We start from the raw sequence: 72,089 nt of genomic DNA on the forward strand, positions 1-72,089 counted from the left end.
TAAGTAGTTATTTTAGTGTTTGACACTTATTAAACTGCATGAGTGTTTGATACATGTTCCAGCCGCCTGTGGCTGAAGTATATATTTTTGTATCTCAGTTTATGGTCACCGGTACAGGGGAGACTCTGCCAAAATTTTTCGATAGGAACTTCTCTGGGGCCGTGATAAATCTAAGTGTTGCTAATAATAGCATAAGTAACACTAGTAAGTAGAGTTAGTAGTTAAGTAACGGTCATCCTTAGAGAGTAATATAGTATAGTAAGAAGGGTGGTCGTTACACGAAGAAGCCAACCAAGGGGCCAAAAGATGCTGCAAACCACGTCGCAACCTCTCTTGAGGACATGGATCTCACTGCGGTCGTGTTTGAATCCAATACAGTGGAGGATAACTCGAAGCAGTGGTGGATCGATATTGGAGCAACTCGTCATATCTATTCAGATAAGGCGATGTTCTCCAAGTATACTCCAATAAATGGAAGGAAGCTCTATATAGGCAATTCCACGACACCTCCGATCGTCGGACTCGGAAAAGTTGTTCTGAAGATGACGTTTGGAAAGGAGCTAACTCTAATTGATGTGCTCCATGTTCCCGACATCAAAAAGAACCTAGTTTCTGGATCGGCACTTGTTAAGGCCGGGTTTAGACTAGTGTTCCAGTCCAACAACTTTGTCCTTACGAAGAATGGTGTCTTCGTAGGAATGAGGTACTTAGAACAAAGTCTATTCAAAATGGTTGTAATGACTGTACTCCGAAAATTTGATGGTAATAAAATAATTGCTTCCAGCTATGTGGTTGAGTGTTTCAATTTGTGGCATGATCGACTCGGACATGTGCATAATAATACTCTGAAACGTCTCGTCAAACTAAATTTATTACCGAACGTCAATGTTGATGAAACACACAAATGTGAAGTGTGTGTAGAAGCTAAAATGACGAAACTACCTTTTCATTCGGTGGAAAGGTCAACAACTCCTCTAGAGTTAAAACATAGTGATCTATGTGACTTGAAATTTATGCAAACTAGAGGAGATAAAAAGTATTTTATTACTTTTATCGATGACTGTACGAGGTTCTGTTATGTCTTTCTTTTAAGAAGTAAAGACGAAGCCTTAGAAGCGTTCAGAACCTATAAAACAGAAGTTGAAAATCAACTTGACAAACGAATTAAGATAATTCGTAGCGATAGAGGTGGAGAATATAGTGCACCGTTTGATTAATTTTGTTCAGATTCTGGTATTATCCATCAAACAACGACACCTTACTCACTTCAATCGAATGGTATTGCTAAACGTAAAAATCGGACACTAAAAGAGATGATGATCCTTGTTGATAGATTCAGGCTTACCTCAAAACTTGTGGGGGGAAGCAATATTATCGGCAAATCACATTCTCAACAAAATCTCTCATAAGAAAAGTGATAAAACTTCATATGAACTATGGAAAGGTCGCAAGCCATCGTACAAATACCTGAAAGTGTGGGGGTGCTTGGCAAAGGTCGAAGTACCTAAACCAAAGCAAGTAAAGATCGGACCTAAAACATTCGATGCGGTATTTGTCGGATATGCCCATAATAGTAGTGCATATCGTTTCCTAGTTCACAAATCAGACATTCCTGATATTCATGTGGGGACAACCATAGAATCTCGGAATGCGATATTCTTTGAAAACGAATTCCCAAATAAGAAGGAAAACGTTGAAAATGATAACAACGGAAGTTCAAACGAAAATGACGTTACTGAACTTAGCTGTTATAAAAGGACTATTGACGATCAAAGCGAAGGGCCACGTTGTAGCAAACGAGCTAGAGCTGAGAAATCGTTCGGGCCAGATTTCATGATTTTCATGTCAGAAATGGACCCAAGAACATTAAGTGAAGCTCTCTCTAGTCCCGATGCTCCAATGTGGAAAGAAGTTGTCAACAGTGAAATCGAATCCATCATGAATAATCATACTTGGGAATTAGTAGACCTTCCTTCTGGTAATAAACCATTAGGTTGTAAGTGGATACTAAAACGTAAGTATAAAGCTGATGGATCAATTGACAAGTATAAGGCCAGACTTATAGTCAAGGGGTACAAGCAAGAGGAAGGCCTTGATTACTTCGATACCTACTCACCGGTGACAAGGATTACGTCCATATGAGTGCTAATAGTCATTGCAGCACTGTATGACCTTGAAATACATCAAATGGATGTTAAGACTGCGTTCTTAAATGGTGAGTTGGAAGAAGAAATTTATATGGAGCAACCCGAGGGGTTCGTGGCTCCAGGAAATGAGAAAAAGGTGTATCGACTTGTTAAGTCATTATACGGACTTAAGCAAGCGCCTAAACAATGACACGAAAAATTTGACAAAGTAATGCTGTCAAACAAATTCAGAATAAATGAATGTGACAAATGCATTTATGTCAAAGACACACCTAAAGGTTATGTAATCATCTGTCTATACGTAGATGACATGCTAATAATGGGCAGTAATCATGATATAATCATGACTACAAAGAAAATGTTGACCAAAAATTTCGATATGAAAGATATGGGTCAAGCAGATGTTATATTGGGAATTAAAATTCTCAAAGCATCAGAAGGGATAGTTTTGACACAATTCCATTATGTAGAGTCAGTATTGAAAAGATTCAATGCGTACGATATCTCTACAGTAAAAACACCTATGGATCTAAGTCAACACTTAGTGGAAAACCATGGTGAGACCTTATCGCAGTTGGAATATTCTCGGATAATAGGAAGTTTGATGTATCTCACAAACTGCACACGTCCGGATATTGCCTGTGCGGTCAACAAGCTGAGTCATTTTACGAGTGATCCAAACGACACACATTGGAAAGCATTGATGCGAGTTCTTAGATATTTGAAATATACTATGAACTATGGATTACATTATGGAAAATATCCCGCTATGCTGGAGGGATATTGTGATGCTAATTGGATATACAAAAGACTCCAAATCCACTAGTGGATATGTTTTCACGATCGGTGGGGGAGTAATATCTTGGAAATCTACTAAGCAGACGTGCATTGCTCGGTCAACTATGGAATCCGATTTTATAGCACTAGACAAAGCAGCTGAGGAAGCTGAATGGCTGCGGAATTTCTTGGAAGATATTCCGAGCTGGACGAAACCTGTGCCTGCTGTACTGATCCACTGTGATAGTCAATCGGCAATTGGAAGGGCACAGAGTAATATGTACAATGGGAAGTCACGACATATACGTCGTAGACATAATACCATTAGGCAGTTGATCTCGAATGGAGTGATTGTAATCGACTATGTTAAGTCCAAAGATAATTTGACAGATCCTCTTATGAAAGGGTTGAGTCGAGATCAAGTATACTGCTCATCAAGAGGAATGAGATTAAAAATCTACAACTAAAAAATGACTGTAGCGGTAACCCAACCTTGTTTACTGGAGATCCCAAGATTTTGGTTCAATGGGACAACGAAGTTACAGAAGTTGTGTTACAGCACATGAGATATTTTATCTCTATCCCAATCCTAGGATGAATTTGTGTTATCCTACCTCATGTAGTGAGGTAAAGCTTACGCTTTTAATGACTTCTATACCTTATAAGGTGGAGTATGGTAGGATACTTCTGATAGAAGTGTCACCTATATGAGTGTGAAGACAGGTCGCTTCAATGAAACACTCATGAATCCAAGATGGTGTCCATGGTCGAAACGGAACCAACCATGAGAACCTAAAGTAGGTGAGATATGTCTCTGTGTGGGTGTTATTGTCTTAGTATACACCAACAGCTGAGTAGTTCAAAACATCACGTTCACTGCGCAGCCTAGTATACTCGATAGCATTCCACTACGGAAGGTTCAAAGCCACAAGATACCTCTCCCGATGCAGTGACTTATCAATTAGACTCTTGTAAAGTGTCAGCATGCATACACACATTGCATTAATTTCCATTCATGTGGGAGATTGTTGGATATTGGGGCCTTAATGGACCAATATAATTTTGTGAAAAAATCGGAATACCATCAATAGATAAAAGTCGTAATTGACTTCAAAATTGAAATCTACGTTTCGAGTAGATAAATTTAGACTATTAATTTGCTCAAAACTGATTAAAGGTGAATGAGAAATTAATTGTTTAAAGTCGGGCCAAATAAACATTAATTATTCATTAATGATATATATAAGGAAATGCATGGGAGAATAGTCCCACATCGAAAATTTTCGATGTGCATTCTTTGCTTATTAATGATGTTGTGTTAATGGAGTTAACTCAGAAAAATACCAGGTGCTCTCTCCTCAAGGGCAAGCAGGTGCTCGCACCTGCGAGCCCGCCACGTGCGCAATGGGTGCTTTGTAGGCGCACTTTGCACTGTACGTGCGTCGTCGCGAGGAGCATTGAGGAGCTTAAATTTATGCTCCAGAGGACATTGCAGTACTTACGTGGCACTCGGGTGACGTATCAGGCTCGTATCTGACATGGCAATGCCTATGTGGCATCCACGTAGGCAAGAAGAGATGACTGGACTGTTGATTGGGCAGGATGGCAACCGTTGATGAAAGAGGTGTGATGGATCGCTTGTGATGTGATCTAGAGCGTTGGATCGCGAAGAGTCACGATCTGACCGCTTGGGATGAGACTTGATCTGAAGCGTCAGATCGAATGGATCAGTAGATCCAGATCCGATGGCTGATGACAATAGGCGAGATCTGAGGGTCACAACTCTTCAGATCTGATGGATGAGATTAAAGTGGGATATGTGAAGGGTTATAACTCTTCAGAATGGACGATCCAGATCGATCCAGCCCAAAGAACACATCCTCTCACCCAAAAAGGCATTCAACCTCTTTATTTTGTATAAATAGAACTCTCCAGATGCTGAAAATATCAATCGAATCATCGAATTCATCTATTCTACTCTCTCTTGAGCATTCATCTCATTTTGTGCATTTAAGAGTCCAAAAAACCTACGAGAAAGTTCGTTGGTCTCAAAATTCGGAGTGCTACGATTCTGAGACGTTCGTCGTTGTATCTTGGGAACGAATTGCTGCTATCCGTTAGCACCGTAGCGGAGCAATATCGTTTACGGAGATAGTGTTAAACACTAGCCTCGATGATCAATATCAATTTGCGCACTCCGGGAGATACCGAGAACAACACATAATTGAATCATTTATTCTTCACGTCTTACAAAATTGATAATCCACCAATCATTCAGGGCTTAGATTAGACTCAAACACAAACACGGGTAACCTTCAGATGGTCCAGCATCAGGAAATAATCCCAATTCCGGTGAAATTTTAAATGATCTACATCTCATATTTATTCAGACATATCTTTGATTGCTTCTGAACTAGATGTAATGTCCGATCTACAACATGCCAATGTGTCTTCAAATCATTATCAGTCTTATGTTGTATGTGTTAAATTTGGAGAAAATAAATGTTCTAATGCATTCACTGTAATGCCATCTTCGCAGGTCAACCCAAATGGTGCACGACAATGCAATGCATTCAAAGTACAAGAAGCTAAGTGCCCAATACATTAAGATTAAGCACTGAATTTCAATAAATTAATAATATATATGGCGATGATAAAACAAATAATATATTTTTGGGTACCTTCAAAAGCGAGACCTTCAGTTTTAGAGGAACAAGATCGTTTGAAGTAGATAGGAATTTTGTAAGTTCCAGGCCCCAGAAGTGTACAAGTGGACTGGCCTAGCTAATCCTAATCCACTTGTGATCTGCAGAATCTCCCCATTTTAATTCAAGTGCTATCCAACCCAAACCTTGAACAAAAGCCAGCACCCTCAGTCTGTACACCATTGAAGTGGAAGAAAAGAGTTAATATGCACGGTAGAGTAACAATAAAAGTAATTTCAAGTAAAGAAAACCTGAATTTTAATTTATTTAGAAAATTTCTAAAGGTAATTAATCTAGAATAATATAGTATAGCGATGTTGAGTTTACAAAATGGCCTAAAGCAGTTAGAAAAATTAATTAGTTTGTGAAAATTAAAAAATTTAGTGAAAAATATCATAAACATATTGACAAGTAAATATCTAAACAAAAATATTATATTATAGAAATTAACATGGATATGAGACAAAAGCATATTAAATGTTTTAGATTATTAGTAAATCTTAAGTCCAATGTAAATAAGATAACCGATCAATCAAGAACATGTTAATACTCTTTTCATAGATGGGAGATCAATTATGTTGTTAAGAAAAGGAGTGGACTAGCCCAATCCTCCACCAATGAGTACCTGATGTGGTGGCGATGAGGAGCCCATCCTACTGTCACGTGGAGGTTAAAGTCAATATGGTTAACGAATGGTCAATGGATGGATGTTGTTCGTCGATCGGACGAGTTACGCACCGATCGGGGGTTGAGCATCAACCCATCGTCTTGGGCAGAGGGAGTAATCAAACCGGCTCTCTCACTCGGTGTGACAACAGATAACGCAGGGATATCAGAATTTTGGCCGAGCGGAATGGTCATTCCGCTTGGCCAAGCAACAGACACAATGGGATATCTTTTGACATCCTTTTGGGAGCTAATGTCGCTGACGGACGGTATGATCAGACAGAGGATCGTACGACGGAAGCTTCCACTATCACGTCAGATATATGCTCGGTCCGTTAAGGTACTGTGTCAGGGACACTTTACTGATATGTCTTTTTAGGGAAAGATTGGAAAAGCGTACTTGTTTTAAGAAGCGTGCAAACACGCTACAGGATCCCTATATAAAGGGGGGTTCAGGATCGGTGAAGGTATGTTTTTCACACAATTTCTACTTTTGCACTACAATTTTCTTTGCTTCTTCTTGCTTCGTCGGAGACTGACATGAGTGTCGGAGGGCCATCGCTGGGACCTCTTCCCTGGCTCGACACTGACGCTGCTTGTATTGCAGGCGGGAGTGGAGTCCATCGGAGGTCAGCAGTGTTGGTGCAAGTTGCACCAAAATCATTCCACCAGTCGACGACGCACAACACACGGGACTGCCCAGGACTGACGTCAATCGTTAGCCGATCGGCCCCCAGGGGATATTGTCGTTGCTGGGTACAGTATGTGGGTATGTGGGTATGACCAACTGGCCGCTCGACGCTGTTACGTGGAGATGGTCAAAGTCGAGGCTAGAGTAGCTTGGAAGACTCCACAGCTAGAGGTAAATGCTATTACCGAAAAATTTCCCACCTTTGTATATGAAGAAAAGGAGGAGGTTCAGATCCACCCAAGTCGGTCGGAAGCCACAACCTTGATCGCCGTCGACCTAGAGGAAGAGAAGAAGGTAGAGCTGATCGCTTGCCGTAAGCAGAAGCATGATGTGTTCGCTTGGTCGACACATGAGTTGCTCGGTATCTCCCCGAGTGTTGCCCGACACGAGTTGCACGTCCGACTAGATATTTGGTCGGTCAAGCAAAGAAAAAGGGATTCCAGTGCAGAGCATAACGTGATCATCCGGGCAGAGATAAAAAAACTATTGGAGGTCGACCACATCAAGAAAGTCCAATTCCCGAGCTGGCTAGCCAATGTTATGTTAGTCTCCAAGCCGGGCAATAAATGGCGGGTCTGCATCGACTTCTGCTATCTCAACAAGGCTTGCCCAAAGGACTTCTATCCGCTACCAAGATAGATCAAATAGTGGACTTGACGGCCGGCTGCGAGCTGATCTGCATGCTCGACGTGTATCAAGAATATCACCAAGTGTCGCTTGCCAGGGAGGATCAAGAAAAGGTCAGCTTCATTACGACCGATGGGACATACTGCTACAACGTCATATCGTTCGGACTAAAGAACGTCGGAGCCACCTACCAGAGGCTAATGAATAAAGTGTTCCAACGGCAGATCGGCCGCAATATGGAGGTATATGTCGATGATATACTCATCAAATCCCTCCGAGCTGCTGACCTATGTGCATATATCAACTAAACCTGCCGGACGCTAAGGGCATAAGGAATAAAGCTAAACCCGAACAAGTGTCTGTTTGGCACAATGAGTGGTCACTTCCTGGGCTACATCGTTACTGAGCGGGGCATCGAAACCAATCCCAACAAGGTCCACGCTTTGCAGAACATGCCTCCGCCTCGGAATTTGAAGGAAGTTCAAAGGTTGACCGGTCGGATCACGGCATTGTCCCGGTTTATATCCAAGTCATCCGATCAAAGCTTGCCATTTTTCAAGATACTGCACCGAGATACAAAATTTCAATGGGATGCCGAGTGCGACCGAGCGCTGGAGGAGCTGAAGGAATATCTGAACTCGTTGCCAGTGTTAGCTAAGACAGTTGTGGGTGAGCCGCTCTGGATATATTTGTCATCAATGAACATGTCGTTGGATCGGCTCTCGTTAGGCAGAACAGTCAAAATCAGCAACCTGTATATTTTCTGAGCCATATATTGAAGGATGATGAATCTCGCTACACCGGTCTAGAAAAATTGACTTATGCATTGGTACTCGCCGCGCGGAGGCTTCGCCCGTACTTCCTAGCACACTCAATAATAGTGATGACTAATAAAGCTTTGGGGAGGGTTCTCCTCAATACTAAGGTGTCCGGACAGCTGATTAAATGGACGATAGAACTCAGTGAGTTTGACATCCAGTATCAACCCCGATCAGCGATCAAGGCTCAGGACTTGGCAGATTTCATCACAGAAGTGCAGAATGATGAATCGGTAGCCACATGAAAGATATATATGAACGGCTCAGCCACTCGACTAGGCAGCGGGATCGACATATTGCTTATCTGACATCGGGAAGACCGGATTAGTTGTCCGTCCGGTTGTACTACAAAGCCACTAATAATGAAGCGAAGTATAAGGCGCTGATAGCCAGCCTACAGGCAGCTCGGCACATGGGAGCGGATAAAGTCCTCATTCACTCGGATTCCCAGCTCGTCGCCCAGTAATTATCCGGGGCCTTTGAGATAAGCAACACACAGCTGAGGCTCTATGCAGAAGCTTTTGAAAAGTTGAAGGCCAACTTCCAAGAAGTGGTTATACAAAAGATCCCCTGATCGGAGAACCAAGCGGCGAATAAGCTAGCTAAGCTAGCTAGTTCCTTAACGCCGATTGTCATAGGTCAGACGATCTAGCAAGTCTCACTAGTGGCTCACATCGACCGTATGGATGGAATCACCTTCCCGAATGACTAGAGGATGGCCTTGATGGAGTGCTTACGTTCGGGAACTGCACCTGCTGATCCGGAAGAAGCTCACTTGATAAAGAAGAGGGTCGGTCGGTTCACGTTGATCAGCGACCAACCTTATAAGAAAGCCTTCTCTCGGCCCCTACTCAAGTGCGTCAGACCAGAAGATGTCGATTACATCCTGAATAAGGTACACCAAGGCTCTTGCGGAGGTCATCCGGACGGCTGCACATTCGCCCAAAAAATACTTCTGGCTGGATACTTCTGGCTGACCCTTCAGGAGGATGCCGCTCAGATGGTGGTGACTTGGGTGCCTTTCCAGAAGTATCACAGCATGTCGCACCGATCAACCGAGGAGATGAAAGTGTCCACTGTATCATGCCTGTTCGACCAATGGGACATGGACATCATGGGGCCTTTCCCTATGGCAACCGGTCAACGACAATTTCTACTGGTGGCAGTGAACTACTTCTCCAAGTGGGTAAAGGCCGAGCTGCTTGCAAGAATCACTGAGAGGATGGTCACCAAATTTATTTAGCAGAACATTATATGCCAGTTCAGAATCCGCACCGACTCATGTCCGACAATGAAAGGCAGTTCTTCAGTCGAGAGCTCAGAGAGTGGTGTGAAGGCTATGACATCTAACAATTCTTCACCTCAGTGGCATACCCTCAAGGCAACGAGCAAGTAGAAGTCGCCAATCGGGAGATCCTCAGAGTCTTGCGCGCTCGGCTCGACCACATGGGAGGCAGTTGGGTTAACGAGCTTCCTAGTGTGCTATGGGCTATTTGCACGACTCTGAAAGAGGCGACTGGCATAACCTCATTCCAGTTAGTGTACGACAGCGAGGCAGTTGCCCCCGTGGAGATCAGAGTAGAATCCGATCGGGTACAGTGCTATAACGATAGGAACGCCGAACGGAGGCTGGTGGAGCTCGACTTAGTGGATGAAGCAAGCGCAAAAGCCTCCGTGTGGCTAACTGCCTACCGGCAGCGGATGAAGCAGAACTACAATCGGCGAGTGATCCCGAGATCCTTCCAGGTCGACGACCTCGTTTGGAAGAAAGTGAAGTCGGTCGGTGACGTCACCAAGCTCGAAGCACCATGGGCAGGACCGTACAGGGTCGTGCAGAAGCTCCGATTGAGTGCATACTATTTGGAGGATGCAGAGGGAAAGCAGCTCGAGAGGTCATGGAGCACGAACCATCTTCAACCCTACAGGGCTAGATGAGAGGTGCGCAAGTGAATCCTGTACTTTGTATATATTGTGTGTTTGCCGAGCGTAGGGAAAACTTTGAATAAAAAAGCAAAGGCTTTAAGGGCATCTCCATCAACGGTCGAGCGGCGACCTTAAACGTGAATCTCCAAAATAGTCGAGCGACGACGTTAAAAGGGTGTCTCTAACAACGGTCGAGCGGTGACCTTAAACCCTCATCTCCATCAACAGTCGAGCGGTGACCTTAAACGTGTGTCTCCAAAACCGTCGAGCCGTGACGTTAAACACGTGTCTGTTGGTGCGGGTAGCACTAACGGTCTAACCTAGGTTTTGATAAATGACAAATAGGTCAAGTTAGTTTTGTTGTTGTCTGACACTTTGATCGAGTGTGCAGGAGAAGTCCAGACAGGTCGACGGGCTGACTGGATGTCTGGCACGAAGTCCAGCTAGGTCGACGGGCTGACCGGATAGCTGGTGAGAAGTCCAAGCGGGTCGACGGGCTGACCGGACGCTTGGCAAGAAGTCCAGCTAGGTCGACGGGCTGACCGGATAGCTGGCGAAAGGTCCAGACGGGTCGAAGGGCTAACCGGACGTCTAGCAGGTAAGTAAGGTAAGTCACTGGAGGGGAGTGACTGCGAGGACGCGTTCCCGGGAAGGGAACATTAGGCGTCGATCCGGCTTAGATCTATTTCGGAAATCTAAGTTGAGATCGTGACTAGATTCCGGTCTCGGAAAGACGGAATCTAAGTCATACTTTTTCCGTTAATTCATACTTTATAAATTGTGCTAACAATCTGTGTTGCAGGGTATATTTTGCCTCGGACTAACCTTGTTTTGCAGGAGAAAGAATCTCTGGAAAAAGGTGGTCCGGGCGCCCGGAGGCAACTTTTATCCTCTGCGTCGCCTCACTACGTGGAGCATCCTGACTGGACTTGCCACGTCACACCAAGGCGTCCGGAAGGGATCCAGGCGCCCGGAGCAGCATATAAAAGAAGCCCCAGAGGTGGAGCTTCAAACACAACTGAGAACTCTTCGACTGCTTGCCCTGCTGCTCTACGCTCCTGCGACGCTAACAAAGCTCCGACAAAGTGCTCCTTCTTCTTTGGTTAATTTCCTTGTCGGTATCACTTTGTTTCATTAGCATTTCTTGTACTCTTTCTGTAATCATATTCAAATTTCTAGTGATTGCCCAACGAAAGTGGTCAAGGACCACGGGCCTTCGAGTAGGAGTCGTCACAGGCTCCGAACGAAGTAAAATCAATTGTGTTCATTTACTTTTCCGCTGCGTACTTTACACTCGAGTTTTCGAATTGATATTCACCCCCCCCCTCTATCGAACGATCACGGTCCTACAAGTGGTATCAGAGCAGGTACCGCTCTGATTTGGTGCAACCACCAATCAGACAGGGGGTGAAAAATTAATTTTTGTTCGGTTTTCAGTTTTACGAATTTTTTTTCTCCGTTGCAATTAAATCTAAATTGGTGCAACACCAATTTAGATACTTCTATAATTTTTTTTTCTTCCACACTACTAATCCAAGACCAAGTCTTGGGATTTTTGTTTTTCTTTTCTTTCTTCTGTGCGCAGGGCTAAAATGTCTCAGACAGAAGGATTCAACACAGTACGACCTCCACTCTTCAACGGGGACGATTTTCCATACTAGAAGAAGCGCATGGAGGTCTACCTCAAAACAGACTTCGACCAGTGGATGAGCGTTACGAGACCCTATAAAATTCCAGCGGACAACTCCGGGAATATACTGGATCCTGAAGACTAGGCAGCAGATTTGAAGAAAAAGGCGTCAACAGAAAATAAAGCGATCAACACTCTACAGTGCGGATTAACAAGAGAAGAACTAAACAGAGTCGGTCCACACAAAAACGCTAAAGAGCTGTGGGACAAATTGATCGAGCTGCACGAGGGAACGAGCGACGCCAAGGTAACAAAACGAGACCTGCTTTTGAATAAAATTCTTAATATAAAAATGCAGGAAGGTGAAATGGCGAATCAGCTCCACGCGAGGATCAAGGACATCCTCAACGGGCTTCATGCGATAGGCCACCAAATGGAAAATAGAGACTTAATAAGATACGCATTAAATGCTTTTCCACGTAATAGTTTGTGGGCATCAATCGTAGATGCCTACAAAATTTCTAAAAATCTTTCTAAGTTAAAATTAGACGAGCTTTTCTGTGAATTAGAATTACATGAACAAACTAATGTTGGAGCCGAGAAAGGTATAGCTTTATTTGCAAGTTCCTCCAAAGAAAAGAAAAGCAAGCCTGAATTTGAAGAAGATTCCGACCGAGACTCCGAAGACGAAGAACACCTGGTGAACTTGGTAAGAAAAATGTTCACCAGGAGAAAAAGGAGCTTCAGCAGAAAAGGAAGATCAGTTCTCCCTCGGAACAAAGGAACGTGACTTGCTTCGGCTGCAATAAAAGGGACACTACAAGAACGAATGCCCAAAATGAAGTTCGACAAAGCCAACCAAAAAAGAAGGCACTCAAAGCAACGGGGGACTCGGACGAATCGGAGGAAGAAGAGCAGAAACATCAGAGCCACCTCGCACTGATGGCCCACGAAGCTGAAACAGAAGACGAGTCGGAAGATGAAGACGGGTCTGAACCCGAAACAAGCCACGAGTCCGTACTCGTTTCCGAAGGCCCGAATGAGGTATATTTTAATTTAAACAAAATTTTTTTTAGAATTATTTCCTATTTAAATAGTAAATTAATTAAAATAGAAAATGAAAACAAATCACTTCTTGAGGAAAATCAAAACCTCAAGGAACAAATCAAAAATTCAAATCCAACTCAAGATCTAACACTTGAGGAGGAGAATTTATCATTAAAAAATGAGATTAACAATTTAAAAGAAATGTTAGAAAAATTCACAACAAGATCAAAAAATCTAGACTTAATCCTAAATAATCAAAAAGCATGTTATAATAAAACCGGACTAGGATATAAGTCGAATTCAAATAAAACCTTCAAATCATTAATAACCCAATACAAATCAACCAATCTAGCTTGGGTTCCGAAAGCGTGCTTAACCACGCAAATAGGACTTAATCAATATTATATACCTAAAGAAAAAATACATTATATAAAATCGAATAAACCAAACCAAAATCCAAAATACAAACCTAAATCAAATTCAAAATCTAAACACTTTAAAAATCAACAAAATTATCACCAAGTTAACCATAACTATAAAAGGAATCGACACAAACCTAAAACCAAAATTTAAATTAATGGCCAATAATTCAGGAGGAGGCTCCAGAATAGCTGGCACCTCCAAAACTAACTTACCCGACAGGGTAACCTAAAACAAACTAACCCGGCAGGGTAATTAGGATTAGAGACCAAGTTTAACTTGAATCATGGTACTGGTGAAGTTTTTGGATGATAGTACGTTAGGGAAACTTGGGCATCGCATGTCTAGAAAGATATGATTTCGATCTGGTGCATTTGGCCAAGTGGAACTGACCGAAGCTACCCTTAAATGAATCCTAACCAGTTAGACTAGGATTTAGTACTAAGCTCCGTGGATAGGACTATTCGGAAAACCTCGAAAGGTTGGTTACTTCTAATGACGTCCATGTGACTCACCAAGCTTAGAAGTTTATCCGAAGATTGCCTATTTGTGGAAACCAAAGCTAAATCTGAATCTAACACAAGTTAAACCAAAACTCCATAATTAACAATCCAATTTCATCTCACAAAATCATAGGATTCCCTGATTGATAATATAGATCGGGTGAGATGAATAAGGCTTAAATTTTAAATTTAAAATGTCAAAATTTTAATTTTAAATTAATTTTAAAATTTTTAATTTTAAACTTAAAAATTAATTTCAAAATTTTAATTTTAAACTTAAAAATTAATTTCAAAATTTTTAATTTCAAACTTAAAAATTAATTTCAAAATTTTAATTTTAAACTTAAAAATTAATTTCAAAATTTTAATTTTAAACTTAAAAATTAATTTCAAAATTCTAATTTCAAACTTAAAAATTAATTTCAAAATTTTTATTTTCAAACTTAAAAATTAATTTCAAAATTTTTAATTTCAAACTTAAAAATTAATTTCAAAATTTTAATTTTAAAACTTAAAAATTAATTTCAAAATTTTAATTTTAAACTTAAAAATTAATTTCAAAATTCTAATTTCAAACTTAAAAATTAATTTCAAAATTTTAATTTCAAACTTAAAAATTAATTTCAAAATTTTAATTTTAAACTTAAAAATTAATTTCAAAATTTTAATTTTAAACTTAAAAATTAATTTCAAAATTTTAATTTCAAACTTAAAAATTAATTTCAAAATTTTTTCAAATTTAAAAATTAATTTCAAAATTTTAATTTCAAACTTAAAAATTAATTTCAAAATTTTAATTTTAAACTTAAAAATTAATTTCAAAATTTTAATTTCAAACTTAAAAATTAATTTCAAAATTTTAATTTCAAACTTAAAAATTAATTTCAAAATTTTAATTTTAAACTTAAAAATTAATTTCAAAATTTTAATTTTAAACTTAAAAATTAATTTCAAAATTTTAATTTTAAACTTAATTTCAAAATTTTTAATTTCAAACTTAAAAATTAATTTCAAAATTTTAATTTCAAACTTAAAAAGTAATTTCAAACTTAAAAATTAATGTCAAAACTTTAATTTTTAAAACTTAAAATTAACTTAAATAATGCCTGCTAAAAAATAAAAAGACTAACTTTAAATCCTACTTACTGTAGGAAACCAAGTGGATTTTGGACAGTGGTTGTTCCAAACATATGACTGGAGATCACACCAAGTTCACTCAACTCACTTACAAAAGCTTAGGAACAATTGCCTTTGGAAATAACGGCAAACTCAAGGTAATTGGTATAGGTAATATTGAATTAAAAATAGACTTTATAATTACAAATGTTTTACTTGTTGAAAATTTTAAATATAATCTTCTGAGTATAAGTCAATTATGTGATACTAGGTATAAGGTCAAATTTCTATCCACAGAGTGTTTAATTAAACATCTAGATAATCCTACCATAAGCCTAAAAGGTTTTAGAAAAGACAACATCTATGCCATCAACTTAACCACTTCTTCCATTAAGTGTTATTTAACACAAAAAGAAGAAACATGGTTATGGCATAGAAGAATGTCTCACACCAACTTTAGAAATATAAGCAAATTAAATGGACTAGTGAGAGGCTTACCAAAATTACCTAACATAGATTCAACCATACATAATGCTTGTCAACAAGGTAAACAAACTAAATCCACTCACAAACCAATAAATCAGCCACAAACCAACTCAATATTAGAACTTCTACACTTAGATCTTTTTGACTCCCATGGAGTCAAATCCATAAATGGAAACTTATACTGTTTAGTCATAATAGATGATTATTCTAGGTTTACTTGGGTAAAATTCTTAAAACATAAAGACGAAACTTTTGAAATCTTTACAAACTTTTGCAAACAAATTGAAAATGAAAAAGGTCTTAAAATTAAAAGAATTAGGAGTGACAATGGGGGAGAATTTAAAAATCATAATTTTAACAAATTCTGTCTTGAAAATGGCTACCATCACGAATTCTCATGTCCTAAAACCACCCAACAAAATGGAATTGTAGAAAGAAAAAATAGAACCTTACTAGAAGCCTCTAGAACTATGTTAAATGAATATAACCTACCTAAATATTTCTGGGCAGAAGCTGTTAGCACAGCCTGCTATGTGCAAAATAGAACAACATTAAATAAAAGACATAATAAAACCTTCTTTGAAATATTTTATAACAAACAACCTAACATAAAATATTTTAAAGTATTTGGGTGTCCAGCCTTCATCCTAAATACTAGAGAACATTTAGGAAAATTCGCCTCTAAGATAGAAAATGAAAATTTTGTAGGATATTCTCTAAACAGTAGGGGTTACAGAATAGATAATAAAATTACGCTAAAAATCGAGGAAACCACAAATGTAAAATTTGAAGAAACCCAAGGACAAACTCAACTTCAACCTACTGAAATTAATAATTCTGAAGAAACCAATCAAACCCTAGACTATGAAGAAGAGGAACAACATCAAGAGAGTCAACCCCCTAGAACAATAAGGGTTAACCCAAATCACCCAACTGATCAAATAATTGGTGACCCAGACTTGAGAGTTCAAACCAGATCATCCTTTAGAAACCTAAGTCAAATTTCTCTAATTTCAAAAATTGAACCCAAAACTGTGGATGAATCCCTACTAGACCCAGATTGGATTATAGCTATAAAAGAAGAACTAGCCCAATTTGAGCGTAATGAAGTTTGGGACCTAGTACCACCACCTAAGAATAAGAAAATAATAGAAACAAAATGGGTATTCAGAAACAAATTAAGTGAAACTGGGGAAATTACTAGAAATAAGGCTAGGCTAGTTGCCAAAGGGTTTAGTCAGGTTGAAGGACTTGACTATGATGAGACCTATACCCCAGTAGCCAGATTAGAATCCATTAGAATGTTACTAAGTTATGCAGCCCATAAGGGATTCAAACTATACCAAATGGATGTTAAGTCTGCCTTTCTTAATGGACTAATTAAAGAAGAAGTTTATGTAGGTCAGCCTCCTGGGTTTGAAAGTCTAGAACACCCTGATTATGTTTTTAAGTTAAAGAAAGCATTATATGGACTTAAACAAGCACCCAGGGCATGGTATGAAAGGCTAACATCTTACTTAACATCTAAAGGATTCAACCAAGGTCAAATTGACCCAACCTTGTTTGTTAAATCATTAAATATAGACATATTTATTGCACAAATATATGTAGATGATATAATATTTGGTTCAACAAATTCAGATTTTTTAGAAGAATTTATTAATCTAATGGAAAAAGAATTTGAAATGAGCTTAGTAGGAAAATTAACTTATTTCTTAGGATTACAAATCAAACAAACAAATGAAGGAAATTATATTTATCAACACAAATACACTAAAGAATTACTTAAAAAATTCGGAATGGAAAATACAAAAAAAATAAAAACACCTATGGCAGTAAACACAATCTTAGATAATGACCCAAATGGAAAACCAGTTGATTTAAAATATTATAGGAGTGCAATAGGTAGCCTACTGTACTTAACTGCAAGCCGACCTGATATTTTATTTGCAGTTAGCATGTGTGCTAGATACCAAACTTGTGCTAAGGAATCCCATTTGACACAAGTTAAAAGAATTTTTCGATATCTTAAGGGAACAACAAATGTAGGAATTTGGTATCCTAGGACAAATAATTTTGAACTAATAGGGTATTCTGACTCAGATTATGCTGGATGTAAATTAGACCGCAAAAGCACAAGTGGTGGATGCCAATTATTATGTTCATCACTTGTTAGCTGGTTTAGTAGAAAGCAACATTGTGTTGCTCTATCTACAACTGAGTCAGAATACATAGCTATAGGCGAATGTGTTGCACAATTATTATGGATGATGCATACTATAAAAGATTTCAACTTAAATATCATAAATGTAAAAGTATTAATTGACAATATAAGTTCAATTAACTTAACCAAGAACCCTGTGCATCATTCAAGAACCAAACATATTGAAATTAGGCACCACTTTATCAGGGATCATGTTACTAAAGGTGATATTGAACTCAAATACATTGAGTCCAAATCAAATTTAGCTGACATTTTCATAAAACCACTCCCTGAAAGTGAATTTAGTAACTTACGTCGAAAATTAGGGATGTGCTTAATAGACTAGGATTTTTCAAAATTGTTTTCAAAAATGGTTCTCTCAAATTATAAGTTAAACTTGTTTATTTTCAAAACTTTCCATTTTTAGATTTTCAAAAACAGTTTTGGCCTTAGACTAGTTTTGAATCCTTAGAAAGCATGTACCCATAGGACTAGTTTTTGAGCATCTCACCAACACCTTAGGTTTACCTTGCTTGTGTTTGACAAACATAGAAAGGGGTGAGATGCATAGGCCAACTGTCTGGACTTAAGATGCTTATTTCAGTGCATCGGCATAAGTCTGGACGATAAACACAAATCAGACATTAATCAGATTAAGTTCATCAGTCAAGTCAAACACTGACTGCTTATAATCAACTTAATCTGACTAACCAAGTGAAAGCTACTATCTTCTGATAGTTAGTTAGTACCTAATTGGTTAGACAGCTGTTTAATTTTAAGTGTCAAGTTCAGGGGGAGAAATTAATTAAAATTTTGTATATTTTTGTACATCTATTTTTAAAACTAACTTATTTTTGAACACTAGTTTTCAAAAAGTTAAAATTAACTGAGTGTTTGAAAAATTAGAAGTTCAAAAATCCCACCAAATTTTTAAACTTGATTTTAAAGTTAAAAATCATTACAAACTTAAACTTATTCAATTTTGTAACATATGCTTGAAAATTAAACTTTCCAAAACTTAGCTTTTTAGCCTTAACGAATTTATTTTGGCTAAAACTTTACTTGTTTTTGAAAAATTAAATTTTTTTTTTGCTTTGTTTTGAAAAATCAAATTTGAAAACTAGATTAACTTTAAACTTGATTAACTTTAAACGTATACTTTTTTAATTCAACTTAAATTCCCCAAGTCAACTTGACTATTTTTTAACTTGATTTTAAAATTGTACTTTTATCAGTATCTTTGAATCAAACTTAAATATTTTCCAAAATTAGCTGTTTCTTAAAAGTAACTCTACACTATGCTTGTTTACCCTTGCCTATTTTTGTTGAATGCCAAAGGGGGAGGGTTAGGTGGTTAAGTTAGCTAAACCAAATTCACTAAACCAAATTGAAAACACTAAAACTAACTTTAAAAACCATGTACCTGTTTTATTTATTTTTTTGCGTCTTTTCACTAACTTAACCAGGTTGTCATTCCATCAAAAAGGGGGAGATTGTTGGTGCGGGTAGCACTAACGGTCTAACCTAGGTTTTGATGAATGACAAATAGGTCAAGTTAGTTTTGTTGTTGTCTGACACTTTGATCGAGTGTGCAGGAGAAGTCCAGACAGGTCGACGGGCTGACTGGATGTCTGGCACGAAGTCCAGCTAGGTCGACGGGCTGACCGGATAGCTGGTGAGAAGTCCAAGCGGGTCAACGGGCTGACCGGACGCTTGGAAAGAAGTCCAGCTAGGTCGACGGGCTGACCGGATAGCTGGCGAAAGGTCCAGATGGGTCGAAGGGCTGACCGGACGTCTGGCAGGTAAGTAAGGTAAGTCACTGGAGGGGAGTGACTGCGAGGATGCGTTCCCGGGAAGGGAACATTAGGCGTCGATCCGGCTTAGATCCATTTCGGAAATCTAAGTCGAGATCGTGACTAGATTCCGGTCTCGGAAAGACGGAATCTAAGTCATACTTTTTCTGTTAATTCATACTTTATAAATTGTGCTATCAATCTATGTTGCAGGGTATATTTTGCCTCGGACTAACCTTGTTTTGTAGGAGAAGGAATCTCTGGAAAAAGGTGGTCCGGGCGCCCGGAGGTCCGGGCGCCCGGAGGTAACTTTTATCCTCTGCGTCGCCTCACTACGTGGAGCATCCTGACTGGACTTGCCAAGTCGCACCAGGGCGTCCGGAAGGGATCCAGGCGCCCGGAGCAACATATAAAAGAAGCCCCAGGGGTGGAGCTTCAAACACAACTGAGAACTCTTCGACTGCTTGCCCTGCTGCTCTACGCTCCTGCGACGCTAATAAAGCTCCGACAAAGTGCTCCTTCTTCTTTGGTTAATTTCCTTGTCGGTATCACTTTGTTTCATTAGCATTTCTTGTACTCTTTCTGTAATCATATTCGAATTGCTAGTGATTGCCCAACGAAAGTGGTCAAGGACCACGGGCCTTCGAGTAGGAGTCGTCACAGGCTCCGAACGAAGTAAAATCAATTGTGTTCATTTACTTTTCCGCTGCGTACTTTACACTCGAGTTTTCGAATTGATATTCACCCCCCCTCTATCGAACGATCACGGTCCTACAGTGTCTCCAACAATGGTCGAGCGACGACCTTAAACGTGAGTCTCCAAAATCGTCGAGCGACGACGTTAAATGCGTGTCTCCAACAACGGTCGAGCGGCGACCTTAAACTCTCGTCTCCATCAATGGTCGAGCGGCGACCTTAAACCCTCATCTCCATCAACGGTCAAGCGACGACCTTAAACCCTCGTCTCCATCAGCGGTTGAGCGGCGACCTTAAACGTGAGTCTCCAAAACAGTCGAGCGGCAACCTTAAAATGCGACTCTCCATCGATGGTCGAGCGACGACCTTAAACTCGAGTCTTCACCAAATCGTCGAGCGATGACGTTAAACTCAGGGCTTCATCAAATAGTCAAGAGGCGACGATAGACCCGAGTCTACACGGGCTGTCGAATGGCTGACCACGAATAAGGGTTGCCCAAAATCTCCTAAATTTGCAGATGAACGGCCCGTTCGGGAGAATGTACCAAAATACTTAAAGCTTTGCAACTTGGAGAGCAAAGCAAATCAAGCAGACACGCATACAAAGCACGGTCAATCAGAGGAGTTATGAGGCTACAATATAACCAAAGGAAAACCAAAAAGCAAATACAATAAGAAAAAGCCTTGCTGAACGACCAAACATGCATTGATACTTTAAAATTTACAAGGAGGAGATCACAAAAATAAAGCCCTTGGCTTCACTCTAGGTAATCTCGTACATCGTCGGGCAGCGCGGCTGTAAGCATGTCCCGACTTATGACCTTCCTGGTCAGAGTGGTCAGCAGGTGGCCTCCCTCACGAAGCTAATCAATCATCCCTTCGATCGCTAGGTCGAATAGTCAAAGGGCCTAATCGGTGACTTTGTCGCAGAATGCGTCTGAACGGATGTAGGCTTGCTTCATAACTTCAAACCTACTCCTTTCGGCATCCTGATAAATCATCACTGCCTCACGGGATCCCTCTAGCTCATCCTTGGCGGTGGCTAGTGTCGCACGGGATCCTTCCAGCTCATCCTTGGTGGTGGCTAGCGCGACATCCTTGGAGGCAATTTGATCGCAGAGGGACTTTTCTTTGGCCGAGCGAATGTTCCGCTCAACAGCTAGGAAGTCTTCGAGCTCCTTCAGTTTCTGGGCAAGAAGCCATACCTCCTTGTTCTTCAATTCAAGGTTGTCAATGGCTCGTTGCTTCCTAGCGTTAGCCGATTCAATCTTCTTATCAAAAGTGGTGACCTGCCTATTCAGCCGAGCCACCAACGCCTCCTGCTTCACACTCTTGCCCCACTCGGCCACAAGAAGTTTGTTACTCTTCTCCAGGTCTGCCTTCAGCTTCTCGATCTAAAAGGTCAGTGGCCCTTGGGAGGAGGAGGGGCTGCTCGAAACTTTGAGCTTCTTAAACTCATCCTCTAAGAACGTGAGCCTGTGGCACATGGTCATGTTCTCTACCCAGTACTATGGATAAACGGAAAAAAGTTAGCGCCAAACGGAGGTAACCCGTGAATTTACATTAAAATACTTACACCGATGGCCATTTGGGTGTGACTGTTGGCGAGGGCACCTGGAGGTAGTATCACCGCACGGGCTGGGGCATCCTCCCAAACTTCGACGAGCGCCCCCCGAATGATGATCTGGTGCTCGAGGGTCTGGGACTGAGTGCTCGGCTCGCTATAGTCTTCCGTTGGCAGATGGAGGATCGTCATGACAGATCGTTGGCTACTCGAGGCCGAGTGAGCTGAGGCCTCTCGATTGGAAGCCGGTAAGATGCCAAACCACTTAACCTTTAGGGGTTTCGGTGGTGGCGGTAGGAAGGCCACGGGCGGTGCAGCGACGACCCCTTGTGGTAGCTCGGCCAGGGAGGGCATCCGATCGGACGATGAAGCCTTCACAGTTTCTAGAAGCGGAACCGAAGTCAAAGTTCTGACTCGCTCGGTCGACTGCGCCGCCAACGAAGAAGAAGGCTCCGCCCTTCACCTCTTGCGCTGGGTCAGTGACACGTCAAAGGAGGCCAAGCCCGATGGTTCCTCGACGAGAATAATAGGGCGCTGCTCGGCCGGAGGCTGTGAGCCTGGGGTGGCTCCTCCACTTGGCGCATGGCTAGCCTCGCCTTCGCCCACAACCACTGGCACCTCCTCGCTCAGTCCGAGCAAATCTTCGTGGGAGCTGACCGATTACAGACCTCAGCTTGCCAGCTCTTCAGTAGCTGTCACCTCAATCGCAGTGTCCGTAAGCTTCGTCTTGCCGACCATCCACGCTCGCATCATAACTTCCGCTGCAAGAGAAAAAGGAAAAAATCAGTTAGCATCAAAGGAAGAGGTAAAGAGGTTTCTTACCTAGGCTGGTCAGCAACCGGGTGCGGATCAGACTAAGGCCGAAGATGTAGAAGACACCCTTAAACAACAATTTGTAGATGTCGTACTTCTGACCGGCCAACATCGCCGCAAGATTCAAATAGTCCGAATGACTCTTATATGTCTTCAGTGGAGGCTGAGGTGCCACTTCGAGCTGCCAGTGGGTCGAAAAATCTGGCCGCTCGGGAAGACGCAGGAAGAAGAAATACTCCTTCCAATGTTTATTAGAAGTTGGCATTTTATCAAAAAATACTAAGCCGACCCGAGATTGGAATAGGAAGGTCCCCGATTTGGATCGCTTCGGGTAGTAAAAATAATGAAAACCCTGAGGGATGACATGCAGCTGGAACAAGAGAATGACGCCGTACAACAAACAAAAAGAGTTCAAAACAAGTTGGGGAAGGGAAATACGGAAGTATTTACAGACGACGAGAATGAAGGGGTGAATGGAGAACCGTAGACCGGCGGTGAAATGGTCCCTGAACAGACAGATGCATCCGGTCGGCGGGGTATTCGGTTAATCGGGTGAGGAAGGCAGAGTGATTTTATGGTCAGGCAAAATTTCAAAAGCGTTCCTAAGGCCCTCAACGTCGCCCTCATCGAACCTGGACTCCATGGTGGTGTACCAAAGCCTAGGGATGGGGGACAACGACTGTGAAAAGCTGTCTATTGCAAAAAAAAAAAAAGAGGAAAAAGGGGCTAGAAGGAAGAAAGGTGAATTGAACGAGGAAAGGCGGCCACCAGAAGGTCACCGAAATAGAGGAAAGCAGAAAGCTCGAAAGCAAAAGTGACGAGAAAGAGAGCTTACTGGAAAAAGATCGACGTGAAAGAAGCGCGAGGAACCACCAGAGCAAATCGCGCAGAAGCACAGAAGGGTCGCCGAAAACACAGAGCAACAGAAGCGCAGAGAAGGAGGCAATGCAGCAGGTTAATATACCCCTGGCTCGGTCGCTCAGAGCCGATCGATCTAGGTCACGGAAACTCAGGCCAAGAGCTCACTATTGAATTTAAATCGCCAAACATCGCAATCAATGCCTATCACGTCAAGTGTACGACGGTTATGGGCGTGACACGTGGCATGCTACCACGGGTCGACAATTAATGCAGGCATGGAAACCTGTTCAACCTTAATGAGAGGGGATTTGCACGATTCCTAAGGAATCAAGGTGACATCAGCATAGCCCGCACTCGCATGAGGCAGTCCGCGAAAATTTTTACAAGGGCAAACCTTTATTAGGCCGATCAGATAGAAGGAGCATACATATGCCCATTCGGCAAACCTCAACAGGTCGATCGGCGGGGATCGAGCATCGTGACAAGAAATAGGTCACCAGAAGGTCGAAAGCAAAAGTGACGAGAAAGAGAGCTTACTGGAAAAAGATCGACGGGAAAGAAGCGCGAGGAACCGCCAGAGCAAATACCGCAGAAGCACAAAAGGGCAGCCGAAAACACAGAGCAACAAAAGCGCAGAGGAGGCAACGCAGTAGGTTCATATACCCCGGCTCAGCCTCTCGGAGACGTCCGATCTAGGTCACGGAAACTCAAGCCAAGATCTCACTGTTGAATTTAAATCGTCAAACGTCACAATCAATGCCTATCGCGTCAAGCGTACGACGACTGTGGGCGTGACACGTGGCATGCTACCACGAGTCGACAATTAATGCAGGCGTGGGAACCTATTCAACCTTAATGAGAGGAGATTTGCATGATTCCCAAGGAATCAAGGTGACATCAGCATAGCCCGCGCTCGCACGAGGCAATCCACGGAATTTTTTGCAAGGGCAAACCTTTATCAGGCCGATCAGATAGAAGGAGCATACATATGCCCATTCGGCAAACCTCAACAAGTCGATCGGCGGGGATCGAGCCTACCCCGATCGAAGGTCACGCAGTATCGAAGCCCGATCGAAAGGAAATCTGCTCGCCTAATTGTCCAGTCAGTTGGACTACAACCTCCTTCGACTAGACTTGAAGGGAGACTTGTGATGCGGTAACCATGAGAAGCCCCACCCTGCTGTCACATGGAGGTCAAAGTCAAGATAGTCAATGGATGGTCAACGGATGGATGTTGTTCGCCGATCAGGCGAGTTACGCACCGATCGGGGGTTGAGAACCGACCCATTGTCTTGGGCACAGGGAGTAATCAAACTGACGCTCAAGGGACACGCAGAAATCGAGCCGAGAGGCTCCCCCGCTTGGCCTAACAGCAGACTTTTTATTAGCTAGGCACACAGATAGTGAGATACCCGCCGAGCATGTGGACAGGGGACATCATGCCGAGCGGCTATCCCGCTCGGCCCAATGGGGGACGACACAGACAGTGGACTTTCAACCAAGCAGCTCTCCCGCTTGGTGTGGCAACAGATAACGCAGGGATATCAGAATTTTGGCTGAGCGGCCATTCCGCTCGACTAAGCAACAGATACAGTGGGATATCCTTCGACATCCTTTTGGGAGCTAGTGCCGCTAACGGGCGACATGATCAGACAGAGGATCATACGGCGGAAGCTTCCACCGTCACGTCAGAGATATACTCGACCTGTTAAGGTACTGTGTCAGGGACACTTTACTGATATGCCTTTTCAAAAAAAGTTTGGGAAAACGTGCCCGCTTTAAGAAGCATGCACACACGCTATAGGAGCCATATATAAAGGGGGGGTCCAGATATCGACGGAGGTATGCTTTTCTCGCGATTTCTACTATTGCTTTACAGTTCTCTTTGCTTCTTCTTGCCTCATCGGAGACTGACTTGAGCGTCGAAGGGTCATTGCCGGGGACCCCTTCCCTGGCTCAGCACTGACGTTGCTTGTGTTACAGGCAGGAGCGGAATCCATCAGAGGTCAATAGGAGCGCCACGTCCCCAACATCCGTCTCTTCGACTTTCGGACAGGATCAATGCCCATTATGGGAGGGTGTTATAATCTAATTTTTTTTTTTAATTTACAGCACAATTATCTTGCTAAGATCGGACCATTGCTAGGCCTTGTGGTTTTCCTGGCTCTTTTCCTTTTTCTACAATTATGTAGTAAACTTTCAAAGGTCATAGTTGTAGTAGCTACGTAACTGTAGTTATTATAATATAAAAAACAATTATAGATGTATGGCATGTTACATATGCAATCGTAGTTAGTTCTGAATTCCATAACTTATAACTCAGATATTAGAATTTAAAGATATATTTTTTTTTGAATCAAAGCCCGTTCAGAGTTCTATAATTCTAAAAAAAGATTGTTTCATTCTGATATCCAAGTCAAAAGTTATGATTTTCGAAAGTCTATTATACAATTGTAGCAACTACGAATTTGTAAATATTACACAGTTGTAGTATCTATGAATTACAACTGTGTAGCACTACAACTGTGTAACAAACTTTTAAAGGTTGTAGTTGTAGCAGCTACGCAACTGTAGCTGCTACAACATGAAAAATAATTATAGACGGTACGTTACATACTCAACCATAGCTACGCGGCCCGCCCCTTTAATTGAGTTTAGTTTATTTAAAATGATTTAATATTTTTAAATTAATTAAACATTTGATATTTCTATTATTTCATTCCCTCATTTTCAAACTCTTAAACTAAATGTCACTGAGGTCGGCTCAAGCCTATTTGAGACTTTAGGCGAAATTTTTTTTTAAGCCTTTGACATTGTTTAAAAAAAAAAATCTCATCTTTTTCCATTTAGAGTTGGATAAAAAACGGTGGTTTAATTTTTTTTTAACAAATTAAATATTAATTTTAAAAAATATTTTTTTATACAATTTAATTTTCTTACTTTCTAGATGTAAAATTATTAATTAAATTTTTATATTCAAGTTTTGATAACCTAGTTCAGATAAATATAAGTTTTGTGGTATTAAATAGAGTATTATTATTAGATATAATAATACACCTCAAGTAGATAATAAGTTTAGAGTTCACTTAACTAAAAATAAGTGTATTCAAAATTATTTAAAAATGAAGAAAGATATAAGTATGTCTAATTATTTAAATAAAAGATGGAGAGAACAACTCTTAAAAAAGTAACAAAATTGAGGAAATAAAAATAATTAAAAAGGATAACAATAAAAAAATCATGCTTCCATACTCAACTCATCATCATCGGCGAAGCACAAAAAATAAATAAATAAAAAATAATGTACAAAATGACAAAACTAAATACAATCCTTAGAAAATAAAGATCACAATGAGACCTAAACAACTATTATTATTTATAAAGAACTAAATGGAAGTCTTTTTAGGTACAGAGCGAAAGAAAAAATAAATAATAATTTTCATTATCTAAACCAGAACAATTATAAATGATAGAATAAAGACAAAGGGAAAATTGAATAATTTATTAGTGTAAATATATCTAAATAAAAGTTAAACTTAATGTCTATTAAGGAAGTGAAATGGTTATAAAGTTATTTAACTAGTTATTGCTAAAAAAAAAATAAAATCTTCCATTTTGATCAGACACAATATGGATGATCGTAAGAGAATCATAGAGAGGGAGAGTTGGAAAGAGAGAAAAAAGAGAACTTATAAAAAACTAGTATTTTTAATTTGCATTGTATGCATAAAATAAAAATTTTGAATTTATATTTTTATTGATCAAAGAAAAAGAATCACCAACAAATGAGAAATGTAACTAGAATAGGTTATGATTGAGAGATATTGAAGAGAAATAAATTAGATTTTATAAAATAGCATCTATAATTAAAAATAAATTTATTTTGTTAAAAAAATATCTTTATGACTTTATCCATTGGAATCCTAATATATTTAATATATTAAAAATAATGATCCTAATTTTTAGAGAATGCGATTGTACAATCTTTTATTAGTGAGCCCTATTTTTTTCATTCTCTTTAAATATATATATATATATATATATATAAATATATTTAATACATTAAAAGTAATAGGCTCCAATAAAAATTGGGATCCTAGGCATAGGTCTTAATAGCCTATGGCTAAAGCCGGCCATGAACATCACCTTATTGTTTGTTGTATATTTGTTAATGCTTTGTTATTATGAATAGGAATATTGTGTGACTTCTGAATTTATTATGTTTCTCGATGTCAAAATGATTTCAATATACTGAAATTTTTAGTATATCAAAATTTTTAGTACAATTAGTATGCAATTTATATTATACCAAAACTTTGATATATCAGTATCAGTATAATTTTTTCTTGAAAAAGGTTTTCGGTACGATATACAATATCGTATGAAAAATTTAGTATATTATACAGAACCAATCCTAATCCCACAAATTGATATGGTTGATATTTACATATGGTGTTAATGTAATATATCATGAGATTTATTTTCAATGTATACGAAATATATCATAACTCACCCAATTCAAAAAATCATTATACGGGATGAAGTTCTTTGTAATTTATTTTTCTTCCAGATCGTATGAAACAATCATGCATAGGCCTTGGGATGACAATTATCATTGTTGTAATATGTATTTACTTGGCCGAGTTGTATACAAGTAGATCATTGAAACATAAAAACAAGAATACGTAGACCAAAATGATTTTATTTCTCTTGTTTTTTTTTGACTTTTTAGGAGTTTTTTTTATCATTCTTTTTTTTATTATTACTGACAGTGAATATATATATATATATATATATATATATATATATATATATATATATATATATATATATATATAATGTTTTTAGTAATTTTCCTTTGTTCGTATTAATTTTGTATTTCTTTTCCTTGCCTAGTCCGAAACAGTCCGTGGATACTGAATCTGGTTGTTGCATTTGGAGCTATCCTGAGAACTAGAATATCAATTTATCGTGGTAAAAGATGAATACATTCATCCTTAGCGTCATCGTTAATTCGTTTCAGGGCTAACACAGAAGAGATAAATCATGGACGACTACTAACTTTTGAAATAGTGACTAGCATATAAGGGAGACATTTACCTCGACTTTGTCGAGATTCAAACCTTAGACCTCATGGTGACAATATCTCATATGCTAACCACTAGATCCATCCGAGAGGATATTAGAACATCAATTTATGTTCAACTGTTAAGTTGTTCATCCCGTCAAATAATTTAAATGAGTTAGACTGAACTTTTATAAATTTATTCAAAGAAATTTGTGCGGGTTACAACTCTAAATGGACTCGCCCATGGCGAGCTCTACTTGATCCGCAGAAAAAAATTTTAATGAAAATTTTAAAACATTAAACAAGTTACAACTCGCCCTTCTCAAATCTCTCTGTCTCTCGAAAAATGATAAAATCCTCGGTCGTCCCTATTCCATATTTTCAAATCCCAATTTCCCATTTCCATCCGCGATCTCATTTTCCATTTCTCAGTTCCAATCACATTAAATAAGATAGCACTAAACAAGTAATTTGAAAATCTGTTTATAATCCGTTATATAAGTTACACCGTAGATGAATCTAATATCTTCAGATTAGAGTTTTTTTTTCAGAACAGTGAGTGAGTGTATAACCTTGAATGCTCCTTAGATTTGTGTGGATATGATTTGACGTTGAAAGTTACAAATTATGTAATATGGTTAATTTAGAGTTTTAGATTCCATTGGATTAGTTTTCTTGCTCATATGCTATCTTTGTTTAATTAATCGTACATGTGGGGCGACTGGCCTGCCTAACATCCAATCCACCAGTGGGTTGGCTGTGATAGTTCTAGTCTAAACACGGTTCCTTGTTAGAATGTGCGACCAAATCGATAAAAGGTTAGATCTTGAGTCTATAAAAAAAATAGATGAATTACTTATAATTATGATAATCTTATCGTATTTAGTTATGATTCCTCTCTGAATCTCTCTAAGTTATAATAATTTGGATGGAGACTAAATGACTAAAGGCCGGAGGTCATCTGAAGACTGTCTGACAGTGGATAAGATAGTACCATCACAATTAATTACGATTGATCCGATTATAATTATGAACGATCCACTCCTAATCAGTTTTATTGGATCACGAGATTCAACCCGTCAGAATGAGACTTTTCTACCATGACCATGAGTTTTTTTTCTAGTGTGACTTTCACACTCGGTGATAGTGAACTCAGACCGTCCGTACACGGTCGTCCCCACAGTGTTGCTCGTCGGAATTATGCGACGAAATCTCGAGGTAATCAGAGAAATGAGACTTGCCTAGTGTGACTTTCCTAGTCTTAGACCGTGTCAATCTCTTCGCGAACCCTACACGTTGACATTGAGCACACTCGGTGATAGTGAACTCAGGCTGTCCGCATACGACCGTCGCCACGCTGTTCTCGTCCGAATATGCGACTTTTCTGCCTCTCTAACTCGATTTCTTTGTATAAAAGGAATGGGAGACAAGGGAGTAGTTAGGTTTTCTCGAATTTGCTTTTAGGGTTGCTCAGATCATCGAAGCCCAACGTACCGGCCGTCCCGATTAAGAGGTAATAATTTTGCTTTCTTTTTAAGACATACCATTTTTTTTTCTTCATCTGCTATTCCAATGTGTTTGGTGTTTGAAACAGAATTAGGTAGTTCTTTGATTCTTGTAATTTTTAACTCGCTATTCCTTACTCAGGCCTATTGAGGATATTTGATATTTTTCCTGAACTGCTGCAAGGTAAAAAATTTAAGTGTCTTCTAAGTTTGTTCCGTTTGAAATGTTTATTTATAGTTTTAATTAGTCTAGTTATTTGAATGTATTCCATTGTTTATAAAAATTTCTATCGTTCAGAGCTCTACAATAAAGTATTCGTTATAATATTCATCTATTTTTTGGGGTATTTGTTTAGTGAAAAGAGAGAAGAGGGAACGAAATTACAAGAACTAATTTATATAAAATGATAGGAAAATTGAAAAGGCATAAAAGATTATTTTGCCTTCCTTTTCAGTCATCTTCTTTCACAATTTCTTCCCCAGCCTTTTCTCTGCATTTGTGAATTGCTAGCCGATCTACAAATTCCTCTGGTGCTAAAAAAGCTCACTATGGAGTTGCATGAGGAGCATGCTCCTTCATTTGAGAAAATGTAGTCTAGTCCAAATGAAAGCAAGTGCACATCGTTCTGCAGAGCTATAACTGCTATGCGCAAAAACAGGAAAAAATTGGTTTGCTAGAGAAGGTTGTTTCGTGGCAGCTGCTGACACCATGAAGGGTGGTTGATGAGGGATGTTTGAGGAAGAATGGATATATAAATAGGTAAACTTATAAGTGGAGAAGAAGAGAGTTACTTTCTTCTCAGTTTTGAGAAGAAATAATCTTCTCAATTTGCTATCCTCTGTAACTTTATTTTTGAAAAAAGCAAGATTTACATCATATCTCTTCCCGATATTTTTTTCTTTTTCTTACTTCCTTTCCTAGCAAATAGGGGATTAGTTTTTTTTGTTACATTTCATAATTCCTGAATAATCTGAACTGATCCGTTAATTGTATAGAAATAGGTCCCTAACAACCCTAAGTTGGTTTGTAAGTATCTCAAACTCCCAACTCGTTTTATGTATATATATTCAATTCTATGATCTCTCAAGGCTTTAGTGAGTAAATTTGGTTACTGAGATAACAAACAAATGATAATCTCTTGCATTGCATATTTTTCCTAATAAAGCGACAATCATTCGTATATGTTTTGTCCTCATGAAATACTAGGCTGGAAGCAATGAGCATGGTAACCCAAATGCCACTATACAACTTTATTAGATAGTAAGAGCATTACTCTAACTCAGTCATCAACTCTTTGAGCCAAATAAGTTTACATGTGGCAAGAGCCATAGCCTTGTAGTCTCCCTCGACACTTGTTATGGCTACTAAAATATCAAATTGCCTCTTAGAAGAATACAATAAACGATAGGGAACTTTTTTCCTTAAGAGAACCTGTAAATAATCAAATAAATAGAGATAATGTGAACTACTAATTAAATAATCATTTGCATATCAAGCCATTTACTATTTAGTAATTATTAATAGAGTTAATGTGGATTAAAGAATCTCACCGGTGAGTTGTGGCTCACTTGATTGCCAAAAGAATCTCTTGTAGATAGAATCCAGCCTGGCCTTGATCCCAATCGGAATAAGATACATCAAGCATGGGTAGAAGATGAATATCAAGAGAACGCTATTAACCAAGGTGTGCTTGCCTCTTAAGGAAAGGCCTTTTGCCAAGGTTCAAACATCAAATTAACTTTATCAATTAGATCACCCAAATAAGCTCAACTAGGTCTGCATACCCTCAACCAAGGGGAGATGCTACAGAGGACAACTAAATAAGCTCAAGATAACTGAGCCACGACAGTCTTCGTTGCCCAAATACATCAAGGATGACTTCCCAAAGTTGATTCTTGGATCATTGAAAATAGTAAGTCGCAACCAAGATTCAGAGATTTAGGACCATAGTGGGGTTAGTCGAGAAATAGGGTATCATCAGAATATTGAAAGATTTGGAACCCTGAGTCCAGACATCCATGAGCCACCCCCTAAATAATGCTAGTCGTCCTGCTCTTCAATAGAATACAATGAAAAGCATTAATCAAGAGCACAAAAAGATACGGGGAAAGTGGATTACCCTCACGGATGCATCTCCTACACTGAAACCAAGAACCCATATAGTTATTAATTAGAATAGCTCCCTTCACTCTAGCAATGATGGCCAATCCATGAGGTCCACTTATGTCGGAAGCCTGAAGAAGAATTTGCTAAGTGATCGCAATTGATATTATTAAATGCCTTTTTGTACCCTAGCTTGATATCGTAGCATCTTCAAAATAAGACTGACACCAATTAATAACCTCTTAGGTGCATATGAAGCAATCCTTGTTACTTCTATTTTTTGAGAAAAAAAAACTCAACCTAACCCACTCATTAGCTTTTGGCATGAGCTTTTTGAGTCGAATAGTAAAGACCTTCAAAATAAGATTAACTAATAGGTGCTCTAATACTATCGGCTGATAGTCACTAGGTGAGCTAGCACCATTGAACTTGGGAATAAGATGGATATAGAATTTGAGATTACAAAAGTTCACCTTCCTATAATAGTCCATGAATAGCTTAAGCAACCAAGAATTTCTTGTTGAACCGCCTGGGTTCTTAAGCTTGCCCTAGCTCTTAGTTGCAGAAAGAATCACTCCCTTGCTAAAGGAGGCAATCAGAGAGTGGAAGAACCTGTTAGAATCATCAGCAAAAAGTGAAAATTTCAAAGATATTGGAAAGCCACAAAAAGTGAAGAATCCAAAGTTAATGTAACGACAGGAAAAAGTCATCCTGATTTCCTATCCACCATAGTGCAAGGAAGGAATGAGGTAAGTTTGGCGTCTTCCATTGGCCACCATATGTTCACCCTTACTCCTTATACCCCAAATAGAAAATATATATTTTTTCAAGATAGGTGAATTCGTCTGTTTTAATTTTATTGGATAATGAAGTTAATTATTAGGATGTGTGAATAATTTAATTTAACATGATAATGATAATTCATTTTTTAGTGTATAGATGTAACTTTATAATTTTTGTCACATAGATTTTTTATTTTCAAAATTGTATCTCTGTCATGGATATATAAAAAACCCAACTATTCAACATTTTCAATATTTTAGATTTACTACAATAACAAGGTTATGTTTCCAAATTTGATTTAGGTTTGCAATGGCGACTGTTGGGGATTTGGTCGACATAATCCACGTGATAGATAAGATTATTGATGCTATTGAAACTTCGCAAAAGTGTAAGGATGTTTGCTTGGAGTTTAAAGAATACTTGTGGTATATTTCTAAGAACTTGGAGCAGCTCCAAGGCAAGCCACTCAGTGACATAACTGTGGTGACATTGAAAAGGCTGAAAGATGTTCTGGAGAAGGCTTACCAAGTCATTGACTCCTTGCAGAATTACAATTTTGTTTACCTTATGCTCAATGGTACACGCATTCTGAAACAAATCAAAGAAGCAGATAGTAGGATACAACAATATATGACCCTTTTTCCAATAGTGCAATTGAACGAAACATTTAGATTATTCTCGGTATGATTGCTACTCATAATTAGTATGTCAACATTAGATGCATATTAGTTTCGTAAGCGTACCTGATCACATTAACATACTTTGGTAATTCAATCAATATTCTATAGTTCTAAGAAATATGATACTAGTCTGATTCTACTTGTTTTAGTTTTATTTTTCATTGTGAAATTAATTAGTTTGCATAATGTGTTTTTATTCTTGTCTTGGGCTATTGTGTACTTTCGTAAATGTGTACTTTTGAATCCTACTTTGCTTATGATTGGTAAAAATATGGCTGACAAGTCATATTTCTAAATATATGAGTCATGTCATCTCTAAACAGAAAATAATTCACACTGCAAATGAAACACCATATGATTTTAAGTGTTGATCAATATCAGTTTGAATGGTCAAAACATAATTGTTTGGTCAGCAACCAATACCGATATTGTGTCGACATGAGTGAATGTTATTGTTCCACTTATGCCAATAATCTCAACCTATCTCATCGACTGGGATATGAAGATTCTCATCCTAAGATTATCCTTTAATTTCATTCGTTGATTATAAGAAAGTTAAACATTATAAAAAGTGAAGAAGGGGAATGGAAGTACCAATTTTTGGACAAGTTTAGGCATCATTTAATTTGAGTCTCATACAAGTTTGGGGTTGATCTCACAAGAATGCTACAAGAACTAACCTGCTCATCAAATGTTTAACAAATCTCATTTAAGTTGATCTCAATATGCTCATAAGTATGGCAAATGCCACGGTATCACAATACCAAAACTAACAATATCATTCAGGTTAGAGCTCCAAACTCTTACATGGAACAATCCTTTAAAGCTTTAGTTTTAAATACCCATACCACCATTTTGGGTTCTGAATTGGACTTTATTTGATGGGATGTGAAGCCACCGATTAGGAATGATTTTGGGTTTTGAATTGGACTTTATATTTTGATGGGATGCCAAGCTTTAAGAGAAGGAAATTATGACACCCTTTTTTAATCCCACATAATGAGATAAAAGCAAATCGTATCACTCAGTCTGCTCGACTCACCTAGATGTTTGGTTTGCCCATCTTTTTTATCTCTAATTTACATTTACCAATAAATAGGAAGTATCAAATGCCACAGTATCAAGCATTTTGACTCTTAAACTATGGGATGAATGGAATGAAATATGTCATTCTTAAACTATGGGATGAATGGAATGAAATATGTCATTCTTTGGAATGATCATCCCACATCAAATTATTCATTCAAACATTGGAATGGATTATTATAGCAAATAAACCATTCCAATTGTATTCCCTTCTTCCTACTAAACATTACCTAAGGGATTTAGCTTTTTATGAGGATACAGAAAAGTAGGTTGGACATCACTAGAGAAAGATACTGATAACAGAAAAGGAGAATGGAGTGGAGATATAATCGGTCTCCTTGTTGTGCGCCATGTGCCTTTCTACCAACTATTTTTGTTTAATAAAACTTGTTGGTCTGTTATTAATGGGTAGAACTCTATGCATGATATTCCTTCCCGTCCACATTTGACATTTATCATGATATCAAGGATATGTTCTCATATGACTACATCAGATGTTTTAAGAATGTTAGTATTATGTGTTATAGGCATACCTAGAGGATGACAATAACTGTGGCATACCAAATCATCAGCCCTTCAATTAGGTCTGATGGTGAAACAATGGAATCCTGGTTTTGATTATTAGTTAAATTGAGTGACTCGCCCGGAAATAGGGGATAGAGAAAGTTCACATCAAGGAGGGTAGAAATCATTGCCTCCAACTTTCTTTATTATTAAATATCACTATCATGTAATTCTTAGCTGGCTCAAGCAGGGGAACCTTCATTTTGTCCTCATCTCTTATCTTCCTCATTTTCATCTTCTTTCCTTTCACTCACATGCAACCACTCAAACAAGTCTCAGAAAAATAACAAAACACATTCATTGAAGATGAAATCTTGCATTTTTGTAGGTTGCCCTTTTTCAAGAGTTGTCTTTTAAAAATCCCATTTCTTAATGCTTGTTGATGGACAATTTGTTTTTTAAAATTTCATCTATGATCAATTTACAAATTTATTTGGTTTATTTAATGAAGCTATAAGTCAAAAGCTACAGCATGGTTCCTTCTCTCATATGGTTGTACTGATTTCTCAGGTAAAAACAAATATCATCTTGCGAGAACCACATGAATTTGCCCCCAATATAACAGATGCAGCATCAACTTCAGGTGAACAAAAAGTCATTTGTTAAAAAGAACTTTATTTTCTCTCTAGATATGTATCGATGACTTGGTTGAAATTAAGTTTTTTCTTTCAAAAAATTCTAATCTAAGTTGGTTGGCTGAATTCCTTATCAATGGCATTGAATAACAAGAGTGATTTATTTTTATAGAAAATGCTCCTCCCTAGAATTCATCAACTATTCTATTAGTCTTCCCTCCATGCTGAATCTGTTTTAAGGCCAAATTAGGCCAGCTTAACCCTTCAACTTCACAAGAGCAATGGTGCTCATTTGATAAGTTCACATATCTAAGAGGCCAAGACCAAAATTAAATAATCCTCATGTATATTAAATACTCATATTAATTTTAATACACTTACAACTTATAAGTTATATGTATTAATTAATACTTTAGAAAATCAAACTGCACAATTATTTCTTATATATTAAATTCAGCTACTAATTAAAATATATAATTAATTCTTAGATAATTATTTGATATATTAGTAAATTTTATATAGTTAATTGTATATTAAAATTTATTATATTATATATTAATATAATTCATAATAATATAAGCTTTATATTAGTGTTAGGATTATATTAGTCTAACTTATTCTCCTTGGTCTCTCCTCACTTTTGACCCAAATGTGGGCGCAAGGATGTGAAGTTACAACTGCAATGCCAATAATCATCAACAATCTTGGCGAATCGTGATGCCGGTGAGGCTCAAGATCTCCTCAAATGAGAAGATTTCATATTACTTGGTTCTCCAAGCCTATCAGAATGCTCACTTGGAATGAAAAAAATCACCCGTGCCAAGTGACACATCATGAAATTTCAATACATGCACTAGGTTAGATCTATTTAGGTGAATATAGTAAGGTACCTGATGAATAAACATTAATTGGGTAACAAAAAGATAACGTGTTGATTGGGTGACTCTTTAGTGAGCATATTATAAATTTTTTTTTCATGTTTTCATAAAGCAAAGTGTACCCCATGAGTTTGATCCCCTTGATTGTTCTTTATTGTTATTCTCCTCTTGTATTAGCTTGTGATGCCGGGTAATCGTTTGTATTTCTTGGATCAATTTGTATGGTAATTTATTTTTGTGTTAACTTTTGGATCAAATTTTGTCACTTCTAGTCGATCCACAATGGTCATAATGCATGTTTGTCTTGAATGACACATTCAAATTCTTGTTAAACCTTTTTTCCCACAAAAGCAAAGCATAGCTTTTGGACCACGAATATTACAATTGAAATATCAATCTGAACTTGTTAATCTTTTATACTATTGTACTTTTTTCTTAGTTTTGGTTCTATACATGTTGGGGATGAGGGTGTTATAGAGTGATATAGTGTGCACTTTTAATTTGTGATATTGATGGGGAATAGTTGTTGTAAACAACGATTGAAATATCATTTCATGCCGCTCGACATGAACTGTTTTTATCGTTCCGTCGGGGAAACGAAACTGGTATGTCACGTGCGTGTGTCTCCGAACGCAGTATTGCCGGAGTCGTTACGGGGCGCCTGAAGCATCGCGGGTGCCGGAGGCGTATCTCGCAGAGCCTAAAGCATTACGGGACACTTCTGATGCCGCGGAGGCGTTGTCGGAGGCGTCTGCGTGGCGTCGGAGGCGTCCGCTTAGCGTCGGAGGCGTCGCGGGTGCGCGCACGTTGAGGGTGCACATGCGTCAGGGTTACTGTGCAAAATTAATATGGTTATTTAAATAAATTAAATAATTTTCACTTAAGTGTGGTATTTTAAAGAGGTTTTTATAAATCTTAATTAAATTATCCCAATAAAATATAAAAATTATATTTAATTTTTTTTAAAAAAATAATAAATTTTATTAAATAATAATAAATTTTATTAAATAATAATAAATTTTATTAAAAAATATTCTGAAATTGTTTTTAATGTTTTAAATTTAATTTAAAAATTCTAAATTTTTTTTAAAAAATTCTAATTTTTTTTTAAAAAAATTATAAAATTTTTTGAAATTTTTTTATAAAAATTCTAATAAATCAAATTTATATTCTGATATTTATTTTTATTTATTTTGTATTTTTTTACTATTTTAATGTTTAATTGATATTCTAATTTTTTTTACTAATTTAAATATATATTATTTAAATAAATAAATAAATAAATAAATAGTTAATTTATATAATTATTATATACAAAATAGTATTTTGTATTAATTTATATAATTATGATTATTTAATTTGGATATTGGAGAATTATAAAGGTTACCTAAGTAAAATATTACAAAAATCAATGTTTCCATCTGATTCTCGCCACTCGTTTTAGTATTAGTAAGGTAATATATTAAAAAAAAAAGGGCAGCCTGGTACATGAAGCTCCCGCCATGCGGGGTCTCGGGGAAGGATTCATTGTACGCAGCCTTACCCTGCTTTTTGTAAGAGGCTGTTTCCAGGATTCGAACACGTGACCTTTTTGGTCACATGGCAACAACTTTACCATTGCACCAAGGCTCCCCTTCTTAGTAAAGTAATATATTATGATGTAAAAAAAAAAGGGGCAGCCCGGTGCACAAAGCTCCCGCCATGCGGGGTCCCGGGGAAGGATCCATTATACGTAGCCTTACCCTGATTTTTTTTGCAAGAGGTAAAATATTATGATGTATCAATTTTAATTCGAGTTATTGATAGCTCAATTTTCCTTAAAGAAAATTATATTTAATTATTTTTTCTAACAATATTAAGTTGTTTAATAATAGAGAACTTATATAAAATCAATATACAACTTATTTTTAAATTATATACAATAAATATATTTATCTAATAATTACTATATGTAAATAAAAAAAATACCGAAACTGTATCGTTCCGGTCTGAGACCGAAATCTTGGCACGGTCGAGATTTTGAATCTTGGTTGTAAATACTCGTTTTGAATATACATACACTCACTTGCATGTGGAAAAGGGGAAAAAACGTGGAAATTGAAATACTTCTCGCTTCCATAACTTTTCATATAATTATAATCAAGAATCTTAGTTATCTATCCCTGCCGTGTATTTCTCTATTTTTTGCCTAGTTACTTCCACTTTAATTTGACTGTTTAGTAATGTTGTCCACTTGTTTGGTTGGTTTCATCTTCCAAATGCAGAGGGATGTGAAGGGATTAAAGAAGGATAAAAATTGAGGGAATGAGAGATATTATTCTTTCTTTCTTAGGAGGGAGAGGTCCCTAGTTATGAGGGTTGGTCCATCATTTTTTATTATTCAAATTTAAATTTTAATATATAATATCATAGATTTAAATAGCTTAAAAAGCACATGTCTGACCAATTGATGGGCTTGCTTTATCCGCTGGGTAGCTTAATTAAATTAATTGGTTGATTGGCTTGGATGCTCCTTTTTTCTTTCTGAGAAGAAATGAAGGCAATCAAATATTTGATTAAGGTTTCATAGTCAACTCCATCCTCCATTGCAAATTAAGCTACAATTTCTGCTGGAGAGTAGCTAAAATAGTAGGCCATGTAAATATTGATGTTAGTAAATAAACTAAGATATAGCAATGCTAATGAATAGAAAATAAACAATATACAAGAATTATGTTTTGATCTGTCAATATATAAAATTAAGGTAAATTATTTGTACACCTCTTTGCTTTACTAGTATTCCATGTGTATCATCTATATATATATATAGAGAGAGAGAGAGAGAGAGAAAATAGATCTCTATTTTAGTCCATCAAATGATTTAAGGAGTGCACATACAGTCTAAATTAAACAGTGAAGATTAACTTAACCTACAATTTCTTTTGCCCTTGTGCAGGATGCTCGAAGGCACAGGGAGTGGGTCTCCGTGTCTTTAAATTCAAGGAACTGAGGAGTGCCACAGATAATTTTAAGCATGATCACTTCATTGGAAAAGGACTATTTGGTTCTGTGTACAAGGGGTCGGTCAAAGATAATAGTGGGCCTGGCACATTGGATGTTGCTATTAAGAGAGCTCATATGCATTCTTCCAAAGAGGTGATTTCTCAAAAAAAAAAAAAAAAAAAAAGAAAAGAAAAAGGAAATCTATGTTTCTAGGAATGATACTATTCTTCAATTAAATCAAAAAATAAACCATATGGTTAACATTATGGAAGAAGAGAGTTGATTTGTGATATGAGGAAATTAAAATGAAAAAAAACTCTTTATACATATACATATGAGATGATATGATTATCCATTATAAGAGTATGGGAAATTGTTCAAAAATATAATAATGAAATAAAAGATAAATTTTTGGCTAGTCTACTAAAATATATATATATATATTTTAAATCGAGGCCCAATGGGCTTGACTCAATTCTAGTTGGGTTCAAGCTTGTGCTTAGGGTAGAATTTGACCGATAAGAGCATTTATATCAGTTACCGTATCCAAAGATTTTACTCTAAATTTTGAATAGGGTAGCTAAAAAACCTTTGCACCAGCTACCCTATCCATTCCTTAAATTTTGCATTTATGAATAACTTTTCTCTAAATTTAGGGAATTGATTTCATTCCCTAAACATTGTAGAGGAGAGAGAAAAAATAGAGAAGTTGATATATGGTGTAATGAAAAATGGATATTCAAATTTAATAAATATCATAAATTATACATTTTAGATAAGGAAGCAGGTGTGAATATTCTAAGGGTCTAGCTTAACACTACCTGAATTAGGCCATGTTCGGATAAGCCTACATAACCTCTCACAGACTAGGCTCAACATGACCTCTCATAGGTCATGCCTAGCCCAAGCACAACGAGTTTACATTTCTAAGATACCTAATTGGTTTTAAATTTCCAAAACAGGAGGAACATAGAGAAAAATTTAGAATTAATTAGAAAACACCAAGTCATTTGAGAATAATTATATTGATATAGGTGACAATTTCAAAAACCAAAGTAAAATTGACTCGATTTGTACCTCAAATGTTCAAATGAACTAAAACAAAAGGTGTAAAAGCATGTGTACGAATACTGCTAAGGAAATAAGACCTAGTATGTTTACTTAATGGACATTATTCACATTTAAAACCTTAAAGAGTAGATAGAGGAGGAACCATTTGCTTCAAGTTTTAGAAAGAGAGATGACGAAGATGACTATGAATTTGGAGGGGGGAGGAGCAGCTGAGAGAGCCAAAGACGATTAAAAGCACGTTGAATTGGTACAAACCACAAAACTCATGCCTGAGACTAATTACCTTAAGTGTCCTCTAATTGTGAATAGTGATTGAAGTACCATTGATGGTAATGGAACAATTCAACAACAACAACAACCAAGCCTTTTCCCACTAGGTGGGGTCGGCTATATGAATCCTTTTACGCCATTGAGCTCTATCTCCTATTATATCATCATCTATATTTAAATAAATTTTATCTTGTTTTATTGTTGCTAACCAAGTCTTTTTTGGTTTTCCTCTTCCTCGTTTGATATACATGTTTATCATAGTTTCACATCGCCTAACTGGAGCATTTATTGGTCGTCTAAGTACATGTCCGTACCATCTTAAACGTGTTTCTCAGAGTTTTTCCTCAATAAATGCAACTCCGACTTTCTCTCTAATGCTCTCATTTCGTATTTTGTCCATCTTCGTATGTCCACACATCCACCTTAACATCCTCATCTCTGCAACTCTCATCTTTTGCTCATATGCTCGAGTCATAGCCCAACATTCAGCTCCATATAATATAACAGGTCTAACTGCGGTTTTATAGAACTTACCTTTAAGTTTAAGAGGTACATTACGGTCACATAAAACACTCGACGCTCCCCTCCATTTCACCCATCCTGCTTGTATTCTATGTAAGACATTTCTCTCAATCCCTCCATCATTTTGCAAAAATGATCCTAAATATTTAAATCTTTCGGTTGCAGGCAACTCGTCCTCTCCTATCTTAACAATTGTCTCATTACTTCTAATATTGCTAAACTTAAATTTCATATATTCTGTCTTTAATCTATTAAGCTTAAAACCTTTCCCTTCTAGTGTTTCCCTCCAAGATTCTAGCTTAGCATTTACTCCTTCACGTGTCTCATCTACCAAAATAATATTATTTGCAAACAACATGCACCATGGTACTGTGTCTTGAATGTGCGCAGTGAGTTTGTCCATAATTAGTGTAAAAAGATAGGAACTTAGAGCTGATCCTTGATGTAGCCCTATCTTGAAGTCTTTACTCTGGTCGTTACATCCTCATACATATCCTTAATTAGTTCAATATATGTTACGCTAACACCTCTCTTTTCTAAAATTCTCCATATAATTTCTCTTGGGATTATATCATAAGTTTTTTCTAAGTCAATGAATACCATGTGTAGATCTTGTTTTTGCTCTCGATATTTTTCAATTAATTGTCTAAGAAGATGTATAGCTTTTATTGTCGACCTTCCAGGCATGAACCCAAATTGATTTTCTGTCATTGTGGTCTCCTTCCTTAACTTTTTTCTATTACTTTTTCCCAAAGTTTCATAGTATGACTCATTAGTTTAATACCCCTATAGTTTGTACAATTTTGTACGTCTCCCTTATTCTTATATAAGAGAACTAGAGTACTTATCCTCCATTGATCAGACATTTTTTTCATATTCAATATTATGTTAAATAATTTTGTAAGTCATTCAATACCTTGCTTCCCTAAGCACTTCCATACCTCTATCGAAATATCATCTGGTCCAACGACTTTTCCATTGTGCATCTCATTTAAAGTTTGTTTTACTTCTGAAGTTTGAATTCTACGATAAAAATTAAAGTTTCTATGCTCATTTGACCCAATTAAATTACCTAAGTTAAGTTGGTCACTTAAACCTTCATTAAAAAGTTGATGAAAATACCTCTTCCACCGCTCTTTTATTTCCCCATCGTTTACTAATATCCTATTACATTCATCTTTAATACATTTTATTTGGCTAAGATCTCTTGTTTTTCTTTCTCTCACTTTAGTTATTCTATAAATGTCTCTTTCCCCTTCTTTTGTATCCAATTTTTGATATAACCGTTCAAAATTTTCATTTTTTGCTTCACTCACTACTTTCTTAGCTTCTTTATTGGCTATTGTATATTTTTTTAAGTTTTCCTCGTTCTTACAAATATATAATTCCTTATAAGCTATTCGTTTTTCCTTCACTTTCTCTTGTACTTTCTCATTCCACCATCAAGATTCTTTACTTAGTGGTGCATGCCCCTTTGACTCACCGAGTACACTCTTAGTTATTATTTTCAACTTTGATACCATCTTATCCCATGTTGTATTAGAGTCATCGGATATTTCACCTAATGCTTGTACTTCTACCTTCTCCTTAAATATATGTTGTTTCCCATCCTTTAACTTCCACCACTTAATTCTAGGAATTGTATATATTTTCTTTCTATTGATACTATGTTTGAGGCGTATATCCAACACTACTACCCTATGTTGGGTAGTTAAGCTTTCTCCAGGGATGACTTTGCAATCTTTACAAATCTTTCTATCCTTCTTCCTAACCATAAGAAAGTCAATTTACGATTTATTATTCCCACTTTTGAATGTGACTAAGTGTTCTTCTCTTTTCTTAAAAAACGTATTAGCTAGTATAAGGTCATATGTTATCGCAAAATCTAATATGGTTTTCCCTTTCTCATTCCTCGTTCCAACCCCATAACTCTCATGTACTCTCTCATATTCCTCATTTCCACTCCGACATGCCCATTTAGATCACCTCTTATTAAAATCATTTCATTTGGTGGAATATTTTGTAATATTTCATCTAAGTCCTATCAAAACCTTAATTTGGTAGCTTCATCTAATCCTACTTGTGGTGCATATACACTAATTATGTTCATAGTTTCTTTCGCGACTATTATCTTAAGGGCTATAATTCTATCCCCTTTTCTAACTACTCCTACAACTTCATCCTTTAACAAACTATCTACAATAATACCCACTCCATTTCTTGCTTTACTCTTTCCAGTGTACCATAACTTAAAACCCGAGTTCTCTATCATCTTTGCCTTCTCACCTGTCCATTTTGTCTCTTGTATACACAAAATACTAACTTTTCTCCTAATCATCATATCTACTACCTCCATTGATTTACCAGTGAGAGTTCCTATATTCCATGTTCCAAATCTTAGATTATTAGTTTTCCTCTCATATTTGTTCTTATCTAACTATGGTGTGAGAACTCTTGTCTATTTAACACTACACCCAAGTTCTCATGGAGATGTAGTGATCCTTGCCGAGACGAAACTCTTACATATTTATCACTACACCCGAGTTCTGGAGATGTAGCGGTCCTTGCCGAGACGTTACAGTTGGACCTTGCAACGCGTTCCTTCCGGGGAACAACCTAGCATTAGCACAATAATTTAATGGATTCATTCATTGAATATTTGCTATAGTTTGACGCTGGCTGGTAACCTAATGCAACCCTCCTCCTTTATCCGGGCTTGGGACCGGCCATGACCGGTCATCATGGGCGGAGTTATGGAACAATTCAATGATTTTATAAATCTAACAATCGACAATAGGGTATGGAAATCAAGAATACAAAACATATAAAGCAAATGTTACATGCAGACATGGAATCATCTCAAATGTCTTTACTAATGATTGAAATCCATTGGCTAACATTGCTAGCATGTGCTGACCGTGTGAGAGTAGAGAACGAGGAGATATACAATTACATATATTCAAAAGTACTTGAGACGAGAAGCTAAGGGAATGACTGCTGCTATAAGACACAGACGGTAGAGATATTTGAAGGGTCGGGAAGACTAGTTGAGGGGTGAATAGATGGTTCATCCAAATTTCAGAAAACTCATAACTCAGTTAAAAGTATCAATACAAGAATGTAAATAGTACAAATAATTTGTAGCAGAAAAATAAAATAAAAACTTGCAACAATTAAATTGCAACTATAAACCTTGTAAATTAAATTACAATGTCATATTGTAATTTAAATTGCAAGAGGGAAATTGCAATTTAGTTGCAATGAGAAAATTCTAATTTAATTGCAACAAGAAAAATAAATTTATTGCAATGAGAAAATTTTAATTAACTGTAAAAAAAAACTAAGATAAAAAGTGAAACAATGCTAATAAGACCTTTTGCTGCGAAAGATCCCTCCTACTCCATCCTCCTATTCCATGACACGTCATTTGTGTGTGACACTTTTCTGATGGAAATCCTCACTAGCTGTTTACAATCTCGTGATTACAAGTCAAGGATAGCAATCTCTAAATAAAAAATTTGACGCTCTCTCTCTTTATAATGATGTACAAGTGGTATGCAAAAGGGAAAAACAAAAATAACTCAGTGCGACCCTAAAGAAAATATAAATGGTGTAGGAAAGAAGAGAGGGTGGAAAGCTAAAGTTGAAAATACAAAAAGGAGCTCATAGGAAATGTGTGTTCTGAGCAAGGACCCTCAAAGGGGCTATTTATTAATGGTTTCTAGTAGTTACAATTTGCAGTCAAATTCATCCATGACTTATTGCAAGATCTAAAATTTGAATTCAATTCAATCGGTCTCTGGTCAACTAAAGGATTTCTTAGTTGATCGAAGCACTATCAGATCAATTAATGGATAATTATTATGCAATTATCACAATTATCATTATCTATTGAGTATGGTTGATTAACTGTGCTTGACTGACCAAACCAAGTTGTTTGTTCTACCAATGGTGAATAATAATCATTGGAAATTATTTTTTTGGGCTTTTTAGGTAAACTTTGACCTAAGGACGGATTTATACCTTACAATGCATTCTACCTAAATTTTAAGTAGTTTAGGCATCCTTTCAAAGTTCAACACACTTTTCAGCTGCTCTATCTAGCTGATCCATCTGCTCGACCAATCAATCTGTACAATTAACCAACTTGTCAAACACACCACTCAAACATGTTTGTTAACATTTAAAAATTCATTATGGACTAACAATACCTTTGTGCGCTATTGAGGTGAGCAGTTATAATGAAGCACTAAAAGTAGCTAAGAAGTAAAGGAGCCTGGAACAACAATAGTGGAACTAGGTTGGGCAATGGGAAAGGGATAACCAAAAGGGGCCTTGACATGGTCAAATAATCCACTAAAGCAAACCCCTTGATCTCACAGTTGATCTCCTCAGGAATTTGATATTTTCAAAATTGCCAACCTAGATGGATAGACCTAATGACTTGGGTTGGGTAAGAAGCTGCTAAGGGGCCTTCAGCTAGACAAGGTTGAAGCTGACTGACGCAAGGATTAGTGCTTGAGAACAAGAACAGATGGATGCCAAGCCACTGTGACTGGACATTGTTGGTAAAGACATTGTCCCTAGATGCTTGTAGACTCTTAGCGAAGATGTTGTGAAGAGGACAATGATTCCTAGACTATCACAAGAAGACATCATAGAGAGTTGAATCCGATGATCATTCTTTTTGGATGGAGATGAGGTGGAGACGATGAACCTTCCACTCCTTCATCAGAAACACGATGGGATTTGGATAGAGCAGAAGGATACAAGGTCACACGATCAGTAAGCAGAAGGTTGCTTCGACTAGTGAAGGAGGCAACAAAAGATGATATTATGGGGTATTCATCCATAGTAATCGACAACAACATAGAAGTAGGGAGGTCAAGCCACTCACGAGCTATTCGGGTCTCGGCTCGAAAAAAAGTTCGTTCGATTAAGTTAACGAGCCGAGCTCGAGCCTGATTTCGAGCTCGAAACATTATCGAGCCGAGCTTGAGCTTAACAGTATTTAATTCGTGAGCTCGTGAACATGTTTAGAGGCCGGCGAACGTGTTAGTTAAGAGGCTCGCAAACATGTTCATTAAGAGGCTCTTTTATATATATATATAAATAGTAAATATAATAATATATTATTAATTATTATTGCTAATTATCTTAAGCGAGTTCATTTAATTTTTAAATGAGTTTTTTTTCGAGCCGAGCTTGAGCTTAGGGATAACGAACCAAGCCTGAGCTCAAGCCTCTTATTGTTCTGCTCAGCTTGGTGCGTTTAGGATGATTAATGTTGTTATAGGTACGTTAATGGAAGAGGTAACGATAAACTTGCACGTGCTTCTCTCTATCACGTCACAAGAGAAATAGTAAGCAAACAAAGTACATGAAAAAGATATGAGCAATTCCGAGAGACAAAGATGAGCTCAAGGATACATATGGCTCTAATATCATGTTATTGGGAGGAATTATCCTCATCTCCCTAGCTATTCCCTTTTACCTATATATATTATTGAATAATAAGAATTATTACAAATACATCCTTACATCTTTATCTATTTACAACTTAGTTTATAACATCATAATAGTTGATATGGACATGTTAAAAGGTGATCAATAAAGATTTATAGTTAGGAACCTTGAATCAATAATTGAAGGTGCAAGAAAAAGAGGAGATCAAAGAAAATTTGAGTTAGCACAATCAGAAAAAAAAAAAAAAAAAAAAAAAAAAAAAAAAAAAAAAGGCAGCCCGGTGCATGAAGCTCCCGCCATGCGGGGTCTCGGGGAAGGATCTATTGTACGCAAATTTACCTTGCTTTTTGCAAAAGGCTGTTTCCAGGATTCGAATCCGTGACCTTTTTGGTCACATGATAACAACTTTTCTGTTGCGCCAAGGCTCCCCTTCAGTTAACACGATCAGAAGTGATTTAAAAAATCCAATATTACTAATTATATAACCTAATGATATAATCTTGTATAGGATCCAACGGAGTGATAAAATATATGTACATATTAAGTAATTGGGACTGATGTGGCTGAGGATGATCAGACTTCTTATGTAGTTTCATCAAAAAATAATTGCAACAATTTGCTTAGCCACTTTTTCTTCTTTTCCACTATAGAATCTGTAGACGGAGAAATGTACATAATGAGAGTATATAAGGTCACAAGTGGGTGCAAGTAGTATAAGTTTATCTGTTCAAAAGTTTGATTAAGTTTTAAAAAGTTCATGTGAAATGTTTAGTTGTTATTAATTGGTGGTTTATCGATTTTTTTTTTTTTTTCTCACAGGCTGAAGCTGAGGTAAAATATTTAGAACGGATTTCACATCCCAATGTAATAAAGTTGTTGGGCTATTGCAATAAAATAGATAAAAGAATGTGGATAGGATTTCGCAGGAAGGAAGCAAACATCTATTTATCAGTTTTTGAATACATGGCTAATGCGAGCTTGTCTGACCATCTATTTTCAGGTTAGTACTGGTCACTGGTCACTGTAGTGTTTCTTCATTACACACTGACTGATGGGTGAGATAAGAAGAATTAAATTGACTAGACAATGGTTAGGCAGCGGTTTGTTTAATCAGACAGTTTAAACTTATAAGAATGCTGATTTGCCAGTCTTGGTTCCATTTTGATTGATGATTCATGTTCTCAACTATTGAGCATGCCCTGTCGTGTGTTTTTTAGCCAAATATCAATTGCCTGTTCACAGTTCAAGCAGAGTCAAAATTCTATCATATCACCAATCTTTTTTTTGTTTGTTTTTTAATATAGCCCAAGCATAAGACAGGGCTTCCCTTTGTATATCTCATGAAATGTCTGCCCACTTGCAAGCAATTGTGCTTTCAGTGCCTACTGATTCTCTTTGTAATGGATCTTTTGATGTTACTACTTACAAAATCTGACTGACATAGAGGTAGATAATATTCTGTCAAGGCTTTCCTACTGAAGAAAGGTCCAAGCATATGGTTGATGCTAATTATATGCAAATATTTGTGCTTAGTTTGGTTTGTGAACATTTTCTATTTTTAGATTCTGATTTTCAGAAAATAAAATAAAATCATTAAAAATAAAAACTTTAACATGGATCACATCATTCTCCTTTAATAAATTCAAATATGTCAAAAGGTAATTCTAAATATTGTTTTATATACCTTTTTAATTCTCAAAATCAGATTATTAGTTCTATTTCAATCCATACCAGTTTCATTGATGCTACTATTTGTTGATAGGTAAACAAGCTTTTGAGCTTTCATGGGCCCAAAGGATAAAGATAGCGAATGGTTTTGCTGGAGCTCTCGCTTTTTTACACAAATTACAGATTATTCATCGGGATGTGAAGAGTGCTAACATCTTGCTTGACTCGGTATATACACTGGCAGCCTTATCTCTTAAGAAATGAGATGTGAAACTAATCTATGCCTTAATTTTTAGAACTTTAATTCAAAGCTTGCAACATTTGGATCGGCAACGGACTTCAATTCTCACACTGAAATAGGTGTTATATATGGCACCTTCGGATATATTGGAAAAAGTTGTCATTCACAATCGTTAAGAAAGGATTTTTTTAGAAGCTAAGGGTTAATAACCTTTTTAGAAATTAGATGGATTCCATTTTATACATACACGAGGAAGGTTATCGAAAAAGAAGAAAATATATTTTTTTCTTTTTGCAATTAGGAGCCATGGAAATGGAAATCTCGTGCATGATTTTCTAAGAGAGAAAGAAGTGAGAATCCTCTTTTCAACTGGCTCTCACTCTAGTCAATATTTTTCTTTCTACTATTTTGAAAGTTGCTGCTTACGCTTTATTTCTCATCGAATGAATGACGTCTAGTTGTCAATTAAGAAAAAAAAAACATATCTGAAATGTTTTCATGGCATAGGTCTCTTTGCAGATTTCACTACAAAAGTCAACGCAGGTTAAGCTTGATAGTTGCATATTATCCTGTGCTAAGATCAATGTTCATCTACTCATAGACAACTAAACTTCTAACAAATGATTCAGCTTTTTCAATGTTGGACTACTTGATGTATTATTTATTTAGTCTTTTCTTTTTCTTTTCTATTTTCAGGCGAGCTAAGTGAAAAGATTGATGTGCATGGATTTGGAGCCACATTGCTGGAAATTCTCTCGGGTCAGCATGTAGCCTACTTGGACTTAAATTTGCAACGGTTGATGCCCCAAGAGTTTCAAAGCCCTGTAGATTCAAGCACAAAAATATATAGAGACAGCTACTTGCAAAAATTTATCATTTCCTCTACCTCTGGTTTGAAGAATCTTAATAACCTGATGGACCCAAGGCTCGACGGGAAGTATCCATTGGAAGCTGCTCACCTTGCAGTTCAGCTTGCGCTAAATTGTGTTGCTGGCGATCCTAATAAACGTCCATCGATGGAAGAAGTCATTAAGGACCTTGAACATATTCAAACCATCAAGATGCCTTCGACTACCTCAACTCCTAGTCGAATCATTTTTGATCCTTTTGATGCAGATGTAGAGTTGTCATTCTCAGTTCCTAGATCGATGATGATGTCTGAGCCAACATCGTATGATGCAGACGTAGAATTACCATTCTCACGTTCTAAGTCCATAGTGTATGAATCAGCACCTTTCGATGCAGAAACAGAATTATCATTCTCCAAATTCAAGACATCACATTCTCCTATCTATTGAAGTATGATTTGCACCAAAAAAAAAACAAAACAAAACAAAAAAAAAAAATTAAAACTAGACTGATATATATATGCAGTAATTTAGTTTTTTTATGAGACTTGTTGGAGCATCAATATGAACTGCAATTAGATTGTCAGTTGTACCTTTTAGTAAGCTTGTGTACATGCTATTCTAGATCATCAATTGTATTCATTTGTAGTTATTTGCATATTTCTCAGTTCTTTACTGATGAACTGCTTGTTAAGATCCAACTATTCAAGATCATCAGTGTTGTAGATTAATTGCACTTCCAAGTTTCTGTTTTCAGATTTGATTTAGGTCTGCAATGGTGACTATTGGAGATGTGAAACACACAATCCGTGACTATTGGGGATGTGAAACACAATCCTCCTGATAAACAAGATTGTTAGTTCCATTGAAATATGATTGCTTGGAACTTAAACACACCTGATGACCATTAGCCTATATTTCTAATCCGTGACTATAATTATGATTGCTTCTTATATCTGTTAGTTTTTACTTTTTTTTTTGTTTGTCATATTTGATTTCTACTATAAATAATTATATCATTCAGCAGTGCTGTTGGTAAACAAATAAGATCCGGAATTCAAATTCATATAGAAATTCAGTCATTCCCATTTCGAATAAGAATTATCTCGTTCAATGTGGTATACACGCACACTGAAGTTTGATAAAAAAAATAAATCTAAAACATATTTGTAAACATTTATTTATAATGTCAGATATTGCCCATGCCATGCCAGATACTGCCAATGCCAGATATTGCCAATGTTATATCAACACTCTTGTTCTTAACGAGATCCATGGACATTGCCAAAGCTTCCTCTAATAATGTAGCCTCATCGTTCTGATTATATTGAAATTGTAGCCGGTGCACGTAGCTCTCATAAGTACGGGGTCCTAGGAAAAAGTCGAACTATATTGGATTTATTATATACAACCTTACCTTATATTTTACAAGATGACTGTTTCTGCAATTCGAATCCGTGACCTTAATGTCACACGACAACAACTTTCCGATTGCACTAAGGATTCCCTTCATTATATTGAAATTGCATGAACACAAAATGACGCCGAGCAGAATATAGATTATTCTGGGATGTGAAGTTACAGAGAGATTAAGAAGAAATAAGAGAGAAATAATGAAATAAGAAGTAGCTCAAGATAGATTTAAAAAAAAAAAAACCTTCTTGAGAAAAGAAGAGCGGGAAATAAAGAACAAAAAAAATATAGTCATAACGTGGCTTAAGCGAAACCAATTGATTCAATACCAAAATAATTTGTCCCTAAACATCATCCAAGCATAGGTTTATATAGCTCTCAAAATCCTCAAAAAAATCTAAATAGAAAAATAACCAACTAGACTTTTTCCTTAAGATTTAGGATAAATTAACTATCAAGACTCAGTTCCTAAGATTTAGGATAAAATTAAATATAAAAAAAAATAAACTAAACTTAATTAACGGATAACTACTTAAAAAATCCCAATTTTGGATTTTCTCCTGCATCAATCGCCAAGAGTTGAAGAGAATTTGTCCTCGAGTTTAGGGTGGATGTATCCAGCTCTAGAGCAGAATGACTTGGGTGTTTTACATTAAAAACATTAGAAGTTTTTAAATGGCTAGGAAGTCGCAACCTGTAGGCATTGTCATTAATCTTTTCTAGTATCTCGTAAGGTCCAATCTTTCAATCTTTGAGTTTGTTGTATTCACCAATAGGGAAACGGTCACGAGTTAATACAACCCAAACCATATCACCAATGTCAAAAAGAACCTGATGTCGATGCCGATCTGCCCTGATCTTGTATTCGGTGTTGCTTTCTTGAATAGCTTGCTTAACCTGCTCATGAATAACTCGAAGACGCTCGGCCATCTCCTCAGCCTTGGGGTTAGTTTGTTCGGGACGTGAAATAGGGACTAAATCTAGTACCCTAGATGGGTTTCGTCCATAAACAACTCCGAAAGGACTCAAACCAGTAGTCCTGCTCTTTGATCTATTGTATGCGAATTCTGCTTGAGGTAAAACTAGATGACATTGCTTCAGTTTGGTTCCTGTGAGACATCTCAAAAGATTTCCTAAGCTCCGATTCACTACCTCGGTCTGACCATCTGTCTTAGGGTGATAGGCGCTGCTGAAGTTTTGCTTCGTCCCTAGCTTTTCCCATAAAGTCTTCCAAAATTGACTGACAAATTTAGTATCACGATTCGAAGTAATAATTCGAGAAATACCGTGTAAATGCACAATCTCTTTGAAGAAGAGCGTGGCAATCCAAACAGCATCCATGATTTTTTTGCATGCCACAAAGTGAGCCATCTTGGAGAATCAATCCACCACAACTAGAATAGAATCAGTATTAGTGAGGGTTCCCTTAGGTTGCTGACAAACAAAGCAACAGTCCACGAAATGAGTTACGTCACTGGTTAGCTTGGTCCAATAGAAGTCGGAAGAGATGAGGGCTAATGTCTTATCTCGGTCAAAGTGTCCTTCGTTATGCAATTCACTGATAATGTATTGTATATCTAAGAAAAATCCAAAGCCGACAACCTTAATGCTCATGGTACTAAGCAAGGAAGAATGACAGCTTAGAGCATCTGCAATACAATTAAGATTCCTAGATTGATGCTTCAGCGTGAATGTGAACTCTGGAAGTGCTAGAATGGGTACTTCGGTCATCTTTTCCTTCATCCGTTGAAAACTAGTTGTAGCCGCTTCAGTCCACTTGAACCCGTGCCCCTTGAGATACTCAGTGATAAAAGCAATTAAGGTGTTGAAATTCTAGATGAATCGATGATAGAAAGAGGTCAATCCATGAAAATTTTGGATGTCGTGAATGGTTTTTGGCTGCGGCCACTCTAAAACTGCATCTATCTTTGATGGATCTGCATGAACACCATCAGTAGACACTATAAATCCAAGAAACAAAACTGAGGTTGTGAAGAAAGAACACTTTCTTTTGTTGATGAACAAGTGTTCCATTTTTGGCTTCTCAAAAACAGTGCGGAGGTGATCAAGGTGCAAAGCTCGTGTCAGACTATAAATGTGGATGTCGTCAAAGTATACAACCACGAATCTTCCCATGAAAGGTTGCAAGACCTGATGCATGTATCTCATAAACATGCTGGGTGCATTGAATAGTCCGAAAGGCATGACTATCCACTCGTACAACTCATGTTGTGTTTTGAAGGCGGTCTTCCATTCATCTCCCAGTTTGATTCGAATATGGTGGTATCCACTCCTAAGATCAATCTTGGAGAAGATCTTTAAACCGGTAAGTTGATCCAACATGTCATCTAGGCGAGGAATCGGAAATCTATATTTCACCATGATTTTGTTGATGACTCTGCTATCAATACACATGCGCCACGAATTGTCTTTCTTTGACATGAGTAGGGCAAGGGCTGTACAAGGGCTTATACTCTCACGAATATAGCCTTGTCTCAATAGCTCCACAACTTGTCGTTGTAGTTCTTCAGCATCCTTAGGGCTAACACGGTATGTCGGCCGATTAGGTAAGCTTGACCTCTGAACGAGGTCAATCTGGTATTGAATGTCTCTCCTAGAGGAAACTCTTAGAGGAAGGTCTTCAGCCATCAAATTAGCAAAGTCAGATAGGAGTTGTTGCACCTCAGCTGGTAGATCCAAGTTTAGGTCTATTTTATCGCTTTTGTAAGGAAGCAAAGTATAGACCATGTCTTCGTGCTTAATCTTGTTCAAAAATTTGGACATAGAAAGTAGTGTAGAGTTATTAGTTACCAAATCTGAAGGGATTCCAACTCGTCCAGATTCTGAATAGAGTGCAACCACGTCAGAAGACCACGAACTCATCATCTTCCTTGTAAGTAGCCTCGATCATCCTTCTTCTAGATTCAAAAGGAAAGTTGGTAGCTTTATTTTCTTCTCATAACAACTCCAAGGGGAGCATAGCCATGTTGGATGGTACGAGATGATTGTGTCACTGGAAGCTCCTGCATCAGACGCCCCAGGTTGAAAAGAACTCGTCCTTGAGTTCAAAATAATGTCCTCAACATCCATAGTCTCCCTTTTCTTCGTATTGTCTTCCGATATGGCACAAATCACATCCTCAAATAAGACCAAAATCTCATGGTCATCACCATAGAGTACCTCGTCAACTTCATCATCAAATATTTGTTCGCCTAGTGCTTTGATCTTGCCTTCGTCGTAAATTGGATTACCGAATAATTCGATCTTGTCGTCGTCTTCGCTGCCTCTTGCAATTGGATGATCGAGAGTGTAGGACTGCCTGTACTTGATGTTGTTAAGGTCCACATCCTCATGGTTGTCTCCGTCGTCGTGAGAGGAAGGGGGGACGTAGAGGCACTAGGGAGTTGGTGTTCTCTCGAAGTTGTAAGTGGTGGGGTGGTTTAACCCATATTTCTCGAAACCAAACTTGTGCTTGGACAACTCTTCTCGATTGGAAATTAGAGATTTTTCAAAAGGAGAATAAAGGAACTTACGATATTTATGTTCTCGTGTCGCTAGACGTTGAGATAACTTTGTGACTTGTCTTTATAGATACTGAATCTCGTCTGGGGTGCTACGACCACAATGTGAGGCTTCCTCAGTCGGAACTTGCCTTTCACGATTATGATCACGTCCATGACGACCCTCCATTGGATCTTAATGAGCTCTGATACCAACTGACGTCGAGCAGAATCTAGATTATTCTGGGGCGTGAAGTTACAGAGGGATTAAGAAGAAACAAGAGAGAAATAACGAAATAAGAAGTAGCTCAAGATAGGTTTAAAAAAAAAACCTTCTTGAGAAAATAAGAGCGGGAAATAAAGAACAAAAAAGATGTAGCCGTAACCTGGATTAAGCCAAACCAATTGATTCAATATCAAAATAACTTGTCCCTAAACACCATCTAAGTATAGGTTTATATAACTCTCAAAACCCTAAAAAAATTCTAAACAGAAAAATAACCAATTAGACTTATTCCTTAAGATTTAGGATAAATTAACTATTAAGACTCGGTTCCTAAGATTTAAGACAAAATTAAATATAAAAAATAAACTAAACTTAATTAATGAATAATTACTTAAAAAATGTTAATTTTGGATTCTCTCCTGCATCACAAAATTAGTTGCTTTTCTAAGTTGAAGTCAAGTGAGCCAAGAGGGGCATGAGAAATCAAAAAGTGCAAAGAAAACACCATGAAAGAAATTGTTATCTGAAGACCCAACTATTTGATTGTAAACTTAAGTTTCTACCAAACTAAAAACTAAATAACTCAAACCAACTATATTTGAAATTCAAGAATGAACACTATGGATCCATTTTTCAGAAAATATAGTCCCTAACTGATTAAAATTTGCAGATCTAATAACCAACAAGATTTACCTAACTAGCAAATTTGAAGGCATTATTCAGTATGTATTTTGAACCTTACCCATTGGAGCCTAAGAGTAAGAAATACTCGCTCCAGTGGTTTCATGCTGATGAACAACCGAATGACAAAAAATAGAGTTGGCGCTGATGCAGCAAGAAGGCTACTAATAGTCCAAGGTTGGGATAGACAGGGGTAGTATTCTGTAGGATACTTGCACCTACCCAATCTGCTTAAGCCAAATTCAGGTACCCAGTAATTGGGTTCTGGTCTTGTCACATTTGTAACATTAGATTGATAAAATCAGATTCGGGGCAGGTTTGAATATGCTTAATCTCTATTTTTATATGACAACCATTTAAGTTAGATAGCTATGGGGTTGGATATTTTTCACATTCACCTAGGGCTGTCGAGGGTTCAAACATATGCGAGTCTAAGTAAAACAGATCACAATGTAAAAAACAATTACATGGCATCATATACACATGGTGCAAACTAAAAATTTTGCACATCCATCTGGGAATTCCTTGCCAAAGCATAGACCCTTGAACAAAATTTGCCTAAAAATTTCCTAAGCTTCTTTCTATATTTCCACATTCCTCGAAGATACTATGACATTAACAAATTAAAATAGATAATAGACGAGAATCTTAACAAGTATTTAAGAACATCTATCAAAGAATCTGGAGAAAATAACAAAGATGAAGCATCTACTCAATTTATTGTAGCACCATAACTTGTTCAATTTAAATACAAATAAAACTAACACATTAAGAAGCAAACAAAATCTTTCATGAAAGACAAAAAGGTAACAAAAAGGTAATCTCTTGTTAGGCCTCAGCTTATTACCATCTATTATTGTAGTTATAATTGTAATGCTCATAATAGAAATTTAATGAAAGAATATCATTCCTACAAACATCCTAAGATCCTTTATGACTAAAAAAAAATATTGCCACTAGAAACAGATTAGTTTTTTGAGTTATCTTGCAAAACATCAATTACAAAACATAAATTTAGGCGTAGAAAAGAACATACAGTTAAATTGTGCCATTTATAGCAACAGCTGGCGTGTTGCCTGCTTCACTCATAGTTGCATCTTTCGAACTTGAAGCAACATCCTCAGCAGTCTTTTTTTTGCAGCAGCATGTTGTCTTGTTTAAAGTCTAGACCTTGGCACAACAATAAAGTTGCACTTTAGCACAACGGTAAAATTATTATTTTGTGATTAAAAGGTCACGAGTTCAAATTCTGAAAATAACATCTTGCAAAAAAAAAGATAAAACTGTGTACAATGAATCCTTTCTTAAAATCTCGCATGACAAGAACTTCATACACCAGACTATCCTTTTAATATCTTGTCTTGTTCGTTCCTCTTCCTTCGAGATCCTCAATGCTAGCGCCAACTCAGGATCTCTAAAGCACCGCCCAAATTTTGAGAACAGCCAAATGAGACATTAGACACAATTCTGCATGCGGGAGAGAGAAGCAAGCACCTGAGTCTTAGCACCGCATATGAGATTGATGGCGTCGCCTTGCGCCTGGAGTCGTCTAGGCTTGTAGTCACCATTGTGCATCCACTCGGAGTTGTCGATGCAGATAAAAAAATTGAGAAAAAGGGAAAAAAAAAAACCTTCCCTCTCTTTTCTTATTATTATGTGTTTATACATTTTTCTCACAACTTTTAAGGGAGTAATAAATCAATTATTGATTCTAGATTTTAATGCAGCTATTACTTAATAAACTCATAATAAATAAATAAAAATATTAATTTACTTTTTCCACTTGTTCCCATTTTCTCATACTTTTATGTGCTCATATATAATATAAACAACGTGGGAAATTTAATACATCGGATTCATATGATGATTTTCCTAATCAATAACTCGATAATTTGCTTACCTGAGTAGTGTCCGAGTTAAGGCATGATCCCTTGAGACCTGTACAGGTGCTCGAGCGGCCGCTCAAATGTTTATTCGAGCAGGAGCGGAAACTCCATTTTAAAACCTACTCGAGAAGGCTTGGAAATCATAAGAGCTTGTCCTAGTGAATGAGTTGTTTGCTCCCGATCGGCTTGGTCATCACCCGAGTGGTGTATCTCCCTTCTCCAACCTTGATTTTGATTGGCATCCCACTTGCTATGTTGACCCTTAGATGCCACGTGGCATATTTTATGAACTACCACATCACAAGTCTCTCCATTTGGTCCAGTCGAAAGAAGTGCCAAACTAACTCACTAGAGGTGTGACTGAGTAAAATGCTGATTATTGCTACCACGTGAGTGAGAGAAAATCTCTAGAATAACTCGAGAGATTTGTTCATTTATGAGTTGTGGCACTCATTAATGATGCATGCTATGATTGATGACGTGTACCTATTTTTGGACCAATAGCATAATGAGTCGCCTCGTATTGAGTTAAAGTCATATCGCTGTTACATCAAGTGATGTGACCAACTATTGTGCATGCCTCTCGATGGTCGTGCCGAATTCGACGGCCTAAACTAAATCCTGCCTTTCGTAACATCTTGGATTTGACGGCTATTATAGAGGAATCGAAGGTATATTAGGGTTTCCCCTCTTCCTCTGACGCCCATGTTTGCCTATCCTTATCTGCATTTCTGTCATGCTTATTTCCTCTTCGCATTCTGCATTCCCTTCTGTTGGTGCAACCTTAGGTCAAGGTTGACCTGGTTGACCTGACTCGAGTTGACCTGACTCGAGTTGACCTGACTCGAGTTGTATTTTGATGTTTGACGAGAATAGAAAAGTTCTATTCTGATGTTTGACGAGAATAGAAGAGTTGTATCTTGATGTTTGACAAGAATATTGGAAAACTTGGGAGGTTGTGGGTGCAACCCTTGGTCAAGGTTGACCTGGTTGATCCGACTTGAGTTGATCTATTTCGAGAAGTCCAAGCAGGGAGCTTGGCACGAGAAAAGTCCAAGTATGGAGACTTGGCACGGAAAAGTCCAAGCAGGGAGCTTGGCATGGGAAAAGTCCAAGCAGGGACTTGGCACGGAGAAGTCCAAGTATGGAAGCTTGGCATGTGGAAGTCGGAGAGGGCTTGGTAGCTCGTTCTCCGGACTGTGGTCAGAGAGGGCTCGGTAGCTCGTTCTCTGGACCTGATGGAGTCGGAGAGGGCTCGGTAGCTTGTTCTCCGGACTATGGTCAGAGAGGGCTCGGTAGCTCGTTCTCTGGACCGGATGTGGAAGTCGGAGAGGGCTCGGTAGCTCGTTCTCCGGACTAGGTCAGAGAGGGCTTGGTAGGTCGTTCTCTGGACCGGACGAAGTCGGAGAGGGCTCGGTAGCTCGTTCTCCGGACTAGGTCAGAGAGGGCTCGGTAGCTCGTTCTCTAGACCAGGAAGGCAGATAGGAAATCCTGGTGAGTGAAGCCAGGTAAAAGTCCTAGTGAGTGAAGCTAGGCAGTTTGGAAGTCCTGGTGAGTGAAGGCAGGCAGATTGGAAATCCTGGTGAGTGAAGCCAGGTGAAAACCCTAGTGAGTGAAGCTAGGTGAAAGTCCTGGTGAGTGAAGCTGAGCAAGGAAAAATCCAGATGGATCAAAGATGATCGGACATCTGGTGTTGAGAAGGTCAAGTAGGTCAAGGGAGTGACCGGATACTTGGCACGAAGAGAAAAGTCCAAGTGGGTCAAAGGGATTGACCGGACACTTGGTGGGGAGTCTTAGCAGGTCAAGGGAGTGACCGGATGCTAAGAATGATGTACCAACAGGTCAAGGTTGACCGGATGTTGGTGTGGGATACTTGGGACTTGGTATTGGGAAAAACCAAGCTTTGGATCGATCTGGGGACCGATCCAGTGATACGGCTGATCGGTCTGGTGACCGATCAGTAACCAAACAGAATGCTTCTGTGGATTATCTGATCGGTCTGAAGACCGATCAGGAAGCAAACAGAAGAGAAGAAGGAGAAAGGCTGATCGGTCCAGGGACCGATCAGACTCCTTCTGGACCGATCAGGACATAGCCTGATCGGTCCCCAAGACCGGTCAGAACACTCCTGGACTGATCAGGAGTGTGCCTGATCGGTCCAGGCTGTGTCTTCTTCTGCCTTCACAGGTTTGCAGGTTCAGCTATATATAAAGAGTCGAGCGACTCTACAGGTTCTTGTTCTTGCTTCTGCAAGTTCTTCCAGGTTCCTTCTGCGAGCTTTGCTGAGCTCGTACTTCTTGAAGCTTCGCGTGAGCTTCCCTGCTGCTGGCATCCGTGAAGCTGCTGCTTCATCAACGGACTCCAGACGAGAAGGCAAGCTTGTTTGTTTTACATTCATATTGTCTTGTGCTTCTTTGTATTTTGTGTACTTCTATCTTGCTGTTGCAAGAGTTATTGTGGCGAGGTTCCTCCACCCAGAAGGAGTTCATATTAGCCGGTTTTCCGGGGTCTCATCCACCGACGGATTGATAGGCTTCGTCCACCTTACGGACACGCCGAGGAGTAGGAGTTTCATCTCCGAACCTCGTTACATCGCTGTGCTTGAGGTTTGAATTCTCCATTTACGTTTCGGTTGTTATTTTTCCGCTGCGCTAACTTGATTTGTAGAAAGAAACGAAGATTTGGGGTCGGCTATTCACACCCCCCCTCTCTAGCAGCGTCCGTAGGTCCTAACACCTTCCTCTCGTGTAAGTCCTCTCTTTTTTATCTACACTTTTCTACCTTCCTTCTAGTATTTGGATTCTTCCTCAACCCCCGTGTATCTCTATAATTCTCATGGCCTTTGTTCCTTGGTATGAAACCATCCACTCGACTTTAATTGGAGAGTTTAGGAGAGAAATTAGGATGGGTTATGGTATCTCCAATGATTATGTAATCCGATTACCCAGAGGAGATCAGGTACCTATTGGAACAGATAGGTTGGTAAGAGGGGTGAATTACCCTGAAAATAAATTAGAATAATCTCTCGAGCTAGTTTTAGCAGAGATATAATATTAGTTAATCAAATATAACATTAAAATAAATAACAACTTAAAAAGAAATAAATAAGAGGCTAAGATTTTTATTTGGTTATAACCTAGATGGTTGTTAATCTAAGGTGGTTGCAAAATTTTACTAAAAAAGAAAATATCCTTTGTTGAAGGCGGAGAAGCCTCTTACACTCTTTGAATAGCTTAGGTATTAACTAGGAAATGATTACTAAAGTTATTGATTAATTCATAGATTTAGAAGTCTTTTTATAACCCATGGAAAACTCTATCCAAAGCTGGAAGATGACTTCAATGGGGTCCAAAGCGCCTTCAAGTGGAAAACTTTATCTGCCGAAGATAAAATTTTATCTTCGGCTAACGACTATGGAAGGCGCCTCCAATAAGCTGGAAGGCGCCTTCGACACTGTTCATTGAAGGCGCCTTCCAAGCCATGGAAGGTGCCTTTCATAAGGTATATTAGCTTTATAGCTGATCTCTTCTAGTGGATGTGTAAGTACCCCAAGGTAGTTTTGATGTGATCAACCAAGTCAGGTTAGATCTTGTCAGCATTTAACCCCTGTGTCTAAATGTGTAGGAACTTAGGAGCACAGTAAGTTGAGTGAAAGATGCAGCTAGCGAGAAGAATGACACGGGAGAGAGCTGTCAGGCTTAGTACGTCTGAGGGACGAGGTGCGGCAGAAGAGTACACGGGTAAATGAGAAGGAGGCGCACGACGTTTATGTGGGATGAGAAGCTGGAGCGGAAGATTGCTCGAGAAGGCCGGAAGTTGGGTTCAGGTGATCCATATTCTGAATGGCCAAGATCACCTAAGCAAGCGAAGCCGGAGCGGAAGACCCGGACTAATGCGAGCAAAAGCGGAGCAGAAGACTGGGACCAAAAATTAATAAAAAGTTGATTTTTCGGTCTGAGGTGCCCCGACCAAGTCCAGGGTGCCCGGTCTCTGGGTGGCCGGAACCCTTCTAGGCGCCCGGACCGAAAAAATTGGCTAAACGCGATGTGGCACATTGTGTTGCAATGGGGATAAAGTTTTATCCCCTTAGAGGCGCCTGGAACCCTTTTAGGTATCCCGACTAGGACTATAAATATAGCCCTGGTCCCAATGGTTCAGAACAACACTTGTGATTGATTCTTATTCAGTTCAGTTCTGTAATCTAGTACTTTAATTGTTGTAAAAAGGCTTCTCTTCCTGAAGGAGAGTTTAGTGAGCGTTCAACTTCCTTAGATTAACAACCTCCCCGGTTGTAACCAAATAAATCGTTTGTACTTCTTCCTTTCTTTATTTAAGTCTCTTATTTCTTTTATGCAAGTGTTGATTATTATTAAGCTGTAAAGTGCAAGGAAGGTTCATTTTTCTTTGTAGGGCTATTCATCCCTCTCTAGCCAGCTGCCAAGGATCCTACAAGTGGTATTAGAGCCAAGTTCGCTTCAGGAGGACTAACCGCCAAACGAAGCACACGAGATGGCCCGACCGAGCATCAACCCGCCGAAGTTTGAGGGGGAATTCGTGAGATGGAACAAAAAGATGGAAATATTTTTTAAAATAGATTTTGAATTATTAATTATTATGAAATATGACTTTGTAGCCCCAAAAGACAAAGAAGAATATTAGTGGACGAAGAAGGAGCAAGCCGACTTCATGGCAAACGGCAAAGCAAAGTTTCATTTGCTTAGCATTTTACCTCCTCAAGAAGTCAACCGTATCAAAACCTACGAATCAGCGAAGGAGCTCTACGAGAAATTCCTGGAACTACACGAAGGGACCTCGGAGGCAAAATTAGCGAGACGGGACCTGCACCAGAACCTGATCAGCATCCTCTGGTTAGAAGAAGGCGAAACCATCGCACACCTTCACTCAAGAATCAAGGAGCTCATCACCAGACTCATGAATTTTGAAGAAAAGGTAACCAATCGAGATTCATTAAGGTACGCACTTAATGCATTTCCTACGACTCCAAAATGTCACCAAAAGGGGGAGTAGTGAAGATTAAGTCTAGGGGAGGGTAGTTAGTATAATTTTTTTTTTTACTTTTAGTAAAGATTAGGTAGTTTGTATAAATTTTTTTACTTGCAAAAATTATAACTATTATTTTTCTAATTGTTATTTTTGAGATTATCCTAATTTAACTTAGGTTTGCTCACATTAAAAAGGGGGAGATTGTAAATATCCCAAGGTAGTTTTGATATGATCAACCAAGACAGGTTAGATCCTTTTATATTTAACCTCTGTGTCTAAGTGTGCAGGAACTTAGGAGTATAGAAAGTCGAGTGAAAGACGCAACTAGCGAGAAGGACGGCACAGGAGAGAGCCAACGGGCTCGGTGCGTCCGAGGGACGAGCTGCTGTAGAAGAGTATGTGGACAAACAAAAAGGAGGCGTGCGACGTTTCTGAGGGACGAGAAGCCGGAGTGGAAGATTGTTCGAGAAAGCCAAAAGTTGGTGTTGGTGCAAGGAGCACCAGACAATCAAACTTGTGTTTTGATAATGGCAAAGAATTCAAAAGTTAAGATGTCTTGTTGTCTAACAAGTGTGTTGAGCTTGCAAGAAATTCATAAGTGTTCTTAGGTAAAAGTTCTAGTGGATTCTAGGCAGAGGGAAATCCCGAGGAGGAGATAACCCTAGGTCCTAGGGATGGTAACCCTAGGTGGAAAGTCTTGGTGGGTTATGTACTTTCCGAGAAATTCTAGAGTCAGGGATTCTAGGTGAAAATCCTGGTGGTCGCGGACTAGGTGAAAGTCTGGACGGGTCGTGAAGCTGACGTTCAGCATGAAGACCTGAAGTCTCAAGCGCTGAGCAAAATTCCAATTGATTTGGAGGACTGGTCTGATAACAAGTAACTTCTCCTAAGAGGAGTAGGTGAGGACGCATTCCCCTTTGAGGGAATAGTAGACATCAATTCGACCTAGGATTTCTAGAGGAAATTTGAAAGTCATAACTGGACAGTCCAGAGACTATCAAAAGTATTTCTTTCATATTGCTTTATTTTCTATTTGTCTAACTCTGTTTTGCAGGAGACTAACACTTTTTGCTAGGTTAGATTCAACCTTGATCAGTCGATCGAACGTCCGATTCGGTCGACCGAACACTTAAACAGAAGGATCAGATTTCTAACGAGCTGATCGGGTTCGATCAAGGGATTGGTCGACCAAACCTGGGGTTCAGTCGACCGAATAGTGGATAAACATCGACGTGATCAAGATGAGTTGATCGGACCAGATAAGTTGGGGATCGGTCGACCGAATGACAGGATCGGTCAACCGAACGATGGGATCAGTCGACCAAACGAAGACTTTATCTGAGCAGCAGAACCTGAACGAAAAGTCGGGCTTATTCGGGCAAGATCGGTCGACCGATCCAAGGGATTAGTCGACCGATGAGAGTTGTGTCAAACCTGATCCCGAGATTAGTGGATCTGGATAAGGTCTGAGGTGGCTATAAAAAGGGGTCTCAGCCAATACTTTGAAACAACAATTTTTAGAACAATTTACGCTCTTGTGTGCTGCTCCAGAACACTTCAACAACATCCAAACGTTGCTCCGACGACGACCAAGCAAGAAGACTGATCTCACCAGAGTTGTCGGTAACAAGTTGTATTTCAATAATTGTAAAGCCTCTTACTTGTAAAGAATTTTTGGATCTATAGTGATTGTCCAACGAAAGCAATTAACGATCATGAGCCTTGGAGTAGGAGTCACCACAGGCTTCGAACCAAGTAACCAAAAGTATTAGCGATTGTTCTCGTGCTTCTCTCTATCTTCCGCTGCGTTTACTTTGTGTTTTCTGAAATGTGTGAAAAAACCATGAGTGTTATTCACCCCCTCCTCTAGCACGTCATCAATCCTACAATTGGTATCAGAGCGGGGTCGCTTTAAATTGGTGAAACCACCATTCAAGCAAATCAATTTTCTTTTTGTGGTAATTTTTAAATTTTTCAAAGTCAATCGAGGTCGATAAAATTACCGTCTTCCGATTAGTCTGATCGATTGAGTTTTTTCTCGAAGTCGGTGTAAACACCACTCGAGTTTTATATATTCTTTATCTCCCGCAATACTAATCCAAGACTAAGTCTTGGAACAAGTTTCATTGTTTTTGTGTTTGCAAGATTTATTTCTTAAAATGGCCCACCAAGAAGGTTATAGCACAGCACGCCCGCCTCTCTTCTCCGGCGAAGACTTAGGTTACTGAAAGAGTCGAATGAAGTACCACCTCCAGACGCAAGTCAAGATGTGGATGATCATTCGGATCGACCTACTACTTCCACTCGACGGCACTAGAAAACCAGTATCATGTGAGAACTCGGACACAAATTTGATGAAGAAGATCGAAGTCAACACCAAGGTGACATGCACTCTCCAATGTGGCTTAACAAAAGAAAAGTTGAACGGAGTCGGCCCATTCTCAAGTTTCAAAGACTTGTGGGAGAAGTTAATTGAGCTGCACGAAGGGAACTCTGATACTAAGGTAAGTAAAAGAGACCTAATTTTAAATAAGTTATATAACATAAAAATACAGGATGGTGAATCGACGAGTCAGTTAAATGCACGCATCCAATACCTTCTCAACGACTTCCACGCAATTGGTCAGAATGTGGAGAATCACGATGTCATCAGGTATGCACTAAATGCATTTCCTATGAACACCTTGTGGGCATCAATGGTAGATGCTTACAAGATATCTAAGGATCTTTCCTCAATTAGATTAGATGAATTGTTCTCAGAATTTGAATTACATGAACATGTCGAGAAAAGTATTACTCTTGTTGCAGGTACAAATAGAACAAAGGAACCTGAGTGAAAGAGTTGACTGGATACTTGATTGGGAAAGTCCTAACTAGATGTTAGGCAGTTAGAAATCCTGGTGAGTGAAGTCAGGTGAAAGACCTAGTGAGTTAAGCAAGGCAGTAGGAAAATTCTGGTGAGTGAACACAGGTGAAAGACCTAGTGAGTGAAGTTAGGCAGTAGGAAAATCCTGATGACTGAAGCCAGGTGAAAGATCTAGTGAGTGAAACTAAGCAGGTGAAAATCCCGACGAGTGAAGCCGACCAATGGGAAAATCCTAGTGAGTGAAGCTGGATGAAAGCCCTGGTGAGTGAAGCCAGACAGATGAAATTTTTTCTCCAAATAGAGGGCGTAATCAAAGGATGTTGGGCTTCTGGGTTGACCGCCACGTGCGCTTCCCGATTTACCCTGGTGGCCGGTGGAAAACTTTCGTGGAACCGGACCAGTCACCCCAGGCTTGATGTTATCCAACCTAGTTAATCATTTTTTTTATGAATGTTAAAAGGAGAGGGTAAGGGAAGTAAGTAAGAAAAAGACAAATTAAATCTTAAAAATCTTAACCTTAAAATGATCAAGAGAATAAAATGGAAATTAAAATTACTTAATTTTAATTTTTCTCTTGAATCATGCTATTACTACTTTATTTTTACATATCTTTTTCTAACTTTAACTCTGATTTTCATCGCATCAAAAAGAGAAATATTGTTGGTGCAATTTGTACTAACAGTCTAACTTAGGTCTTGATGAATGAAAAGTGAGTTAAGTTAAGTATTTTTATGATCTAATGCATTTACCGAGTATGCAGAGATTGACGGGTCTAGGGGACCTGACACCAGGATGAAACCCAACTAGGTCTAAAGATCCAATAGTTGGCGCGAAGCCCAGATAGGTCAAAGGGCTGACATAATATCTAGCGAGAAGCCCAGCTGAGTCTACGGGGCCTGACAGCTGGCTTAAGTCTAGTTGGGTCTACGGACCTAATAACTGGTTGGAAGACCTAGTGGGTCGAGAGACTAGTCATTAGAATCCAAGTTGGTAAGTGAAAGTAAGATACTGGAGAAGAGAGTTCCAATGAGGACCAGTCTTAGTTTGGATTTTAGGCGTTGATCTAATTTAGGTTCATTTTGGATCCCTAAACTGAGACCTTAACTAGTTGCTGGTGCTAGAAGGATAGAACTAATTATTACTGCTTATTGTTATTGTGCTAACTTTATTTTGCATGTTAGATATTTTAGTATTGGACTAACACATTTTATAGGGAAAAAGGAACACAAAGTACCTTGTGTGAGCAGTACCCGAGGCACCTTCGGGAGCTTTAAAGGCACCTGGAATACTGTTCATGGTAGGCGCCTTTGAAGGCTTGAAAGGTGGCTTCCATTGGATAAAATCAGATTTTGTCGATGATCATTTGATCATCTCTGGCAAACCGATAGCAACACACGAGCGCACCCTAAATTGTTGGTAACTTTAAATAGTGTTGTAAATTTTATACTACTGCTTTTAAAGGAAAGTATAGGTTGTTACACTATCCCTATCTTTGTATTCGATTACCTCTTCCGACGGTTCTAGAAGAGGTGTTTAGTGGATTACCCATCGATAGGTTCACAAGACTTGAGTCTTAGAGTAGGAGTCGTCGAAGACTCCGAACCAAATAAAACTGACCAAGTTTTTTCTTGTGTTCTTTTTAGTTTAAACTTTATGATTTTACTTTAAATTTGTAAAATAACTCTATTTTTTAAATCACGTGATTCATCCCCCCCCCTTTCTCACGTGCTCACGATCCAACAAAACATGTCATTACAAAGATAACCCTTCCCAACAAACATCCCACCCTTGGAAAGCACAAACTTATCAGCCTCAAAAACTAGTTTGAACCCAAACTTGCTCAAAAGACTACTTGATACAAGATTTTTCCTAACTTTGGGAACAAACAACAAGTTGGTTAAAGTTGCAACTTTTCCCAAAGTAAATTTTAGATCCATCACCCTTATGCCCTTGATAGGTACTATTGAGGAGTTTACCATGTACACAATGGAGTTTGGATCTTTAATTTCCTTCAAGGACTTGAAGAAACCCTTATCTTGCATATGTGTCGGGTGGCTCTCGAGTCAACCCACTTGGTGAATTCTTCATCAATCATGTTGATTTTAGTGATCATGACTACAAGTGTCATCTCATCATTGCCTTTGTTGTGGAAGTTTAGAGCATTTTCATTTTCTGGAGAAGACAACAGTTATACTTATAGTGTCCCTCCTTTTTGTATTTGATCCTGTCCGAGCACTGAGTCGACGGACGCTGGGGACATGGCACGCTCCGCTGTCTCTAGCCGGCGATGAAGATCTTCGATGGACCTGCAAAGAAGTCGAGTCAGGAGGGGTTTCCCGACGACGGCCCTCCGACGCTCAAGTCAGGCAACGAGAAATGAGAGAGGCAGTGTAACTGTGGCTACAGTGAGGATTGCGCATACCTTCGTCAACGTCTGGGGGTCCTTATATAGGACCCTGGGGAAGCGCGGGCATGCTTCTCGATGCGTGTACGCTTCCCCAAACATACCTTAACGAGCCCATGTCAGAAAAATACCCCTGACGTCATTCCGCAATCGTCCGAGCATATCTCAGATTTGACGGTTGGAAGCTTCCGCCGTATGATCCTGTGTACGGCTCGGCCGCCAACCCTACTGCCTGTCGGCGGCAGATGTCTCGAGAATGATGTTATCCCCTGTCTCCTTTGTCCTCTTGCGCCTCCTGTCTATTCCAGGGCCGAGTGGTTAGGCCGCTCGGCAGGCATATCACTTCTGCCCCGGTTGTAGGTATCGGTCCGACTGGGAGGACTCCCAGTCGTATGCTCGGCTAAGGAAACTTCTGCCTGTCTTTGTTGCCTTGTGCCACGGCTGAACCGACAGCCCGCTCGGCCCTGAAACCTTTTTACCTTGAGCATCGGAAACCCGATCCTAATCGGGTTGTCTTTTATTAGACTCGGGGTATTCCCGGCCGGTCGGCCCTCTTAGTCCGGTCGGTCGGGTCTCAGGGTTGAATCTCTTGACCTTTGACCTCCACATGTTGTTGACCTTCCGCCAACGAGGGCCCCTCGTCCTTACTACCAGATCAGTATTGATAGCGGTTGCTATTCTTTTTCTTGATTTGATCATTGTCCTTATCATAGAAAGCCTTCTTCTTGAATTTGTTGTTTTGACTTTCTTCTATAACATTCACCTTGGTAGTTGGCCCCTTGTCTTTGTTATCCTCCTTTGATTGAGGGGTTTCCTACTTTCTCAATTCTTCTTCAATACGCTACACTTTCAAGTGAGATCTCTTCCTTTTTATGCTTGAGATCTCACTTGAAGTCTTTCCAAGAGGGGGAAAGTTTATCAATCAAAGCACTAATAATTATTATCTCATCCATAATCAAATTGTATTTAGAAAAATGATTTAACATTTTTTCTAATTTAGTAAATTGTTGCATGCATGATGGGTCTATTGTTCATCATTTTATAATTGAAGAATATTGAGACAAGGAATTTCTTACTTGTGGAGTCTTCTTTCATGTACCTTACCTCAAGTTTTTTCCACAGTTTCTTGGTGGTTCCTACCGTATGGTAGATGTCAAACCTGTTGTCCCCCATTTGCATTGAGGATGTGATCTCTACAGATTTTGTCGTCTGTCTCTTTTGCATAGAGCTCGTCCAATGTCTCCTCCTCTCCATGCATAGCTTTGGGGTGTTGAACATATAAACCACCTTTAGGACTATCAAGAGGAAATGAGCCCTCTTCTTTCAACGGATGAAGTTACTACCATTAAACATGTTAAGCTTAACTACACTAGATGTTAGGTCTTTCACAGCACTAGCCATTTTGGGTGGTAGCATAAAGCCTTAAGATTGATGGAGTAATATGAGGCTAGTGCTAAAAAACAAGACTAATCTTGAATGCTTTAAAAGGAAAGAACAAATGTATTGAACTCCAAATTGTATTTCAAATACTGTCCTACAACACAAAGACCAAATATCCTATAGGATTAGATGAAGCTAACTGTCTAAACTTTACACTAAGTAGAATTCAAAAAACAAAGTAAAGCAACAATGTGTTTTATTTTTCATCTAACTTGGTCTCTTTATAGACAAACAAGCTCATCATGATATTGAAATGGTCAAAAGTCGTGACTTTTCTGAAAAGTTTTTCCGTTTATTTAAATATCCAACATAAACTTTCATCAAGGGACTTTTGTCAAGGGTCCCAAGAAGTATATAGTACATAGTCTTACCCTATATTGTAAGAGAGTTTGTTTTTATAATTCAAATTTGTGGCATTTAAGTTACACGACTGTAATTTTACTGTTGCATCAATCGTCTATGAAGTTTTGGCCAATATAAGTTTTGGAGAAGAGTCAAACTATATTGGATTTATTATACATAACTTTATCTTACATTTTACAAGATCAGGAATTCAAATTAAATTCTCATTTCGATTAAGAATTATCTCATTCAATGTGTTGTTATACATACATTTTGTATCGTGATTATCTGTACTAATGGTTAATAGATATCTGTGATTTATATTTTCTATGTTAACTTAAGAACGAATTGATAGAGGTATTGGGATTAGAGCGAATCATTTTTTACCATATGTTATTTACACATTTTGAAATAAGACAAAAACAAATGTTTATAAACATTTATTTCTCATTACATTTTTATTTCAAAAAAAGTTGTATATATTTTATGGTGGCAACTGGCAACTGTATATATTTTATGAACTATAATAAAACGTTTTATCTCGCAAATATTGCATGCTATATCTGTCTCTTTGTCTCCAATTGGAAACTCATCGAAAGATGTCTACAAATAGAATATAAATAAAAAGTCTCAATAAAAAAATAGCCTTCTTAAAACCACGGAAGGTGGAACATGGTTTTCCCGATGGACACAACTCGTACGCCCTAGGTACTCCTTAATGGCCATAAAATATAGAATAAAAATATTTCTTTAAAATTTAATATTTAAAATTATTTTAAATTTAATAAAAACATTAAAATATAGAATAAAATATATAATAAAATCAAACAATTATTAAATACTTTATAAAAATATTAATTTTTAATTACTATTAATTTCAAGTAACCACAACCCTTCCTTGCACTTAAACATTGCCCTATTACTACGACATCAATAATTTGGGTGAACTTTTTGATTTAGAACTCATTCAACCATCTATCAATTCAAATTTACAACTTAGTTACGCTAAATTTAGCACTCATTCTCGATAACAATTTAGACATACAGATAAATCTATAACTAGCAATCAATTTGTGACTCAATTCGTGACGCTCGATTATTTTTTATATTTAACATGCATTGACAAAAATCTATAGACTCTTTCCAAAAATGTTTTACTTTACCGAAATAAGGCGTGAGGCATTGATCTCTTGACTTACTATTGCCATTATTACTTGTCAAATAAATGCGAACTTGTTCTCACTCACTAAATGGTTAAGGCGTTACGCTCAAAATATAGTAGTTTCCTCCACGAGGCATACCATCATCCCCTTCTTCATTAATTCGATAATGTTTAATCCTATCATGGGCTAATGATCAGATGGAAAGTGACATCATTGAAAACGCGCCGATATATAGGCCACAATGGCCTAGGATAGCCGAGGGAGAAGAAGAAACAATGGAGATGCTGATGGGAATGGACATGAAGCCCTTGCCCGACTCAATGGTGCCAAACTCGAAGAGGTGTGTGGCTTGCTTGCAAACCGACACACCGCTATGGCGAAATGGACCGGACGGACCCAAGGTGCACTTGCTAATGAGTCAACCCTATTTCCTTTTATTGTTTTGATGGGTTATTAGCTCGATTGATGTATTTGAGATGATGACATGGTTGATTTGTGTGTGTTTTAGACATTGTGCAATGCGTGCGGATTGAAATTTAGGAAGGAGGCGATGAAGGTAGATACCAAATTGACGCTTGGTCCACCAGATTATATTGTGAAGTTTAGTGGGCGAGGAAGGGGAGACAAGCCACAGCCGCCGCCGCCGGCTGAATGATTAAGAATATGATTTTGATCATTCATCGTATCAATCATTGATCATTTGTGATATTGAAATCATTGGCTTGCCTAAAAATTAATAATTATGAGATGAAGCTTTTTTTTGACGTATGAAGATTTGTGTGTCGTGTTATGGCATGCCATGCTACTTGAATGAACTTGGTTGGTTGGTTGATTAGATGCTTAGTTATTTGATTGAACCAAAGAAAAAGATTTCAAAAGGATCCAAAAAAATAAATAAATAATGGTATAGAAATCAATTATCATGCATTCGATCCATCCACGGAATATTATTTGCTCCAAGGTTTTATATATATATACATGCAAATTATATTACAAGGGATTAGAAAATTTTCTTATCTTGATTGAACATATTGGAGAGTTTATATATATATATATATATATATATATATATATATATATATATATATATATATATATATATATATAGAATTTTGTTATCCTGCGCGACGCCACAGTGCGCGACTGTACACGCCGCGTAGGATAACAACGGTTTTTAATTTTTTTTTATTTTTTTTAATTTATAAAATAAAAAAATAAAAAAAATATTTTTTTAAGAATTTATTTTAGGATTCAGGCTTTGGTTATAGTGTTAAAACTATTTTTTTTTTAGATTTTATCTCTCGGGTTTAGGCTTTCCAATTAGGTTATAGTGTTTGGTTTTAAAAAAAAATTAAAATAAAATTAAT

At 38.0% G+C, this 72,089-nt stretch overlaps 2 protein-coding genes across 2 annotated transcripts; both read left to right on the forward strand.

The window, feature by feature from the left end:
• The first annotated feature begins 29,772 nt into the window (after positions 1-29,772).
• Positions 29,773-50,247, forward strand: LOC121979803 (probable serine/threonine-protein kinase PBL11). The gene is made up of 8 exons (XM_042531794.1): positions 29,773-30,067; positions 33,249-33,627; positions 35,787-35,859; positions 39,665-39,864; positions 47,860-48,040; positions 48,803-48,936; positions 49,005-49,104; positions 49,646-50,247. Exons 2-8 carry the CDS (start codon positions 33,256-33,258, stop codon positions 50,245-50,247), a joined length of 1,662 nt encoding a protein of 553 aa, XP_042387728.1. The 5' UTR covers positions 29,773-30,067; positions 33,249-33,255.
• Positions 50,248-70,919: 20,672 nt separating this feature from the next.
• LOC121979804 (GATA transcription factor 15-like) lies at positions 70,920-71,377 on the forward strand. Its single transcript, XM_042531796.1, has 2 exons — positions 70,920-71,123; positions 71,231-71,377. Exons 1-2 carry the CDS (start codon positions 70,920-70,922, stop codon positions 71,375-71,377), a joined length of 351 nt encoding a protein of 116 aa, XP_042387730.1.
• Positions 71,378-72,089: the final 712 nt, after the last annotated feature.

This window comes from Zingiber officinale, chromosome 5A, assembly GCF_018446385.1.
Source record: "Zingiber officinale cultivar Zhangliang chromosome 5A, Zo_v1.1, whole genome shotgun sequence".
Taxonomy (NCBI): Eukaryota; Viridiplantae; Streptophyta; class Magnoliopsida; order Zingiberales; family Zingiberaceae; genus Zingiber; species Zingiber officinale.

What these genes read in the sequence shown, in the direction of transcription:
- LOC121979803 (XM_042531794.1), top strand. Translation starts at nt 33,256, where the DNA reads ATGGCGACTGTTGGGGATTTGGTCGACATAATCCACGTGATAGATAAG. An exon ending in AGATGCAGCATCAACTTCAG is followed by an intron (nt 35,860 to 39,664) that starts GTGAACAAAAAG and finishes GCCCTTGTGCAG; the next exon opens with GATGCTCGAAGGCACAGGGA. An exon ending in ATATGCATTCTTCCAAAGAG is followed by an intron (nt 39,865 to 47,859) that starts GTGATTTCTCAA and finishes TTTTTCTCACAG; the next exon opens with GCTGAAGCTGAGGTAAAATA.
- LOC121979804 (XM_042531796.1), top strand. Translation starts at nt 70,920, where the DNA reads ATGGAAAGTGACATCATTGAAAACGCGCCGATATATAGGCCACAATGG. An exon ending in ATGGACCGGACGGACCCAAG is followed by an intron (nt 71,124 to 71,230) that starts GTGCACTTGCTA and finishes TGTGTGTTTTAG; the next exon opens with ACATTGTGCAATGCGTGCGG.